At 36.8% G+C, this 61,769-nt stretch overlaps 3 protein-coding genes, 1 long non-coding RNA gene and 2 pseudogenes across 4 annotated transcripts in view; all 6 read left to right on the top strand.

Annotated features, from left to right (window-relative positions):
* Positions 1–8,984: 8,984 nt before the first annotated feature.
* On the top strand, positions 8,985–10,827 carry LOC137719838 (mogroside IE synthase-like; annotated as a pseudogene).
* A 7,526-nt stretch (positions 10,828–18,353) lies between these two features.
* On the top strand, positions 18,354–21,254 carry LOC137721514 (pentatricopeptide repeat-containing protein At2g22070-like; annotated as a pseudogene).
* A 10-nt stretch (positions 21,255–21,264) lies between these two features.
* Positions 21,265–22,474, top strand: LOC137721516 (uncharacterized). The gene is made up of 3 exons (XR_011066651.1): positions 21,265–21,609; positions 21,694–21,839; positions 22,006–22,474. It is a non-coding gene; the product is annotated as an uncharacterized lncRNA (long non-coding RNA).
* A 7,882-nt stretch (positions 22,475–30,356) lies between these two features.
* Positions 30,357–36,253, top strand: LOC137720325 (kinesin-like protein KIN-8B). The gene is made up of 14 exons (XM_068459378.1): positions 30,357–30,697; positions 30,797–30,868; positions 30,958–31,074; positions 31,229–31,317; positions 31,637–31,781; positions 31,878–31,973; positions 32,195–32,286; positions 32,820–33,068; positions 33,156–33,306; positions 33,728–33,790; positions 33,873–34,109; positions 34,467–34,571; positions 34,668–34,781; positions 35,122–36,253. The coding sequence occupies exons 1-14, from the start codon at positions 30,650–30,652 to the stop codon at positions 35,680–35,682; spliced, it is 2,139 nt and encodes a 712-aa protein (XP_068315479.1). The 5' UTR covers positions 30,357–30,649; the 3' UTR covers positions 35,683–36,253.
* Positions 36,254–39,325: 3,072 nt separating this feature from the next.
* LOC137720381 (COMPASS-like H3K4 histone methylase component WDR5A) lies at positions 39,326–41,693 on the top strand. The gene is made up of 2 exons (XM_068459447.1): positions 39,326–40,127; positions 41,059–41,693. The coding sequence occupies exons 1-2, from the start codon at positions 39,459–39,461 to the stop codon at positions 41,347–41,349; spliced, it is 960 nt and encodes a 319-aa protein (XP_068315548.1). The 5' UTR covers positions 39,326–39,458; the 3' UTR covers positions 41,350–41,693.
* Positions 41,694–60,352: 18,659 nt separating this feature from the next.
* The window catches only part of LOC137721555 (transcription factor bHLH18-like), a 2,138-nt gene continuing 721 nt past the window's right edge, over positions 60,353–61,769 (top strand). Inside the window, exons 1-3 of the mRNA XM_068460652.1 lie at positions 60,353–60,388; positions 60,536–61,144; positions 61,375–61,752. Of these exons, the coding sequence (XP_068316753.1) occupies positions 60,353–60,388; positions 60,536–61,144; positions 61,375–61,752 (1,023 nt within the window). The remainder of the gene's footprint in view (positions 60,389–60,535; positions 61,145–61,374; positions 61,753–61,769) is intronic.

Genomic DNA, 61,769 nt, shown 5'->3' with positions numbered 1-61,769 from the left:
CTACCATCATTGGCCCGCTTCACGCGAACCCCAGGCAAAATTGCGTGCTTAAGCATCTCAAGGAAGTATTTGAACTGCTCATCGGAACCTACCTTGACGTAAGCAACCCTGAAGTAACCTAGCTTACTCGCAGATCCCCCTGGTGATACAACAGCAGAATAAATTCATCGTTCTTGTGGCTCATGGAAGCCATGTTCGAAAAATATCCTACAACGGTACAAGGAAAAATTATTAAAAGACTGCTCGAAGAAGAAACAAAAAAAATATAAGACCAACACCGCATGAGCCCAGCATTGCCTTTTCTCTCCCTCATTCTCACATGGCCCAAATGGCCCGCAGGTCCACTCACAGAAGAAGGCCCGCGTCTCTTTCCCGCACTTTTTCTTCTCCAGCGCATAGGCTTGAGCCCAGCACCATAACCTGGAAGGCCCAGCCCGTATGGAGCACAATTCTTTGCACAGGCAAGCAAAGAAGATTGCTAAAGAAGGGGGAACAAATATCCTCTAGCTTTCTCTCTTTCTTGTGAGGTTTTAGTTGCACTCCAAATTTGTTTAACCCCTTGCTTGACATAGACTTAAATAGGTTTTCATGGCAATTACATCCTTTTTCCCTAGAAGAATTTAAATTCCAAATTAAAGAGGGAATCTACATCAAATTAAGACATAAACTCCATTGCAGCTTTGGATTCCTACACCTCCTGCCCTTTCATGCGAACAACCCATCAAGTATGGGGACATTTGTGGAGCAAAAAATAATCCAAAAAATCATGAAGTTGACAGGTGGATTATTCCCCAAGAAAGATAAAGACTGCCCCTATTAAATGGGCAAGAAGTAGTCTCATTCACCACTCACAGCTGAGGTAGAGCATGCAGAGATCGACGACTGCTCAAGACACCCATGCCCCGTAAGAAAGTCAAAGGTATTTATTATAGGATAATTCCTTATTCTTATCATAAATACATTCCTAATCAGGAGAATACCTCTTTCAAGTAAGTAATCCTAATTCCATTTATTTAGGATATTTACCAAATTACTCCAAGATATTTATTTACACAAATATCTTGGAATATTCCCATTTAAACACAAGCCTAGGGTTGGCCACTACTAAACCCTAAAGGGCAGGTCCATCTCCCCCATCTCTCTTATAAATACACTAATCTCCAAAATTCTGGAGTTTTTTGCTAAACTTCTAAACACATCCTTTCTAGAATTCTAACTTTGGCATCGAAGATTCTTCGGCCAAAGCCCCATCACTATTCATCGTGGGCACGTGAGGCTTTTGGCCTAAATCTGAGGTGTTATTATTTTGTAGGTGCAGATTCATTAATCAAAGGAAGACGGAAATTTGCATCCACATAGAGAACACTCGTGTGATGCCCATAAGAAGGAAAGCTAAGTAATTATTAGGGTCAGGAATTATAAGTAACTTGGGGCTAATTTGAATCTGGTGAGGCAAGCTAAAAATCTCCAAGAGATGAGCAGAAAACCAAAAAGATAGGGATGAAGCACCCATGTTGAAACCGAGCTTAGGTCCACCACCCCTAAAATTCGTGAATTGGGGTGAGCCACCATCATTGGAGAGATGAGGCAGGCCACCATCTTTAGAGAGATGAAGCAAAACAACCAGCAGTGAGGAAAAAACGAGAGAGGGAGAAGGGAGGGGAAAATGGGTGAGAGATGAAGAGAAAGGGAGAGGAGGAAGTAGGAAGGAAAGGGAAGGGTTACCGCCTACCCACCAAACCTAAAGTGAGTGGGCGGTGGCTGGAAGGAGATAACCTTTACTTTAATTACTCTTACAAAATTCAAAACTCTTTTTTTTTTCTTCTCATACCTATGAACCAAAGCAGCTTTGAGTTGTTGAAACCAAAGCTTTTGTTTTGGTAATTAAAGAGAAGAGCCTGGGAAAATAGAGGCTGGAGAGGGAAAACTAGAAAGAGGTGAAACTTGAAAAATAGACGGTTTGGATCGTTAAAGTTCGATGTGGTGTGAGGTCCACAACTAATCTCCATTTTTATAAAGAAAAAATGAGAAGCCCTTAAAAGGCTTCCTATACGTATATAAACACACACACACACACACACACACACTAGCATTTGCCTACACACTTTATGTGTATGAACACATTTTTTTAGAAAATGAGAAGGAGAGAAGGAGAGAGAGAGAACATGGGGAGAGTGGGAGGTTTTTGTTTTTGGTTTTTGGTTTTTTATTTTTTTTATTTTAATATTGGAGGTATTTTAACATCACCTGTAGGTGAGGCTTCAATAAAAAACAGTAAAATTTGGACATGTAAAATTACATTATTGCCTATCATATTTTTGTGTAATAGAAGACTAAGTAGTCTTTTCACCCTATTTTGGTTGACAAAGAGAGTTTCATTAATTAATAGAGATATATAGGGACGGATCCGTGGCACCACAAAACTTAAACCATTAGATGTATACATTTTTAATAGTTGAGATGCAATCTAATTAGTCCAATTAAATTATGAATTGCGAATAAAATTCTAAAAACCTAATTAAGATTTTTATATTTTCTATCCTATCTCATTAATTGTTTTTCATTAATTTCTCTTTCTCTCCCTCTTCATCGTTCATCCTAGGGTTCTTTAGATATAAGCCCTAACAAATTACATTTCATAAACAAAAACCCATATAAATTTAAATCACTAAATAAAACCCAATTTTCAAACAAACTGACATGTAAGCAAAAAAGTGACCTATTGTTACAATATATTTACAACTTATGCCACAACTCCCTAATTAAGTCAATAAAGGTTATCATAACTCACCCTAATTATGATGGGCAACAAGCTCCTATACTGTTAATATATTATACCAACAAATTTACCTATATTTTGTTGATTAAATAATAAGTATATTTATCTAAGAAATATCAATAGTATGTGACACACCCCGACCGAGATCGGAGCGTGCTGGCCGTCACTCGAAGGTGACGTAGCCATGTGCACGTGCGGAAGCTAATAGGGTAGCAAGATAAAAGTACGAATAATTTAAAACTAGCATACAAAGTACTAAAAATAAGTGCTAGCAAGTGAGATACAATTTCAGAGCAGGTCTATAGCAGCCCAAACAAAACGACAATAGTAGTACGCCCGAAGGCGGCCCTACAATGGGGAGTGTCTGTCAGAAACACCGGAAAGCCCTCAGGGGAAACCACCGCAACGGCTAAGCAACTAGAACCTGGAGGGGCGCAAAACAAAAGCTTGAGTGGGCAAAAACAAAGCTCTTTGAAAACCATTTAGCAAAATACATTCTAACCCCTCACCGTAAAACCTGTATACTTCCCAGAAAATAAACATATAAACGTATGTATAGACATGCCAAACATGCACAAGGGTATGCCAATCATGCTCAAGATATGCCATGCCGAAATCTCATAATGAATGTAAGTGCCCAGGTATAAACCATATCAACATCATGTAATCTGGCAGCCGGAGTCACCTAACGTGACCTGTACGGCTGCATATAGAGCTCCAATCTCAATCTCAATATCTGAACCTGCCCACGAGTCGGAACCACTCAAGGTGGTCTGTACGACAGGTCTGGGTGTAACATATATATACGCTCTAGTGCTACGATCACGTGAAGGCTGTGCGAATAATCGCGGGTCACCTACGAGTCGGAACCACCTAATGTGGTCTGTACGACAGGCCTATGCACCTAACTTGGATCCAAGCTGAGCGTGTGGTGCGGGAGGTGAACATCACGTGAAGGACTGTGCCCTACTCTGGGCGGGAGCACTAACACCGGGGGTGCAGGTCATGAGCTCTCTAAGTATCTCGATTCGCAACTGAATGTAAACATGTATAACACTTACCTGGCACTTACCTGTGCGTCCACAGCACCCAATATGCATATAAATGTATGCCATTACTAATGTGTGCAATGATGCATAAACGATAATAATAACATGCATGGCATAAGGCAAATAACCCTTTTTAAATCAATTTCTGGGAATATAAATGTATATAGGTATATACGGAAAACAAAAGCCCACTCACTGGTATGTAGAAGGGTCGTAGCCCCCCTGCCTCGCGTGTGCACGCTCGTCCTCGGGGTACGTGTCACCTAAATGCGAAACAACTATAAAAACGTTAACTTTAAAGCACATAACCAACTTCTCGTAACAACTTCTCATACATTGCTCAAAATGGACAAATGAATATACCAATGTGCTCTACACAACCTCAGGATCACAACCATATTTTTAAAATAATTTTTGGACCCCGCACGCGCCCCCACGCGCCAGAACAGGCACGGACCCACGCGCCCCCACGCGCGGCCACGTGCCAAGCACACTGACGGTGTCAACAGACGCCGTCAGGAATATTCCGTTAAACTGACGGAATATTCCGTTAAACTTAACCCCTGCCGTTAGGAATATTCCGTTAAACTTAACGGAATATTCCCCTTTCTTCTCCGGCCAGTCCCCGACGCCGGCGCCGTCGCCGTCGCCGGAAAACCTGCAACTCGTGTTTTCTCACTCGTTTTTCAACCATTTTTCACGTTTCTTACACCAAATTAAAGCCCTAGACTAGTAGAACACAACCAAACAAGTTTTAAGGGCTAAAACTCACTAAATCATACCTGTGCAAACTTTCCAAAACCGGCCAACTTCGAACAGGACGATCCCGACGTCCAAATTTGTCCAACGAAGCACTCCGAGGCTCCTTGGGACCTCACTAAGACAACTACGACCTTAAAAATCCCAAAAACATGCTACAATAAGTTTGCATGAATAGTACCTAAATCGGGATACCTTGAATCGACGCGAAAACGATGAAGTTCTTACCTGAAAATGGTATATTCGTGCTCCCCTCGACCTCACGATCACAACTGCACCCTTGGTTTCCTCGATCTGCTACGGTATAATGGTTTGTGAGTTTGTCCGTACGTATGGTGAGAACGGGAAGGGAGAGAGAGATGAGAGACAGAGACAGAGAAAGGGTAGAGGGAGAGACAGTGGAGGTGCAGGTGTGTGTGTGGCCCAACACATGCCACAACACACAAAACAACCCAACACGTGACGAAAAAAAAAAAAACGCACTAGGGGCAAAATTGTAATTTCACACATGCGTTTCGATATTTCCGGGACGGGATGTCACAGTATGCCTAATAAGTGTATTTATATGAGAAATATCGATAATATGCCTACTAATAGAGGCTCAGAATGCATGATAAACATGTATGAAATATTATACTAATTTACCTATATTTTGTAGATTCACTAATGTAAATAATAAAATATATTTTATACGAGAAACATCAATAGTTTGCCTAATAAGTATATTTATATGAGAAATACCAATAATATGCCTACAAATAGAGGCTTGGGATGAATGACAAACATGTATGAAATATTGTACTAATTTACCTACCCAAATTAATTTACCTATATTTTGTAGATTCACTAATTTAAATGATAAATATATTTTATATGAGAAATATTAACAATATGCCACCTAATAGAGGCTCAGGATCCATGATAAACATGTATGAAATCTTATACTAATTTACCTACATAAATTAATTTACCTATATTTTCCAGATTCAAAAATTTAATAACAGGTGCATTATTTTTCAAAATGACCAAAACTATTAGTACTAAGTAGGTACACTAATCTTTTCAAAACAAAAAAAATAGGTGCATTGATGTTCGAAAAATAAAACAAAACATACTAGACACATCATTTTTTAGCCCTTTTGTTTTAAAGAAAACAAAAGCATGGTTTTTATTAAATCGCAATAGGGTACATTAATCTGAAAATTTATTGTTGAATTCAAAACGTTTTGAATTTTTATTCCTACGTCAACTAAAATTTCAAAGCCAGTACACACGTTACAAGAACATTAAAAAAGCTTTCCATATTAATTTTGATATCAACATAAACTGCTATAATGACTTAACTAAGGGTAATTTGGGGAATCCAAATAATATTAAATACGACGCACAATCTCGATTAGGTAATTTGCTTAGGTGGAGCCTAGTCATTGGGTTTTTGTTAGAAAAATATATTATTGTGGGTTTTATGTAAAAAAAAATTGAGTTTGAAGGGGTAAAGTCACATTTTCAGTTTTTTTTTTTTTTGTTTTGTTTTTAAATTTCTTCTCCACCTTGGTGATCGAATCTTTCTGCACCAGCTAAACTTTTGTTTTCTGTATACAAACTCGACTCCTTTATCCCTTGGAATGTTTTGAACACATATAGAATCGCAGTCCATATAAATGTCGCACAACTTAGCTAACTAGCAACAGATTAGTGCGTCCAGGAATCATCCATTTATTGAAGAAATAATTGAAATTGTTGCAACCTATAAGCCTCGTGCATCCCATGATATTAATTCTTTGACTGCAGAACCCTAACTCAATGTGAAATCTATAGCCATATTAACCCCTTGATATATATTAATTTTGGTAAAGTACAAAAAACTACCTCAACTATTGAGGTCACGACAGTTTTATACCTCATCTTTTAAAATTGACAATGTCATACCGCATCTTACGAATTTGTGACAATGTCATACCTCCATCAATTTTTCTGTTAGTTTTTCTGTTAAATGCTGACGTGGCTTGATTTGGGACCTATTTTCTATTAAAAATTATTAAAAACTAAAAAACAATTACTTAATATTTTTAAAATATTAAAATAATAAAAAAAAGCATAAAAAAAAGAAAAAAAGAAAGAAAAAAAACCCTCATTTCGTCCCTCCCCTCCCCCCTCCTCTCCTCTCCCCATCTCCTCTCTCCTCTCTCCTCCCTCATTCCCCCACATCCTATTCCACACCCATCCTCCAACTTCTCTGTGCACCCATCTTCTCGCTGAAGGGATTTGGGTTTTTTTTTTTTTTTTTTTTCTGGTTTGCAGGAGGGAGAAGAGTGTGGGTGTGGGTGTGGGGGGAAGACAAATTGGATTTTTTTTTTTTTTTTTTTGTTAGGATTTGCAGGTGGGGGAAGAAGATGAGGATGGGGAAAGGAGAGAGGAAGGAGGAGGGGGGAGGGGAGGGACGAAATGAGGGGTTTTTTTTTTCCTGCTTTTTATTATTATTTTAATATTTTAAAAATATTAAATAATTATTTTTTAGTTTTTAATAATTTTTTAATAGAAAGTAGGTCCTGAATCAAGCCACGTCAGCACTTAACAGAAAAACTAACAGAAAAATTGACGGAGGTATGACATTGTCACAAATTCGTAAGATGCGGTATGACATTGTCAATTTTAAAAGATGAGGTATGAAACTATCGTGACCCCAATAGTTGAGGTAGTTTTTTGTACTTTACCCTATTAATTTTTTGACTGCGTCCAGGGATCATCCATTCATTGTTTTACAAATCAAATTATTGGATTATATATGTTTTGCTATTGAAGTTGGGTTCATGCCCTTATGGTTAGTCAATGAGACATGTGATTATAAGGATAGAGAAAAAAAATTGTAAAGAAAAAAAGAAGTAGAGAAAAGAAAATATGCAGAGGAGAGATCACTACTGGAGAAGAAAGAAAGAGCGAAAAACATGCAGAGGACGGAAAGATAGGAAACAGAAGAAAGATTGGGGGAGAATAATTAATTTTTTTAAGTTAAAAAAACCTAATGCAAAAATATTTAAATAAAAGAAATTTATTAGACTAATATTACATCTCAACCATTAAATGTGTACAAATCTTGTGTCAGAAATATAGTGCTATGTATCTGCCCCCATATATATATTCCTATTGATTTTGAAAGATAAATGTTATTGACACTTTAAATTTCTCATTCTACACTCTAAACTTCTATATTTAGAAAGAAAAATATAATGGTGAGGAATGTAAAATGAGATTTTTGAAGTACCAATAAGACTTCCCTTTTGAAATGGTATTATAATGCCTAGTGGTATTCAATGGACCTTCGCCAGATTACACTCAAATGGTGGGACCATTTCAAGCATGACCAAATCATTGAGCAAATCAATACAGAATTCCCTGTGGCCAAGCCTCTCTATCAAAGGCTTGCTACTTTAGAAACCTCTACTTCTTTCATCTTAATCGATAAGAAATTCATGTCAGAACTTAAAGAAATAGCCAGATATTTAAAGCTCCAAGTATCCCAAGTGGGTGAAGATGATGAAGATGAAGAAATTTCCTCTTATGCATGATCCTCTAGTCAAAAGGTCAGTTCACCTCCCCAGAAGTTACATTGGGCAGACTACCAGATGCCCAAGGACCCTTATGACCTTAATGAAGAGTAAAAATTCAATTCATTAAAGATAAATATTGGTGACTAATGTGGTAGCCAAAATCTACTGTCTTCGGTCTTGACGAATTTGTATCCACAGCTACCTATGTTCTAGAGAAACCAGTGTAAACACACACAAAAAAGTGCATTATTTTCAGTCATACCTATTTATTTTTAGTTTGCATTACTTTTATGAAAATACACACACACACACACACACACATACGTGAAATAGTAAAACCTTTCCGTCAAGGTTTTTGTAAGTCTAATTTTAGTTCACATTTATTTACTTAGAGATAGGGAGAATATATGAAAGAGAAAGATGGGGAAAAAGAGGAGAAGGATGAAGAAGTTAGAAGTGAAAGCAAATCCACGAAACAAAAACTTGAAAAGAAAAACTACTTGAAAAAATGGTTTAAAACTTTCAATATCAATTTTTTTTCCCCTACTTTTCTCTGTCATTTCGCCGGCATTCCTCTCATACATGTCCCATTTAACTTCAACTAGAACACAAAAAACAAAAATTGAAATGGTTATTCAACGGTTTACATCATAAAATTGAAATTGTAATACTAGACATACAAACAAAACACAAAGTGATCATCACCATAATTAATACAATGCATGAGTCAATGTCAACCTTTAGGTTTCAGATAATAACCAAATACAAATTAATCTAACACAGTACTGCAACCAAACTCAAGATCTAGATCTAAACTGGCCAAAACCATCTTCCAAACAGTTCTCACTAATGGGGGAAAGACACAGAGATCACAAAGCTCACTGTTTAGTCTTCCCCTATCCTACCCAAAAAGGCACATTAATCCCATGCTCCAATTCTCCAAGTTTTTACATCACAAAGAAGCCAAAATCACACTAGTCACAACCCTTTTCGCCTACAACACAATACTGCACAAATCATCAGGATTATCTGGTAGCTACTTTGCCCTGGAGACCATTTCAGATGGTTACGACCAAGGCGACATCAAAGAGGCTGAAAGTGTAGAGGCCTACTTGGATAGATTTAAGCAAGTTGGTTCGCGAACTCTGGCCAAACTCCTTGAGAAGCTTTCAAGATTAAGCTGCCCAATTGACTGTTTTGTTTATGACGCTTTCATTCCTTGGCCTTTATATGTTGCCAAAAAGTTTGGAATAGTTGGAGCTGTTTTCTTTACTCAATCTTGTGTTGTTGACAATATTCACTACCATGCCTACAAAGGCTTGCTCAAGCTCCCTCTTACTAAATATGATCAGTCTAAGATTTTGGTTCCAGGATTGCCACCACTTGAACCTTGGGATATGTCATCCACGTTATATGATTTTGGGTCTTACCTAGCTGTCTATGACATAGTTGTGGATCAGTTCTCCAATGTTAACAAAGCTGATTTTATGAGTTGGAAGAACATGTAAGTACATTTGGAAAATGTTTTAATCATTAATTAGTTTCATTCCTTTGATAATGATATTGTTTTAGTGCCAATTAAAGCTTTGATTTAAGTTTCAAACTGATGGTATGATTTTAGTATGTAGTGTTAGAAAGTAAATATTCGATCTTTAAGCAGGGTTAGTCTAGTTGTGAGAGTGGGTAGGGTGATGGATATAAGTAGGCTAGGTTCAGAATTCGAAACTCTCCATAGTAACGGAATAAAAAAATTACATAATTCTTTTATCGTATCAGTGGATAACATTACATGACAAGTAAAACTTACATCGGTTTATTTCCTCAGTGAATAATTGATACATGGATGCATATTAGTATGCGATTCACTGGGGCATGTGGTTTATATAAGAAATCAGACAAAAAAATAATTGTGATCGTTCACTAATTTTTTGTATAATTATTTTGCTTTTTGTTAGGTGGTGGATTGGATGGCCAAGTCTTTTCCATTGATAACCATTGGACCAACCATACCATCTTACTACTTGGACAAGTGACTTGAAAACGACAGAGAATATGGTGTCAACCTCTTCAAGCCCAACAACGATGGATGCATGAAATGGCTAGAACAACAGCCAAAAGGGTCTGTCACATACGTGGCATTCAGTAGTGTAGCACAACTCGAAGCTGAGCAAATGAAGGAATTGGCTTGGGGTTTGAGGAGGAGCAAATGCAAATTCTTATGGGTGGTTAGGGAAGCAGAAGTAGCCAAGCTCCCAAAATGATTTGCAAATGAGACGTCTGAGAAAGGTTTAATGGTTACATGGTGCCCACAACTGGAGGTTTTAGCTCATGAATATGTCGGATGCTTCGTTATGCATTGTGGTTGGAACTCGATGTTGGAGGCTTTGAGTTTGGGGTTCCGATGGTGGCGCTGCCGCAATGGACTGATCAAAGCACAAATGCCAAGTACATTATGGATGTGTGGAAAGTGGGGATTAAGGTCGTGGCTGATGAGAAGGGGGTGGTGAGGCAGGAGGTGGTAGAGCGTTGTATAATTGAAATAATCGGGGGAGAAAGAGAGGAAGAAATAAAGAGGAAATCGCTCGAGTAGAAAGAATTGGCTAGAAAGGCAGTGGATGAAGTTGGAAGTTCTAGCAGAAACATTGATGAGTTTACTGAAAATGTGGTTCAACAAAAGACAATTAGGGTTTAGGTGAAATGTAACACCAAGTTTTCTAAGAAAGCTTAATTTGGTTCATGTTATGCACTTGTCGCAACTTTTTATTCATCAATTAAAGCTACATTTTATATAGGAAATTTTAACGAAAAACTTTCGGTATTGTCTTCCAAAAAAAAAAAAAAACTCCCAGTACTGTTCACTTTAACGAAAAACCACATTTTTACACTAAAAAGTCAATCCTGATACTATTCACTTTACCATTTATTTTGTCCTTATTGTTAAAACTTAAAGTTTTCAAGCCTTTTTCATTAATTTTCCTTTTTATATATCTAAGTTAGCAAGGTTAATTAAATGGGTGATGTAGCGGTGTAAAGTATTTTTTGGGGAAATTTTATTTGAACCCATATAACCTCTTTCTATACCCAACTTACTCTTTTCACCCATATTAACTTTAATTAAACTATCGATATCTCTTTAAACTCATATTTACTACCTAAATTACCCTCGCAAACCCAATTCAATTTTTAGATTTATCCGTACACTCATTTAGAAATAAAAACCCAAAATTTGCAAAGAGAAGTCCATTTCAAGTTAGTACTACGAAAAAGTGGACAAATTCTTAATCCAAACAATATAATTGTCCTTGCAATCATATTGTAAAAGAGCTTGTCGCACTACTTTAAGGGTTTTTTTTGTTTGTTTCAAATGGTCTAAATCTGAATTCTAAATGCTATTGTTTCTTTATTCTTATTTTTCTTCCCGCTTTGGTTTAAGTTGAAGTCTTCTCTCTGGTTGTGACTATCTATCAATTAAGTACAGGATTTAACTGACTATTTTTAGGGATGAATATTTATCTTTAGGACGTATTTTGTTGGATGAAATTTCCCATATTTTAGTTTGATTTACCGCATGCATGCATGGATGAAAATAAAGGTAAGAGCATATATCATATATGTTTGTGATGGTCAGTTGGATCAAAGAGATAATTATTCTCTTCAAAGCTCCACTGCCCCAAGATTTCCAAGCCCTCAGCATTTTCAACTTAAATGATTCATGGTTGTTCCGCCCGATATGTCATAGGAAATATACTAGTACAAGTCTATGAGAAGACAAAGGAACGAGCCATAGAATCCTCTTCTGCATGTCATTTGATTTGTTTGACCTTAGCACTATGGCATCTCCCATTGTTGTTGTTGTTGTTGATTTGTTTGCACTTTGGTGTTTGTTTGGGTTTATTGATAAATTTTAGTTGTATTGTTAAATTCATCTTGTACTTGATGGTAATTATGTACTAGGGTAAAAAGGACAATTAACATTTAAAGTTTAAGTTGGGTGTAAAAAGAGGTTATATGGGTTCAAATAAAATTTCCCTATTTTTTATGGTGGAAATTCAAATTTCTATCCCTAATATTTTTGAGTCAAATGGCAGATATTGTAGTTTTTTTTTTTTTTTTTTTTTTTTTTTGGTTAAGAACTGTATTCGTCTATTTTTTTACAAGAATACTATATATATATATTCTTTATACAATGATACACATACACTAAAAGATGGAGAAATAAATTATTTGCGACCTAGTCACTTCCAAGTTATAAACTATTCAAATTCTTGGAAATAAAATTAGTAATAGACACGCCAACGAAGGTTGACTCAGCTAGTAAGGTCATTACCTTGTGTGTCAGCCCACAAAGTTCGAGTTCCCCAATAATTCTCATTGGTGCACGATTTGTAAACTCCTACATAAATTTATACCGTGACCATTGGCTTAATTACATACCATGCATAAATCCTTCAGGTTCAAGATTTAGATATGTCTTGATGCTGGTAGTTGAATAATCAATGTCCCCCAAACTTGGTAATAATAAAAGGGTTAAACTCTGTTTACTACCCTGAAGTTTTGTGGTTTTCAACATTTAGTACATCAAGTTTTTTTCATCCCAGAGTCATACCTAAAGTGTAAATTTTGGGACAGTCTCATACATTTGTTGGTCAAACTATTAAGTCTCCCGTTAACTGTGATATGGCACCCATGTGGACAATGACTGGGAGCCACATGAATCGCCACGTGGGTCCACGTGGATTTTTTTTTTTAGGGGTTCAAAAAAAAAAATTTGCCACCCAAATTTTTTTTCCCACAACCATGTACCTTACATTTTTTTTCCCGCCAAAATGTTTTGAAAAAAAAATCAAATTAAATAGGAAAAAAAATCAGAACTTTCTATTCCAAATCTGCAAATTCAATTCCAAACAAACTTTGAATTCTAAATATGCAAATTCATCATTTAAACTACCAACAAAGTTGAATTGTCAACAACTTTCAATTCAGAACAAAGTTCAATACACACCCTCCAATTCACACAAAAGTATCAAAAGACCACAACTTTTACAACTTATGGGTCAAGGTGTTCATCCAAAAACACTAAAGATTTGTCCAAAAAACTATCCAAAACATTGTCCAAAACACTAATGGATCAACTTTAACAACTAATTGAACTCTGTCCAAAACACTAAAGATCTATCGAAAAGTTGTTTCCAAAAAAACTAAGGGCATATTCAACTATAACAAAATGAACCCTTAAACAACCTAAAGCATTAAAGCAGCATCATGGAACATTCCTCCTTTTCTGACCTCTTACAGTAGACTTTGAAATGGTTTGAAAGGCTTAAGTTGGCTGAGATGAAGGTTGTGGAGCTTCCTGAGTGTATGGCTGCAATGACTAAGAGGGTTGTGATGTCTTAGATGTTGAGGCCTAAGTAATGAACCCATATAGCATTAGCATTGATAGATACTACACTTCACAAATAACAAATTCACTTAAGAAATGAAAAATCAACAAAGAGTATCAAAATTATACCTCATTTTTCTTGCTTTTTCTTCCTTTTCTAACAGTTGAAGGAGGATGAGTGGTAGGGCATCTGGCCTTGTTGTGTCCCGAGGCCTTGCAAACACTGCACTTCACACTTTTTTGCCCTTTTTGCTTAACTTGAATTCATTTTCATCACCCTCCCTATGTCTCCTCTTTTTTGGTCTCCCCGACTACCTTTTAAAAGTTAGAGGAAGAATGCATTTGTTTTCAGATGGCTCCCAAAATTCATACCTTGGATGGGTTGAATCAAGTTTTCGTAAGCTTCAAAGTACTTCTCCTTCTTGTACCAAGCGGAAACAAATTCTTCAGGCTATCTCCTTGCATAATAGATGGCCGAGCAACCATGTATGCAAGGAAAGCCTGTCAAAATCCCATCTTCTGCATGAGCAAGTGCACCCATTCAAATCCACCACAAATACATTGCCTCTGCCTTCATCCACTTCAAAATTTTCTCCTCCAGACCATGTAGCTATAGTGTGTGAGCTTTTCAGTTTGTACTCCTCCAACTTCTTCTGGATTTTTGGGCAAATAACTCCTTTATCCTTCCTCATTGCATATTTTCTCAACCATATCCTCTTCATCAATAAAACTGTTATAATTTCCAGCATGGTAATAATAGGCTTGTCCCTAGACCTTAGGATAAAATAATTGAAGCTCTCACAGAGGTTGTTTAAGAGAATGTCACACTAAGTGTGTGTCTCAAAGTGACCTACTCCAATGCAAGGCTGGTCTCTTCTCCAACCATTTATAAGCTTCTTCATTCAGCCTATTCACCTCAGCCATACTCTCCCTAAAATCAGTGATGGTTGTTACCTTGGCAGCATTCCACAAAGCATCATTTAATCATTTCCCTTTAAACTCATATGCCTTGTAGTTGGTGTATAAGTGCCTAACACAAAACTGATGATTACAATTAGGCAGCACCTTCTCAAAAGCTAGTAGTAAACCCTTTTGTTTGTCAAAAAGGAAAGTCCAAGCACACTGGTTCACAATTCCCAAGTCAGCAGCTAGCAGTTCCAGAAACCAAACCCAACTGTCCTTGTTCTCGAGCGCTACTATAGCATATGCAATAACCCAAGTTTGGTTATTTGCATCCATTCCTACTGCAGACAGTAACTGGCCCTTCAATACTCCCTTCAAGTGACAACCATCCAACCCTACAAGCTGCCTACATCCATTCTTAAATCCATTTTTGCAAGCCCCCAAACAAATATAAATCCTCTGAAATATCACATAAGCATCATCATAGGGCAGTACCTTTATCTGAACTGTACTATCCGAGTTTGTCCTCTTAAGCGCATAACAGTACTCCCACAACTTTGTGTACTGATCCATGTTACTCCCCTCAAGGATTTTCAAACACTGTGTTCTCACTCTGTAAGCTGTCTTGATGTGGATCTCAACCATTCTTTCCTCTTTCACTGTCTCCATAAATGTAGTGATGGGCATGCTTGGGTTGAGTCTGAATTTGTCCACATACCTCTTCACAAGCCATGCCACTTTGCAGTTAGGATTTTCCCTTCAAACCCTCGGACATTCATGTTTCCCAACATAGGTTTTCACTTGCATTGAATCTTCATTGTACATCCTGGAAGCATACAATCTTCATGGATAGTTTTTCTCACACCATGCACTAATCTTCCATTTCTCATTCCTTTTTAGCTTAATAGAAGGTGCACCATGCTTAATGGAGTGAGACCACACTGCCTTTCTTAATTGTGCAACATCTCTGAACTTCAATCCCTTTTCAAACTTTGGATCATCTGTGTCGGCATCTTCATTACACTCAAGGTAGATGACCTTTTCATCACATTCTGAACCTGAATCGTCAACACTGTGCAGGCCATTTGAGTTTTGTCTCTCATCATCAAGGGGAACGTTTTCTACATCCCTTGCATCAATAACGTCTTTTGGATGTTGGTTCCCAACCCATTCACCCCTTTCAACATCTTCAACGACACTTTCTACAGCCGTATCATCTACTGCACGACGATCATCATCTTCAAACTGTAGTCACTGTCCACAAACTCACTATCTGTAGTGTCATCCTTTGCATTTACTGCCACAAACAATGCATATTTGTTAAAAACCTAAACTTTGCAAAAATAATTGAATATTGAAATTAAAATTACAAAAATAAATGTTTCAAAAATTTTACCTTCATTAACTTCTTCAGCTTTGTGACCTTCTTCAGTTTCATCACCTTCATCATCAGCATTGAGAGGACCATCTTCAGCCTCATCTCCACTTCCTTGTCCTCCCTCAGTTGCTTCAGCCTCATGTTCATCATCACCATTGTAGGCTATGTCATTCAAAAGACATAGCCATTTTTCTAAGTCATCCGCACCCCCTTTGGCTCTACCCTTCTTCAGTTTTGATCCACTTCCCTTTGTAATCGAAATCGCCAACCTCGATTCCTCAATATCTTTTATAATGACACCTTTTTTTAATATGGCACTCTCATCTAGATTCATCAAAAGCTTATGTTTCAAGGCAGCTTGTTTTGGACTTAGATGTTCTAGGTACATTTCTATTTCCCTAACCCCTGGAACATACGTGCACATTTCACCCACATCTTGGTCCCGTTCAATAAGCCTTAATCCCTCCCAATAAGATATCCCAGGAATCCTATAGTGATACAACATAAACCCATCATATCCTAACTCTTTAACCATTTCATCAATCTCAAAAAAAGACATGAAGTCTTTGTCTACATAATCAAACCAAGCCTCAAACCCTCCAGTTTATGTACTTTCAGACCACTTCCCACCATGGTTAATTTTAAGGCTAAATAATTCAAGCATGCCTGCAAAGTCAAGGAGAAAGGTGAAAACAACATAAAATCCTAGAGGCACATGGGGAAAAAGGTGAAAACACTAGTGGGACCATGAGGAAAAAAGGTGAAAACAAAACCATGGGGACCATGAATACAGTTCCACCTTTTTTCCTGAAACCATAGGAAAAAAAGGTGAAAACAAAACCATATGGACCACGATTGAAGACAAAACCACATGCACAACCCACTACAAAACACAATTCCATAAACCATAGGAAAAAAAAAAAAAAAAAAAAAAAAAAAAGGGATTGGAACTCACAGATCCCTAATCCCTAATCCCTAATCCCTAAAATTCAAAATTGAAAAATCGGAAAGCCTAAACCCATATTATCTACACTTCGAAAAAGGTAGGTTACTTACAATAAAGTGGTGTTTCACCCACTTCGATCCTCCTTTTTTCCCACCCCATCGCCATCGATGGCTTCACGACAATCTTTCCTAGAAACGTGTGCACAACGTACGACGGCGTGAGAGGTGAAGCGACAGGGAGGTTGAGTGATGGCCCGTGGGTAGGGTTTCAGATGAGGGTCGCGATTACTTTTCACTTTTTTAGGGGGAGATGGGGGGGGGTCGCGAATTTTGAAAATATTTTTTTTTTCACTGAAACCTTTTTCTCTTATAAAAAAAATTAAAAAAAAAAAAAAAAAAACCACGTGGCACCTTGTCATTGTCCACATGGGCGCCACGTCACAATTAACGGGAGACTTAACAGTTTGACTAACAGATATATGAGATTGTCCCAAAATTTACACTTTATGTATGACTTTAAGACGAAAAAAATTTGATGTACTAAATGTTGAAAACCACGAAACATGAGGGTAGCCCTGGCATTTTGAACCTGACCCGACCCAACCTGTTAAAACTAGTTTTTGGGTGGGTACTTAACGGGTTCGATTGTCAACGGGTCAACCCATTAGTCACCCGTTAAGTAACCGGTCATTTTGGGTCAACTCGCGAAACCCGTTAGCACTCGTTAAGAATGACTTTTATGTAATTTCATAGTTGGAATAGAAAACCTAGCTCTCTTTGTTCTCTCACGTTCGAACCCTAACTGAGTGGCTGCCGTTCACTAAGTTCTGCAACCCTCTCTCCGGTAAGTTTCGATTCCCTTTCACCTCTTCTTCCATGGCAATTACTTTTCGTTTTTGTAGATTATATTTTTCGTCTAATTTTCTCAGTTTTTGCTTGAACCTTGGTTTAAGGTGGTACTCTTCAGATGAGCTTCAAATTAATTTGTCATTTTGATTTATGTTTGATGATTTCGATTTCGATTGCGATTGTGCTTTTGTTGTGCAAATGGTGCTTTCTATGTGTGATTGTGCTTTTGTTCTCTTCCTTCGCAAGTTAGATAGAGAGAGATCTTCCCACTTCTCCATCCCATCACACACTCGATTGTGCTTTTGCTGTTAAAGATCTTCCCACAAATCTTAAGATCACAATTTGCATTGAGAAGCAGGTTACTCGGTTTCAGGTCACGGTGCAAAACATTTGCACAGTGTATGTACTTTAATCCCCGCAAATATATATATATATATATATATAATGTTTGTCATTTTGGGTAAAAGATGCGTAATTTGTATTGGAATGCAAAATGTAAAAAAAAAAAAAAAAACAAAACAAAAAAAATTGTTAACGGGTGACTTATTAGGCTTAACGAGTTGAGTTCGGGTGACCCGTTAAATTAACAGGTTGGATTTGGATGACCCGTTAAATTAACGGGTCAAGTTGAACCCGACCCAAACCTAATAAATCCGACTCGTTTTCAGGTCTACATAAGGTAATAAACAGTCTTATGCCCATAATAAAAAGTTCGAAATTGACACCACCACAAGATGTCCGTCAAATAATCCCTCAAAAAGGTGTCGCTCGATGGAAGGGCGGGAAAATGAATTGGGCGAGCGAATATGAAAAACATAAAGTAAAAAAGTGGACGACGAGAAATACATACCATCACTTTGAAAGCAGGCAAATTCGCCACTGGATTTGTACATTCATTAGTTACTGTCTAGTTCTTAGTAATTCCAATGGAGGCCTCAAATCTGGCCTCCCGTTCGGACTTCTACGCATATCAGCTGCAAGCAAGCCTCAGAAAGCGAGACTTACTTGCCGGAAAATCAATCCATGCCCAGATCATCAAATGCGGCCTTCCTCTGCAGTGTGTTTTTGATGAACAACCTCATGACCGTGTACCTCAAAACCGGCTCTGCTTCCGATGCCCACTGCGTGTTCGACGAAATGCCCCTAAGGAATACACTCTCATGGAACACTATTCTCTCCGCTTATGCGAAGCAGGGAAGGTTTGACGAGGCACTGAGCGTTTTCAACGCAATGCTGCAACGGGACTCCTTTTCCTGGACTGCAATGATCGTGGGTTACAATCAGATGGATCGTTACGGGAATGCCATTCAGATGTTTGTGCAGATGATTGCGGACGGAGTTCCGGTGACCCAGTTCACCCTTTACTAACAGTCTTTCCGCATGTGGTGCTGTTAAGGCTTTGGAGATTGGTTGGAAAGTTCATTCGTTTGTTGTTAAACTTGCGGTTGGTGGTTATGTTTCTGTTGCCAACTGTCTTTTAAACATGTATGCAAAATCTGGTGATCCCAGGACCGCGAAGATTGTTTTCGATAGGATGAGGTTGAAAAACACATCGAGCTGGAATGCTATGATTTCTTTGCATATGCAATGCGGTTGCGCTGACCTTGCTCTTGCTCAGTTTAAGCAAACGAAGGAGCGCGACATTGTTTCTTGGAATTCGTTGATTGCAGGATACAATCAGCATGGCCTTGACATGGAAGCACTGACTACCTTCTCATTTATGCTTCAGGATTCTGTTCTACAGCCCAACAAGTTCACCTTAGCAAGCATTCTGTCAGCTTGTGCTAACCTTGAGAAGTTGGAACTTGGGAAGCAAATCCATGCCCATATTGTAAGAGCTGAGCTGGGCACATATGATGTGCTGAAAATGCTTTGATCACAATGTATGCTAAATCTGGTGGGTTGGCAATTGCTCAAAAGATTTTAGAGCAATGTGTGACTTCCGATCTCAATGTTATAGCTTTTACCGCCCTATTGCATGGGTACATAAAGCTTGGGGATATAATGCCAGCCAGGCAGATATTTGACTTGTTGAGAGACTGTGACGTGGTTGCATGGACAGCAATGATTTTTGGTTATGTACAGAATGGGTTGAATAATGATGCTTTGGAGCTCTTCATGTCAATGATAAAACAAGGCCCCAAGCCGAACAGCTATACCTTAGCAGCTATGTTAAGTGTCAGTTTGAGCTTGGCTTCTTTAGACTATGGAAAACAAATTCATGCAAGTGCCGTGAGGTTGGGGGAAGTGCATTCAGTTTCTGTAAGCAATGCTCTAATTTCAATGTATTCCAAAGCTGGAAGCATCAGTGGTGCAAAGAAAGTATTCAATTTGATTTACTTGAATAGAGATACGGTTTCTTGGACTTCCACATAGCCCTGGCTCAACATGGTCACAGGGAAGATGCCATTGAACTGTTTGAGAAGATGCTGTCACATGGTATTAAGCCTGACCATATAACTTATGTCGGCATGCTCTCTGCCTGTATACATGTGGGATTGGTAGAACAGGGCAGGAGCTACTATAATTTAATGAGGAACGTCCACAAAATTGAACCCACCCATAGCCATTATGCATGCATGATTGATCTGCTTGGGCGCTCTGGATTGCTTCAAGAAGCATTCAATTTTATACAAAGTTTGCCAGTTGAACCAGATGTTATAGCTTGGGGTTCACTTTTATCTTGTTGTAAGGTTCATAAAAATGTAGATGTAGCAAAGGTTGCAGCTGAAAGATTGCTGCTTATTGATCCAGACAACAGTGGGGCCTACTCAGCCCTTGCTAATCTGTATTCAGCTTGAGGAAGATGGGAAGAAGCTGCACAAGTTAGAAGGTCAATGAAGAATAAGGGAGTGAAGAAAGAACAAGGATTTAGTTGGATTCAGATTCAAAACAAAGTTCATGTGTTTGGGGTTGATGATGGAGTTCACACGCAGAAAGAGGCAATCTACAAGATGATGGAAAAGATATGGAAAGAGATTAAAAATATGGGTTTTGTTCCCGACACTGACTCGGTATTGCATGATGTTGGTGAAGAAGTGAAGGAGAAGATAATTAAACATCACAGTGAGAAACTTGCCATTGCATTTGGGCTAATAAATACTCCAGAGAACACGACGTTGAGGATCATGAAGAACCTTAGAGTTTGTAATGATTGTCATTCTGCCATCAAATTTATTTCCAAGCTTGTGGGCAGAGAAATCATTTTGAGAGACACTACTCGTTTTCACCATTTTAAGAACGAGCAGTGTTCTTGTCGGGACTATTGGTAGACACAACAGTGAGGACTTAAAGATAGTTTGATGCTCAAGTGGACAGAAAATGATTCTAGTATTTCTCGTAGAAAGATGGTTAACTATTTGGCAAAGAGATTGGTAGCTCCATACTGCTATTAGTGCCACTTGGATTGAGTTAACCTTTGAAACACTGTTCATTCAGGTATAATCTGCTGATAAGATTCTTGAACTCTTAAACTTGGGAATAGCTGTCGGAAAACTGAAAGTACATAGGCTAATGGAACATCTTCTCGGTAAGTTGAATTCATTTGTGTGCTGCAGATGGAAAGTAGGCTGTACTTAGAAACCACAATCCTTAAGAGTTCATTTCTATAAACCTTCAATTAGAGATTCTACTATACCTTAAATACCAAAGGCCGTATAGCTTTTCTAGATTTAGGTGCATGTTCAACAGCTTCCATGAATATCTTTCCGTGGTCAGGTGTTTGGTTATACTTGCCATTGATTTGTTTTCCCATTAACCATATCACATGCAGTGCAGGAAATAAAAGTAAAAAGAAAAGAAAGGAACAAGTACCGGAATCAAGAAATGCTAATGCGAGGCAAACTTGCACTTCTGGATCTTGCTAGCAGTGAACAAGCATTGGAAACAAACAGTGGAGGCCAAAAATTAAGGGATGGAGCGAATATTAACCATGCACTTCTTGCCCTAGCAAACTGCATAAATGCACTGGGCGAACAGCAAAAGAATGGTCTTGCTTATGTTCCTCACCGTATTAGGTATGTGATTGTAATTGTTATCCTGAAGTCCTCCCTGGTGCTGTGCCTTCCTGCTACAGTACTTAAATGTGATTAGTTTTGCAGCAAATTGACATGAATACTCAAAGATGGTTTGAGTTGCAATTCTCAAACGATCATGGTTGCTATCCCCTGTGGACAGTTAGCATCATCACACTGTGAATACTTTGAAGCATGCTGATTGAGAAAAGGAAATAAAGGCGCACATCCAGGTAAGCGCCAAATATGCATCTCGACCTATTCAATTGGTTCATCTAACTGTTACTCATTCTACGATCGCCTGCTCAATTTGTTAATCTGTTATGATCTCATTTGCAGTTAGCTATTAAGAAGTTTTAAAATTGACATTGTGGTTATCTTTCCACTTATGTTGCATAGAAGCATTGTGGTTGGAACTCGGCTTGGTAAGCTTTTAGTTTGGGGGTTCCGATGGTGGCGTTGCCGCAATGGACTGATCAATGCACAAACGCCAAGTACGTTATGGATGTGGAGAAAATTGGGTTTAAGACTGGCTGATGAGAAAGGACAAGGGCTATTCACCACTTGCATTAGAGCTGCAATTTTAACATCCATTTAGCAAGGTGAATAAAACGGGTGGGTGAAGCAGCGATGTTGATTGTTTTTCATGGCCAGAGTTCGAATCCTTCTCCATATGCATGGGATGCGACATCTCTTTAGTTACCTTTCATAGGTACTAAAGATAACTTTAATGAGACCTCACTAGAGAAAATAATCCAGACTTCTTGTATTGGAAAACCCTGAACCTTAAATCCAAAATTGTTTTGATATTTGATTCTGAGTCTGGCTATAATAGAACCCAGCACTCAGTCGTACCAATTTTATTAAAATCCCGTTGCAAAACTTCTGGATAATACTTGTGTTCTCGGAAATCAGCTCATTTTCCCACTTTAAGAATGTATCATCACCGTAAAAATTTCATAATCATAACTATTTGATTTCTTAATCTTAATTTGAAGATTATTCCTATAAAAACTCAATCGAACTGGAGTTCGTATAGCAGTTCGTATAGTCATGTAAATGTATCAAATATATAGATAGTTCAACTTGAATATGTAACTTGGTACTTACACTGTTGATTTATTTGATACATTTGGATTTAAACAAACTCCAATCCAAATTATTTTTTGTAGGGATGATCTACAAATGAATTTTAAGAAATTGAATGGTTTCGATTAGGAAGTTTTTTCAATGAAAATATGTTATTTGTACATGGGGAATGAGTGCATTCCCAAAGGAAAAATGCAATTATCATTCTTAGATTTTTATATGCAAATTCTAACCGTTAAATTTTTAACTCCTCATGGAAGAAAAATTAATTTTTCTCATTAATTTTAATATTTAGTTCCTAAAGAAAGTAAAAGGCGACCTCCTACTTGTTCCTGTCTCTCTCTCACGCACTGATCCTCTCTCGGCAAGAGCCATCTCTCTCCTTTCAAAAAACCCTAGCATGTTACCTCCATAGCCGCCGGCCTTTGGCTATGGCTGGGGGCTAGTGGCAGCTTATCCCTTCTCGTCCTAGCCCTTTTTCCCTTCTTATCTCCCCTTTCTCCCCCATCCCAGCCTTTTCTCCCCTCCCCTCCCCTCCCTTCCCATCCACAACTCAGCCCTCTAACCATGAGCTTACCCCCTTTTTCTGCCTTCATGTACCTCCTCTCCCCACTCCGCATTTCTCTCCCACCATTTGTGAGCAGTTTTTCCATGGAATTCAATTTTATACCCAATGCCCTCTCAAGGTTGTTCTTTGATTTGGCTCTTGATTTCGTGGTGTGGGGTCGGATTTATGGTTGCAGGTGGGTTGGATCCACCATCGTCAACTCTTTTTCCATGCTGGTGACACTTTCTTTGACTGATTTTGTGGTTGTGCCGACTAATGCACTTATATTTGGCGGCTTTTCTTTGTTTGGGCGTCCGGTACCTGGTGGTTACGCTGCCTTATGCGACTTGATCTTGTGGTGTTTGATTTTTGGATGCCTGAATCCCACTCGACCGGTGAATATGCAGGAATGTCTACTGTGATGAGTTGACCAATGGTTCCCTTCTTGGAGTAGTGTAGTTGTGTTTCACTCACAAGTGTCGTGGTCGTGCTGTTACGATGGCTAGATTGGTGTTCGCCTTTGAGCGATGAGTTATGTAGTCTCGTTTGTCAACAATGATTTGATGTGGTCTTGCTCTAGTGCGATGATTTTAAGTGGTCTCGTTATTAATGATGACCAATGTGGCTGCCAGTTTAACTCTTGTTGTATATATCGTTTATTGTAACAGATTAATACTAGTAGCAATTGTGCGCTTGACTATTGTGCGTTTGTGCTTGTGGTAACCTTCTAAGGGCTTACCCTTATTTATCTAATTTAGCGAACTCACTCCAAATCAATTGATTGATCATTAAACCTATGTACAATACTCGTGTATTTTGTGATAATTAATAAAATATCACTCTATCTTTTTTTGTGAACCAAAAAAAAAAGCCGAAATGACACGAAAAAGAAGAATATGAATCTTCTTAATATGTACAGCTGGGCTTGTCTTGGACACATTAGGACATTATGCACACGCCCAATGAGAAACGTCTTCAACATTCTTTCGTTAGCGTGTAAAAGAATAAAAAACATCCCTTATAATAAACTCCTCAGATGATGACACTCGTCATATTTCATAGAATTAGTTAGGCTCATGATTATAGAGGACAGCTTGTTAAAGGTGATACTATTCATACATCTCTTTTTATTTTTTTCACACTCTGTTAATTTTTGTTATTTGATTATTTTAATTTATTTGATCTAACAGCCTAAAATTGAAAAAAAAAAATGTGTAGAAAATAAAGATCATTTGTGGATAGCACCACCTTTTTTTTTTCTTTTTTTCGTACATCAACATTTTACACTAAAAAAAATAAATTTTCGTTAAGCCACGTAATAAGTAGCATCACCTTTGTTAAAAGGCTCTCCTTGTGTTTTGTACGGATAACTTTTCTGTTAGTGAAATAAAAGCTTATTTTTTACCATAAAATAACAAAATAGGATGGAGACACCATACCAAATCTTTTGCACTTTTCACTTTTCACTTTTCACCGAAAGTAGGATGGAGGCACCATACCAAATGGGCAAACAATGTCCATTTAATTAATAAATTTTGGCTTCTTGGATCCCACTCAACTGACTTAAAAGTTCAATACAATGCAGAATGCACTGTCTTTGTCCAGAACGTATTAAAAGGGGAGATTACAGTAGTGGTCCCTCAGTATCAATTACTATTTCATTTTTGTCCATTTACAATCCTAGTTGTCATTATGGTCCCTATATCTTGAATCATTTCCATCGTAGTCATTTTTTCCGATCTATTCATCTTGTTATTGTTTTTTTGGGGGTGATTTTGATCCTTACATATTTGGAGTTATTTTTATTCATATGCTTCTACCGACCAGTTTTTAAAATGGCTGAAAACGTTTTAGGTAAAAAAAATTTAGATTTTAAAAGCACTCGAAGTGCATTTCAGAAGAAGCATCAATTATGTGTTTCTTTCATATAACACTTCAAGTGTTTTTTTCAAAATTAACTTGCATTTTTGTTAAGTAATGGTTCTAAAAATGGAACTTTAACGAAAAGCTCCCGGTACTGTTCACTTTAACGAAAAACCACATTTTTACACTAAAAAATCAATCATGGTACTATTCATTTTATCCTTTATTTTGTCCTTATTGTTAAAACTCAAAGTTTTCAAACCATTTTCATTAGTTTTCCTTTCTAAAAACCCTTTAAGTGATTTCAATCATTTGGTTTTTAACTCATATCTAAAAGCCTCTGAAGAAAATGACATTCTAATTCTTTTCTTTTTTTTTATAGAATCCTCTTAACAATGACTATACACCTTGCACATTTACTAAATCAGTGGCATCCATTTTTAATAGATGATAGTATATGAGTGCACTTTCTTGACCAACTGTTATAATCTATATTTGCTAACATTTGCTCTCTATGATAGCAAACTAATAATCCTTCTCATGCAACTCTAATATCACGAGGGGGTAGTATACCGGTGATCCCAAGAAATACATTCGTGAGAGTTTGAGCTCGAGTTAGAGATTTCAAATCTTTTCTCACTTTTCACCAGACCAATTCTTTAAAGTTGACATTCTGCCTTTTTAGGTTATTATAAAAAATAAAAAATATATATAATTAAAATTTAAATAATTAAACGGGGATTATCAAAATTACCATGTTGAAAGGAAAAAAAAATCTCCCTCAAGAAGCTTTCAGTAACATGAAACTTTAGAGAAAAACATTTAAAATCAAATTTGAATTTTTTTAAAGTTCCATTCGAGGCATTGATTCATTAACTTTTCCAAACACACGTGCATGCAACTCAAGCCAAGATTACCATCTCCTTCACATGGCTTTCCTTCTTTTTAGTTTGGTCCACTCCAAACAAGGCTTTAAAACCCTCCTTTCACGATCATAATAAGAAGAGAAAATTTTCTTGTGCCCCAAAACACATGTGATACATTACTTGTGATCACATATTTAGAGTAAATTTCATAAGGAGTTGTTTGATTTTTTTTTTCTTTGAGAAAAAGGAGGACAACTGGTGGCAAGTCACGGTTATCTACTCCTTTTGGCCCCGAAGATGTTATGGGGAATTCACTATGCCCGTGGCCATAATCAAGCAGACTCACCAGGTCAGAGCATTGAACTTGAGACCTCCTATAGTTTTAGTTTATTGGGGAGCCGCAGTCCGCGCCTTTCTCATTGAGCCACTTGATGTAGTTATGAGGAATTGTTTGATTGATCGGACTAAGATTGCAGTTAGGGGTGGGCACTTAGAACCGAAAACCGAAATCGAAACACAAACCAAATTGAACCGCACCAAACAGTTTGGTTTTGCAGTTTTGAAACCAAACCGTAATGTAAGGAAACGTTTTGGTTTTGGCTTTTGAAAACCGCACCAAAACCGAACCACACCACAAATACTAATAAACATTTAATTAGATGTCCATATTAGATGTCATGTTTAATTGGTTGTTTATTAGAGTTCCATGCATTTAATATCTACTCAACCACACTAGAATTAGTAGAATATCATCGTGCATCGTTTGCTGCAGGTTTGCTTACTACAAATTTGTAAGGCTTGAAAAAATTCTTGAAAATCCCGAACCAAACAAAAAAAAAATCTCGATCCCAAACCAAAATTCCCGAAATTTTCGAGATGAAATACCGAACCAATCCCAAAATTTCGGTACGAAATTCAGTATTGTCTACTCGATCTTTTGATAATCTCATACCGAACCGAAAATTTTATATATATATATATATATGTATAATTATACATTTGAATTGTTGCTAACTACTAGTAGCAATATAACTAGTGTGGTCTACATGTAGTAACCATAGCCCTTTATCGCGACATCTGCCGGTACAAACCTCCCACAAATGTGTCTAGTTTTTCAACATGAAATCAAAAAATTGTATTGTTAGTTTTCAAACATATTAGGTTTGTAACTTATTTTTTTGCTTTTGGTTTTGTTACTTATTTTATTTTGGTTGCATGTTAATTAACTTGGTATGAATGATTGCTATTTCAATTTGTATGAAATTTGGGAGTACTGAAATTTTGGTTTGGGATTGGTCTTCAAATTGCCATCCGGAAAATTTTTGGTTTGGAATTCAGGATCCCATTTTGGGTTTGGGATCCCATACTGAACCACCGGGTTTGGGATCCCATACTGAACCACCCCTACAGGTTTGTTTGCTGCATATATTGTCCTAATTTTAGAAGGAAATAGTTTATCAAAACATCCTCACATAATGTACTAACTGTTAATATGGGTTCATTAATTCATGTATTGTGTAAAAAATGAGACCGTCTTATGCGTAGATAGCTGTGTATTTTAAAATGTACATTTTTCTTAAAAACCAAACCGAACCGAAACTGTTTGAAATCGCACCAAACCAAACCAAACAATTTGGTTTTATTTCGGTTTTGGCTTCAAAACCGCATCTAACCAAACCACAAAAAAATTTAATTTCCATTTCGATTTCACTCAAAAAACGTATCAAACCATGCCATCCCTAATTGGGACTGTTTAGGCCATCTCCAACTAAAGGCTGGCCAGAGGGCTCATTTTAGCCCTTTGGCCCTCCAAGAAATTAATATTTTAATGAACAATACATGGCCATATTTGTTTCCATCTCCAACCGAGGGCCAAAGGGCCATAGGGCTCGTTTTAGCCCTGTCACAAAAAAGGGTCTCCAACCGAGGGCCAAAATGTCATAAGGCCAAACATAATTTATTATTTAAATTTAAAAACTACAACAACTTAAATTTAAAAACTACAACTTATATTTAAAAACTACAACTTATATTTAAAAACTACAATTTAAATTTAAAAATAACAAATTACATTTAAAAACTACAAATTAAATTTAAAAACAACATTAACTTAAATTTCAAAACTAGAACAACTTAAATTTAATATCCATAATCAACATCATCTTTATCATCCCCCAATTGTAGGAGTATAGTCAGAGTTAAACAACTGCCGTCGAGTCATAATTTCTTTTTTTTTTTTCTTCCTATCAAAGTAGGCCTTACTCATTGGGGTGTAATTTGAAGCGTTCATTTCCATATTCTTATCATCCATCTCTTCTTGTATTTGTTTGGCCCGTTCTTCATGCCTACGGTTCATTTCTTCCGCCTCAAGGGCAGTTTGCTCTGCCATTAATCGCAATGAGGCCACCACTTCCTGTAAAGTGGCGTAATCATCATTTGCCTTACCCTTTCCCTTCAACCTTCATGCCTTGTTTCGTCCCATAGCCCTAGGTATGGAACCTTCACCCGAAGGCGGATTTTCTACCATTGTTTGTTGAATGGTAGGAGATCCATCTTCATCCATATTTGCAGCTGAGGATGCAGTTTTGAACACCGGCGCTACTCTATGTTAAGGTGGATCTTCAAATAACACCCACCCTTTACAAATTTTCCAACAACTATGAAACTAAAAGGGTTTCGAGCTGCCCTCTATAAACAATTCCTCTACTTGGCATACCTAGAAAATAAAATTACAAAAATTAAAGGAAATTAATTTATGAAATTAAATGTAATATAATTAAATGTATTTACAAAAATTAAAGGAAAGTAATTCATGAAATTAAATGTAATATAATTAAATATTTAAAATAAATTGTGCAAGCACTTACTTCGTCATAGTAGTTAGCACCGCTTTCATGTTTACTTGTGGCTGCTAATAGTGCTCGATGCCATTTGTTCAAACTTGGGTGACGATGTTTCTTCCATCTTGAAGAACAACTCTCATGGTTTCGAACATTCAGTGGAGTGATGCCTTCGTAGAACTCTAAGTATTTTTTGGACACATGAGTCCAAACACCTTCATTTGTTTGAGAACTCCCCCTAACACTATCTTCCGACACCCATCTATAAGTCCTGCAAAGAGCTTCATCTTCTTTTCGGGTCCAAGCCTACTTTTTATTGCAGACGAGGCCATTTGAAAATTATTGAAATAATTGAAGGAAATATTTTTGAAAGAGGTAAGAAAATATGAGACTTGAAATGGTGTAGGAATGGTAAAAATTTTGTGAGGAATGGTTTAGGTATTTATAGGAATCCAAAAAAAATTGGCCCAAAAAACCAAAAAAAAAAAAAAAATTTGAATCCAACTGTAACTGGCGTCAGCTAGCCGTTGGATTAAAAAATTTGTTTAAGAATTTATGTTGGATATAACCAACAGGATTAATAACAATGTTGTCGGTTATATCTGACAACAATTCTTAAATTCCTGGCCCAGCCCAAGGCTGACTAGCTCCTTTAGGCCAGCCGGTTGGCCCTTTCAGATTCCGTGGGGCCCACGAGCCCTCTGGCCTAGCCCTCGGTTAGAGATGGTTTTCAGACTATTTTTGGTCCTCTGGACCCTTCGGTTAGAGATGGCCTTAACACCAGTCTCCCTCCTCAGGCCATCTCCAACCGAAGGGTCCAAAGGGTCAAAAATAGCCCGAAACCGTCTCTAACTGAAGGCTAGGTCAGAGGGTTCGTGGGCCCCACGGAATCTGAAAATGCCAAAAGACCAAAGGGCTAAAGGGTTGGCCCAATCCAACCAGCTCCAGGCTGGGCCAGAGGGCTGAGTATTCATGTCGGATATAACCGACAGTATTGTTAATTATTCTTGTCAATTATATCCGACAGGAATGCTAGGCCAAATTTCAAATACAACGGCTAGCTGACGTCAGTTAGCCGTTATTTTTGATTTTTTTTTTTAACAAAATTTTTAAAATTGTTTTTTTAAAATTCTATTTTTTTCCTATAACTTCCTAAGCCATTATACAACATTAAATTAAATTAAGTAATATGAAACAACATTAAACAATATGAAACAATATTAAATAATATTAAATTTAAATAATAAATTATGTTTGGCCTTATGACCTTCTGGCCCTCGGTTAGAGACGGTTTTTTGTAATAAAACTAAAACGAGCATATGATCTTTAGTTGAAGATGAAAGCAAATATAACCATGTACTGTTTATTAAAATATTAATTTCAGAAAGGATTGGCTGCCTTGGGTTTATGGCCAAGTCTCATCTCATTTACCCGCGTTAATTGCCCTGATCAGTAACCAGCTGGTCCCATTTATTACAATACGCTACATTACTAAGGTACGCGGAGAGCAATGAATCATTTCCCTTCTCATCTGACAGAGATTTTGTCATTTTCTCTCTCCTGCTGCTGAAACACGCCCTTTAGTCGTTCGTCCCACGTCTTCTTGCTCTTCGATTCGTGCTTCGATTTCCGAAGAAAATGCCGTTTCCTGAAATGTAGAGGAATTTTGAAGGAATCCGGAGCAAATGCGATTTCAAAGGCTTAATGAATTTTTTAATATTTTGAATTGTGGAAAACGAACACTCAGAAATTCAGCTGCGTTGACCTGCTCCGACTGTTAGGGTTTAGGGTTTTCGTGGTGGTGGTGGTGGCGGAAGATGAACCGATGTTGATAAAACATGCCTACCATTAGAGCTCCGGCGACGAAGAAAACTACAACACTCACGGTTAGTATTTGCTGCTGTGTAGATTTCACAGCATCACAGAAATTGCATTTGCCTTGTTTCAGCCTTCAGGTAATTGATTTCGAGCTCGCATTGCTGCAGGTTGCTGTGAAATGCAGGCCGTTTAGGCTGAGAGAGCGCGGTCGCGACATTGTTCGCGTAGTTGACAATAAGGTTTGGGCTGGCGTATACTTTGATTTGAATTTTATGTGAATTTGTGGAATCTGAATGATATTATTCGGAATTTGAAATTTTACTTGTAGGAGGTGCTTGTGTTAGATCCTGATCTGTCAAAGGACTACCTTGAACGAATACAGAACCGGACAAAGGAAAAAAAGTATTCTTTTGATCATGTGTTCGATCCGGTTTCTTCTAATTTGGTACATCGAATACCGAATCTTATGCTTTTTTATTTCTCATGATTTGTTATGGTGTATATATCTGCTTGAAACACTTGATTCGGTATAGTTTCTTATATTTTTTTGGTTGCTTGTATTTAAAGTATATGTCTTGACAACGTTTGAATATATCCAGGATGTCTACACAAAATGCATATCGTCCGTGATATCTGGGGTTGTTCACGGCCTCAATGCAACTGTGTTTGCATATGGTTCTACCGGGAGGTACTAAACCGCTATATTTTTGTTTTTTGTTTTTGTTTTTTTTTTTTTCCACCTCTCAAGGTCTCAAGGTTTTGCTTGACTTTACCAAGTGAGGCAATGTTCATTTATGCAAGTCGGTCGTTCAACCTCACTAAACCCCAGTCCTTGGAGTATGTATTTCAGTTCTGAGGTCAATGTATAGATGTGCAAATTAAAAAAACTGTATAAGTAAAGTGGTCATGCTTTATGTTCAGTGTATGATCTCACCATTCATAATTTGCATTGTCCATTACTTAATATTCTCCAGAATGTCTTGAACTTTGTCACTTTACTTTTTCAGTGGTAAAACTTATACGATGGTTGGTACACAAGATGATCCAGGACTTATGGTTCTCAGTCTGCATACAATTTTTGATCTAATAAAGAAGGACAAGAACTCTGCTGAATTTGAAGTTACTTGTTCATATCTTGAAGTCTACAATGAGGTGGGGACATGCAATTTATTAAGAAATTAAATTCATTAACAGTGCCTCTGTTCTTTTTGAAAAAATTGTTTCATATTTTATTTCCACAATATTTAGGTCATCTATGATTTGCTTGAAAAGTCATCTGGCCATTTGGAACTCAGAGAGGACCCAGAGCAAGGAGTAATTGTTGCTGGGCTGAGGTGTATCAAGGTTGACACTTGGCCATCTATTTGCATCTGGTTTGACCATCTGTGAATAATTGTCAATCTCTTTCCGTATTTTTATTTTTTCTTTTTGTTAAAAGTAATTTGTTAGTTCTTTTGAGTCTCTTTATAGCACTAATATGAAAGTGATTCTTGAATTGGACGAACCAATTATGTACTTTTGGAAGGGTTCTTACTCATCCTTTGTGACATGTCTTACTTATTCAGGTACAATCAGCAGATAAGATTCTTGAACTCTTAAACTTGGGGAATAGCCGACGGAAAACTGAAAGCACAGAGGCTAATGCAACATCTTCTCGGTAGGTTGAATTCATTTGTGTGCTGTGGACATACAATTGTTGTTGTTGTCCATTTGAGTTTTAAACTTTTAATCATGCTTAGGACAATAGGCTGTACATAGAAACCACTTCTTTTCCAATTTCATTTGCCTAAACCTTCTATTACAGATTCTACCATACCTTAGATACCAACAACTGTATAGCTTTATTAGGTTTAGGTGCCTGTTCAATAGGTTCTGTGAATTCTTCTGTTGTCAGGTGTCTTGGTTATACTTGCGTATGATTCGTTTCAAACAACAAATCACAATTCAACTATTAAAATGTACTACATCAAATAGAAAAATTCTGTGTGGAGTTTATTTTCAAAAGTTGAGAATATTTTACAATTGAATGCAGATCACAGAAGTTACAATACTAGTAACAAGCATTTAAAGTAATAGGTGCTATATTTTTTTTCATGGTTCCACCAAAATCAGCAAAACCATGCTACATTTTGAAAGTAAAGTGTAACTGTGTAACCTTAATATTCATACAAAGTTTTTCCTGTTTACCAGATCACATGCAGTGCTGGAAATAAAAGTAAAAAGGAAACAGAGAAACAAGTATCGTAATCAAGTAATGCGAGGAAAACTCGCACTTGTGGATCTTGCTGGTAGCGAACGAGCTTCGGAAACAAGCATTGGAGGCCAAAAGTTAAGGGATGGAGCAAATATTAACCGTTCACTTCTTGCTTTAGCAAACTGCATAAATGCACTTGGGAAACAGCAAAAGAAGGGTCTTGCTTATGTTCCTTACCGGAATAGGTATATGATTGTAATTTTTATCCTGAAGTCCTCCCTGCTGCTGTAGTTAGCTTCCTGCTACTGTAGTTAATGTTATTAGTTTTGCAGCAAATTGACACGAATACTCAAAGATGGTTTGAGTGGCAATTCTCAAACTATCATGGTTGCTACTGTATCCCCTTTGGACAGTCAATATCATCACACTGTGAATACCTTGAAATATGCTGATCGAGCAAAGGAGATAAAGACACACATCCAGGTGAGAGCCAAATATGCATGAAGGCATTCAATTTGGAACATCAAAACATGATTAAGTAGTAGTCCATTTCGACTTGAAGATGATTAATATTCAGTTGTCATTCTGAGATTGATTAATCTACTAATCCGTCATGATCTCAATTGTAGTACGCTATTAAGAAATTAACAATTTTAAAATTGGCATTGTGGTTTAGCTTTCCACTTATGTTGCATACTAGCATGTGGTTCTTTGTTGAGTGATTTGTCTATGCTGCATATTGCCTTTGTCAAACTACCAATTTTGTCTTTCATATGGGTTTCTTCTATGCACGAATTTGTCGGATTTGCAGAAAATTTCTTTTCTTGTACTCGTGTATCACAGGCTAGACTTGTACTTTTATATATGCACTGAAATTCTAAGAACAATCATGTTTACTTCACAGAAAAACATTGGCACTATTGATACCCATGTATCAGACTACCAACAAATGATTGACAGTCTTCAGGTAAGTGGTTGAATTGGTTTCATCTATAAGATTTTATTTACAACTTTTATTTTCTTGGAAGATAACCTATTTTGGACTGCAGATTGAGGTTTGTCAATTGAGAGAAGAACTAGCTGAAAAGGAATCACAGCTAAGTGTCAAACCTGTTGAAAAGGCTGCAGACGATGAACTTTTGTGGTTGAATATTTTGAGCCATGAAACCAGTGAAAATGTTCAGGAAAGGATAAACTTACAGAAGGCATCATTTGAGCTTGAGGAAACCAACCTTCGTAACCGGATTGAACTCCAACATCTTGATGATGCTATAGCAAAACAACAGGTTAGAAGGTCCCGCATACAATGCAGCTTTATTGAAAAGAGTTTGTATTCTGCACATTGTCTTGTAGCATCCACAATTCATCTCAATTAAATTAGTTCAGATTTTTTGCTCCGAATAAAAGCCATGACATTCCCCAGAAACGACTTTGTTATGGACTATAATTTCTTTTTGTTCCCACTTTTCTTGTTTTGTAAAGACGTTTTGTAGCTTCAACCAGATCTGGAGATGAAATAATGTTAACTTTTGTGCATTTATTTACTTTATTGGGGAACTGAATATGATATGATTATTGAAAATTTGAGATAATTTTTTTCTGATAATATAAACTAATTCCTGAGTACCTTTACTGTGTTACAGGCTATTGGAAACGATGGTGAAATTTTAGAGGCCATGAGAACGAGGCGACAAGTTATTCTGGATAACATCCGGGACAATGATGAAGCTGGTGTTAATTACCATATGGTAATATCTCAGCTGTAATCAAACTCACAAAAATAAAAATACAACTTTTATCAGCTTTTGATTTTATTGCCAAGTTGCCAACTCTGCTTTTTGTAGGAAATCGAAGCAAATGAGAAGCATCGATGCAATCTTCAAAATATGATTGAGGAGGCCATTAGTAACAATGGAAATAAAACGTACTTGCGTATTCTTAGTCAATACAGGCTCTTGGTGAGTTGATTAAACCCAGACTGAATATACATATGCTGGACAAAATAAATTAGGAAATGACTGTTTTGAGTTGAATATGCATTTATTTGAAACTCTTTACCAAAAAAAAACTTGAGCAAGATCATTGGCGTATATTTTATGTTCTCTCAAGAAAAATGCTTATCTAATGCCAATGACAGAAGTTTTCATAAGATGTTCTTAGAGTTGCATTAGTATACTGCTAACTGCTGAGTTGCATCAGTATTACCGTATTTAATATATTCTACAGCTCAATTTCTTATTTTTGCATATTTGTGGTAAACTTTCCGTTAGCGTAACAGTTTTACTTTGATTAATATAGGGAATGGCAAATACTGAGCTTCAGTTTGAAATGGCAATGAGGGATCAAGTGATTAACAACCAACGGGAAGCACTGCGAAACATGTGGGACTTGCTTATGGGGTTAGGACTTGATGAGAGACAGATCATGGACCTTGCATCTAAGAAGGGAATAACAATAGAAGAAGACTTTACAACGACACCCCATCTGGGGCTTTCTGCTAGGGAGCAATCACCAGATTTGGATTCCGGAAAATATGCTTCTTTAGGTCCTTGTCGTGGCATGGGGCATATGTATTGTAGATCATCTTCCACCTTTCAGCACTCTCAAGAGTTAGGTCCAAGGTCATTGCCCCGGGGGCATTTGGATTTGACTCGGTCTTTTTGCAGAGAGGAACACCACAGTTCGTATTACTTACTGTCACATGATCAGTCTCCTTCAGCCTGTATGAGTATGAGGACAAGTAGTGAGCACTGGGTTGGTGGAAGGTCAAGTCCGTGGTTTGGAACTATCGATAAACATCCTCAAGATTTGCGAAAATCATATCCAGTAACAGAGAACTCAAGCTTCAGCAGATGGTAAAATCTGTATACCAGTGTCTTCTTTCAGTGTTGATTTTACCAAGCAGAACAAGATATTTGCAATGATTGTAGTGGTGGAGTGCTAGTTTTGAGGCTACATCTGTACAGGGGTCCTCCTGATATAACGAGTAGCAGCCAAGTAGATTTATATGTAGGCCACAGTCGTACAATTCAAGGTACGCGTATAATCCATTCAACTGCTCAGATTTATCCCACGTTCTGTACAGGGCCAATTTCTTTTGGTTCCAGATAAACCTGATGCACAGGCCTCCCTTCTAATCTTCGGTAGTGTTGTTGTAATTACTTTTTACCCCTTCTCTAACCTTATCGTTCTTTGTTCGCTATCTTGTTCCCCGCATGTAAGCGTGTTGTAGTGTTAGGGTCTTTGTGAGGTTAACTTGGCAGGTAGTTTTACTGACTGTATGCAAAGAGGGGGGTTTTTGGATAGGAGGAAGAAGATAAATGAAAGGGGTTGGTTAAAAGAGGTATGTCTAGTCTTCTGAAACTCCTCCGTCTCGCGGAATATAGTGCTAGTGCTAGTGCTGTGTACATATGTTATCAAACTTATTACAGCTTTCCTGTGTGTTAATTGCTTCATTTCTTTGAAGTTGTAAGTACTTGTCTCTGTCGCTTCTAGCACCAACCTACAACGTAGAGAACTAAAAGAACAAAGCAATAAATTTTTAAACAAAAGCAAGGCAAAAAACGAGTTTATAACTCAAATTTCAATATGATAATTCAAATAACTTCTACACATGCTCTTTTGTTATTCGTTGTAGAAAATTTTGAGCTTATAGTAATGATACAAAATTAACAATATAACAATCAAACTTTAACGGCACAACAAATCAAATTGATGATGTCGCGATCGTATAATTGATAACATACGAAAAACATGATCATTATTAACAATTTTTTCCAATATAAATTGTGTAAAAGTATTTACATATCTTCACTTTTACCAGTAGAACTATTTAATTTCTTATTCTTATAATGAGTTGTTCATTTATTTTATTCATTTAGATAACCAATCGATTTTCGATTCGAGCAACTTGTTTTAATAGTGCTAATCTTCAAATACAACTGAAAAAATTAAACGGTTTGAAGATGAAACCACACATATACACTGTAAAAATATAATTTAAAAAAAAAAAAATATATATATATATATATATATATATATATATATATATGGAAGAGAGAAGTTCGAGAGAAATGTGAAAAACAGAGAGAAGGAACATGAAATAGGTTTAAACTTTTATTCTTTAAAATTTAAAACTTAGAGAAATACTATGATGACATGTGAGTGAGGAAAGAAGAAAAACCAACAAAATTTGTCTTTTGCGAAATTACATTACAACTCATCATTTTATTTTGTAATAGAAGATCAAATTGTTTTTTCAACCCTCTTTGTTTGTCAAGAGAGTTTTGTTAATAGATAGTTTAGAAATTGGGAGTTTTAACAAAACACTTCCGGTACTGTTCACTTTTAACGAAAAAACACATTTATACCTTTCCCTGGTACTATTCACTATACCTTTAAAAAGGGATTTTCATTAAAAGGGAAGTTTTTTGGACTTTTCGTTAGTTTTCCTTTAGAAAGGATTTAGGGTTCCCTTTCGCCTTGTAACATCTTTAAAAGAAGGCATTTTAGCCCAAATAGTCTATGAGATTTGCATAACACATCACTTTGGTCTCTGAGATTGAAAATCAATAGAAATAGTCCCTAAGATTATCCACCATCCATTATTTTGGTCATTCGGTTAAAAACTCCATTAAGTGTCCCGGAGCTCTTGGCCGAAAGTTTGGGCAATTTTCAAAGCTTTGTAAATCAATCGTTTTTTAACCAAATTCGACCCATAATATATCAAAATGAAGATAGGAAAGTATAGAATAAGATTATACCATTTAGAAGTCCAATGGTTGCCGGAGATGGCCGGAAAATAGTCTAAAAGGTGACTGTTCCGCTGGAAAACTGGAAAACTCGCCGGAAACTGGGTAAACTTTAAACGTTCATAACTTCTTTAGTACTCAACGAAATCAAGTGATTCAAAAATGAAAATCATACTTCTTGACGAGACGAAGAGAATGGTACCTTTCTCAATGGCTAACTCGCCTTACTTTGGCCGGAAAACGGCTCAAAAGTGGCTAACTTGACGACCAAGACAGCCACTTTCGAGCCGTTTTCCGGCCAAACCATGGCGAGTTAGCATTTGAAAAGATACCATTCGCTTCGTCTCGTCGAGAAGTATGATTTTTGTTTTTGAATCACTCGATTTTGTTGAGTATTGAAGAAGTTATGAACGTTTAAAGTTTACCCAGTTTCCGGCGAGTTTTCCAGTTTTCTCGCGGACCAGTGACCTTTCAGGATATTTTCCGGCTATCTCCAGCAACCATTGGGCTTCCAAATGGGCATAATCTTGTTCTACACTTTCCTATCTTCATTTGGATATATTATGGGTCAAATTTGGTTAAGAAACAATTGAGTTACGAAGCTTTGAAAATTGTCCAAACTTCCGATCAAGAGCTTTGGGATACTTAATGGAGTTTTTAACGGAATGATCAAAATAATGGATGGTAGATAATCTCAGAGACCATTTCTATTGATTTTCAATTTCAGGGACCAAAATGATGTGTTATGCAAATCTCATGGACCATTTTGGATAAAAACCCTTAAAAGAAATGTCAAATTTTAAACATCAAAATGATATTTGATGGCTTATGTGGTAATTTGACATTTTGTACAATTTTTTTATTTATTTATTTTTTCTTAAAAAGGGGACGATTGGTGTCAAGCCACGATTATCCACCTCTTCAAGGCCTAAAGAAGCTATGGAAAATTTCACCATGACCTGCCCACAATCAAGTAGACTTACTAGTTCGGAGCATCGAATCCAGAACCTCTAGATATATTAAATACTAAGATAATGCTATAGAGACTAAAATCATAAATAAATACTTAAAGTACTACTAACAATTACTCTTGGAAATCGGATCCCCTCCAGATTCATATGCTGAGTAGGCGATCCAGACAGTTGAAATTTGATCCAACGACTACAATTATTATAACTTTTAGAGGGTCCCTTGTTTGTAGCGTTGGATCAAATTTCAATCGCTCGGATCGCTTGCTCAGCAGGCTCAGTTTTATTGGATCATAAAGGGATCCGGTTCCTTACTCTTGGATTTGTTATTCACTATAGGAAAAGGACCTGTAACCCACTCTGACAGATTTGATGACTTGGAGCAGATTCCAAAATGTAAAAGTATTTAAAAAGCTAAACTTCCAAGAGAGGTTGTCTCGTAGAAACGGAAAACTTCCGAGAGGGGTTGATCAAAAGGACAAAACACAATAAATTAAAGAGAATAAAAACGCGCAGCACGCCAGCAGACTTGTTTAGGTGCGATCAAAAGTTGAATTCACAACATTTATTATATATTGCATCACATTTATTAAAAAATCATTAAATAAATTAACAGCTGCTGTTAAATTTAACAGCAAAAGCTTTGTCTTTAATCGACTCAGCGGTGTTGGCACCACATAAAAATTGAAGGCTAAATTTTAGAAAGTTTTTATTTTTATTTTTTGTTGTTATATGTCTCTGCAACAGTTTTTACGGGTTTATTTGGAGATGCTCTTATCCGTCCGGACTCATTTTCCAATGATCCAAACGGGCACTTGAGCTGTTCTCACTCGCAGTCACAGTCCCTCCGAAAATCCTAAAACCCCGGAAATCCAAACCCCCCAAAATCAGCAACCTAAACCAAATCAAATCGCCAATGTCGAAGGAACCATCCAAGACCTTCAAACCCTACACCCTCTGCGAAACCCTAACGGGCCACAAGAGCGCCATCTCCGGCGTCAAATTCTCCTCCGACGGCCGCCTCCTCGGTTCCGCTTCCGCCGACAAGACCATCCGCACCTACTCCCTTTCCTTGCCCGATGACTCCTCCACTCCCACCATCTCCGCCGCCCAGACCTTCGAAGGCCACTCCCAGGGCGTCTCCGATCTCGCCTTCTCCGCCGACTCTCGCTTCATGGTCTCCGCCTCCGACGACAAGACCCTCCGCCTCTGGGACGTCGCCACCGGCCAAACCATCAAGACCCTCCATGGCCACACCAACTACGTCTTCTGCGCCAACTTCAACCCTCAGTCCAATATGATCGTCTCCGGTTCCTTCGACGAAACGGTGCGTATTTGGGATGTCAAGACCGGGACATGCTTGAAGGTTTTGCCGGCTCACTCCGACCCTGTCACCGCCGTTGATTTCAATCGGGATGGCTCGGTTATCGTTTCGAGCAGCTACGATGGGTTGTGCAGGACCTGGGATGCCTCCACTGGCCACTGCACCAAGACATTGATTGATGATGAGAATCCTCCGGTTTCGTTTGTTAAGTTTGCGCCTAATGGAAAGTTCATTCTTGTTGGCACTTTGGATGACACTCTGGTAAAATCCCAATCCCCATATCTTCTTGTTTTTCGTAATTTATGATTATCATGTTTCATGTGAATTGCTTTGTATGCTCATTGAGAGCTTCAAAATTCATGGTGGTGGAGGCTAAGTACTGATTAGAACTCTGTTAATTGGGTAGTGGAAAGTAGACGTTAGGAGGGGACTCATGACAAAATATGAATTCCGTTGTTCTTACTCAAGTTTCCAACCTTTTCGTATGATGTTATTTATTTATAGGCGAAATGCCTGATAATTGGTTCTGAAACAGCTGAACTAGTTCTTTCGGCCAGGTTTATCTGTTGATGCCACATTCGACACATTGCTTTCAGCATCCGACAGATTGGACTTTACTGCTTTTTGCGTGCTTTTTTGAACAATGCAGCTTGAACTTGATTGTAGTTTCAATAAATTTTCCTTGGAAAACTGATTTAGGGTGGGTATTTCCTGTGGTAAATTGGTAATGCTCCCTTTTTTTTTTTTGACATGCTTCACCACATTTCTAATACTTTTTGGTTTTCTGTCCATTTCCTTTTGCAATTTTTGGTGTGTTCCCTGTGCATGATTTGAACACAAACAAGTGGGTTTATCCTTTGGTTATGATTTTATATGCATGAAAGTACAATAGGGAGAGCAATTGACTATGTTAAAACAATTTGATAAACTGGAGCGGTTATTATTACATGCACATTCACTAACCTTTTTACTTTTTAGAGAGGGAGCGAGGAATGGGGAGGCAAATATTCCCGTCTCATGTCATCTCTTTCTTCTCTACCCTTCCGGGCCTTCCCTCTCTCCCATATCTTCATTTTCTTTTATGAAACAAAAAAAATAAAGAAGAAGAACATGAGCAACTGAGCACTAAATTCATTTTCTGGAAGTAATTATTGCATACAGCTGATCTGGAATTTCTATCTTGCGTCTGCAGAGGCTCTGGAACTTTTCAACTGGGAAATGTCTAAAGACTTACACCGGTCACAAAAGCTCGAGATTCTGCATTTCTTCCGCATTTTCTGTGACAAATGGGATATACATTGTAAGTGGTTCTGAAGATAATTGTTTGTACTTGTGGGAGTTGCAAAGCAGGAAGGTAGTTCAGAAATTGGAAGGTCACACTGACACTGTTATATCAGTATCATGTCACCCAACTAAGAACATAATTGCTTCTGGTGCACTTGGGAATGACAAGACGGTGAAGATCTGGACTCAGGAGAACTGATTCATTTCTGTTGTTGTAAATGATTGCATCTGTGGCACAGAGATTTTGACTTGAGGAGGGAGACTGATTTGTTGTATTACGAAGTTTGTCCGATTCCCCATGTTGCTCGACTCTTACATTCTTAGCCTTTTTTAGTAGTTATCTCATTGTATTTTAGAACTTTGCTTCTAGGTATCAGTTTAAGGTCAATTCTCTTAATTATAATTTAGGCATGTCTTGTAGTTGGTTGTTGTCTGGAGGACAAAAAGGTTTGTAACTGAAAACGACTCTCCTTAAATGCAGTCAGTGATGTTTAAAATTGTTCATGTATGGTTTTTAGGGCTGGGAGAAATTGTGAAGCAGAGTATATACTCTTAAGTCATTGTGGTAAACAGAGATCAAAGTTTGGTCCAGACTCCTTTTGTGAGATGTCCAGGGTGTGCAGAATCTGGAAACTGTTGACGGAAGAGTGGTCTGCTTGGTACATGTTGGTTTCTCAATGCAGGTTTGTGAGCTTTTCTCCGAACTCTGAAAATGTCTCCGTCATCTTTAATGGTCTGATTTATATGTTCTTTAGTGTTGCATGTTAACGCATGTTGCATATTGTACAGTAGTTTTCGGTTAATATATGTCCGTTTGAATGCTATGTGGTGAACAGCATTGAATTGATTGATTGATTAGCTTGATGCAAGTCCTGAATGTCTTGAGCAGCATCAACATGGTTCCTTCCGATTTGTTGATCTTCATTTATGTCATGATAATGGTGGAAGATTGAACACATTGTCGCCGACAGGGTTTCTGCTATAGTACTGCATTGTCTCCATAATCATGCAGGGTCCAAAGACCTGGGGATAATATAGTAATGTCATTTTAAAATGCGATCCTTTCTGTTGATCTTCTAACTCATGGGACACCGGCCATTTCTTTGTTTTTCGATCAATACGGCATTTTTGTGGCCAACACACTTTCTCTTGTGTTTTTGGTGACTTTTCTTTCTTAACGGAGCTCTGTACCAGAAGGCAAAAAGGAAGAGTGCGGAATGAAGTAAGCATATTGTTCAGCGGGTTTAAGTAAGCATATTGTTCAGCTACTTGTTCCAAAGGCATAAATAGATGAAAATATGTGAATTTATGAAACGATCCTCCGAACATGCCTACGCATCTTCAGTATATGGGTGATACGCACAAGCGGATCCATAGAAGGACAAGGTGTTCCCAACGATCCTCTGGAGGCCGGAAAACACCTATGGAGTTTCTTTAGTTTCGACAGAGAGTCCGACCTAGGTCTAGGGTTATATACGGGTTCCGTCCAACACTTTGTTTATTTTGTTAGACGATATATAGTTAGTTTAATCAAAATTCTGGTGCATGATGCATCCATGGACGAGACATGAGGTTACAGAAGCCTTCCCGCAAGGAAGAAGGCCATGGTGAAACTTTTTTTTTCGTGGTTCTTACCTCTTTGTTTCTTACTTCATCTTACTAATATTAAATGGAATGGACCGTTTCACATAACATGATCCTCACCGAATATGGGTTACCATTCCAAATGGACTTAAAAGTGATAAAGCCCAAGAAGTTGACCTTTTATTTAGATAAGCTAATAGAGAGAATTTCTTATAAGTATTGTAAGAAAAACCAGTTTTATTTTCTTTCTCCATAAAGTATAGTAAAGCTTTATGACCTGGCTAAAAAAGACATTTAGGGAGACTTTGTAATAGGTAATGTTGTTTTTACCATGATTTATAAATAAAGAGTGTTATTTTTTAATTTCTGTTCTTTTTGTTCAATTTTTTTTTTTAACTTTTTACATTAGGACTCCTGATGTCAGAATTATGAATCAGCTAATGGATACACACATGCAATTGGGAAGGATACGTTCATGGAATTCATGGCACACTGACACTGAGCTTTTGCACATGCATTTGGGAGATTAATGAATTATGACATACTATGTATTTGATTTGTTGTTCATGCTTATTTTTATATATCGATTCTTCTGTCATTTGATTTTTATACATTGATTCTTATGTCATTTGATTTTATTGATTGATGATACACTTAACTTAATGGATCAGTATGCTTACTGCCATGAAATTGTGCACAAAGATTCTTAAATTATGCCATAAATTTCGCTCCATTGTGCTTTTATTTTTGGATTCAATAGAAAAAAGGGAAATTTGAAACATGTGACTGAATAAGAGCTAGTTGGCACTAGTACTACGTTTTAATCATTTTTTTTTATTTTTTTATTTTTTATTTTTTATACTTATAAGTAAGAAATTTTAGCTCAAAACCACAGTACTGTCAGATAAAAAAATATTAAGAGTTGGTTTGTAACTCTACAACAATATTGTTTTGAGGAGCTTTTAGTGTAAGGGCTAAGTAACTAAAGAGTGGCTTATTGTTGTTCAATATATATTTTCTCAGTTATAGTCATAGTCATATAGCTCAATTTCATATAGGAAAGTGAATTCTGTGCATTTTTAAAATCTTGTATTGTATAAATCACAGTAGAATTAAGTTAGAAATAAAGAGAGTATTCGAGAAGTAGAAAAACGAGTGTGCATAAATTGCTTCACACTACAAATATATGTATTAGGTTTGTGATAATGCGAGACATTTACTTGTTATACCAACTGAGAGTTGTATACATATCAAACTGTAATACGTCTTAGAAAGAATAACTACTCATCTAAAAAAACTCATTTATAGAGGAAAAGAATGACTACAATTTTAAACGAGTACAAATGACTACTTATTCACAGTGAAGAATGAATGTTATTTACATGGGAAACTAGATTTTTGGTTTATAAATGTGAACCCTTTCGCATTAATTAGCAGTTTCGAATCCTAAAAGCTAGCATTATATTTCCTAATTTCAAATACATGATTTCAACGGATAATTTGTTACAGCAACGGCTCCATTATTTTCAACGGATAGATTTTTTTTTTTTTCTTTTTTTCTTCACATATAAATTAAGCATAACGCTAGGGATACTAAATTTGTAAACAAGACTTTGTAAACTAAATGACATGGAAATTGATGATTGAATTATTACTTAACCATTGATAGACGTGCTTATTTTTATTGGTGACACATCATTTAGTTTGCAAATTTTATCTACAAATTTAGTCTCCCTAGCATTACCCTTAATATCAATATGACATATTTTTTCTTCAAAAACATGTATCATTCACAAACTTCTCAATTTTTGTTTCATTTGCCAAATTTGTTATTTGTAGTTTTTTTTTTTTTTTTTGTCTATTTCATCCACCAATGGCAGACAAATCACAAAAAGGCACAAATTACTCAATTGAGGAAGATGTGCTCTAAGTCGAGCATTGATTGTGATTAGTGAAGATCCAATTGTTGGGAAAAATCAAGCTGGGACAACAATATTTACTTTGTGTCATTGTTTAAGAGAAAAATGTTGTACTTTGTGTTTAATTTTTTTAGGTTGAAAAGTTTATAAAAAAAAAAGTGATGAAATTTAACTTTGTTAGTTTAGACATAAGCCAAAAACATAAATAAACCAATGGATGAGATTGAGATGAGAGAATCTAATCCAATGGTGCATAAGTGATGCAATCTAGCTTTGTTAGAATTTGATTTTTTTTTTTTTTTACGTTGAAAAGCTCGTAATTTTTTTTTTAAGATAGCACGTCCAAAATCAATTTAAGAAAAGTTAAAACAAAAATAAATTTAACGCGTAATCAAATTACTACATAAAGAAATATATAGCCCTAGAGTCCAAAAGATATATAGACCTTCATTGAAAAAGATTCTTTTTTAGAATCCTAAAGATTTATCGAAACTTTAAAATGAGTTTTTATTTATTTATTTATTTTTTTTAGTACATTGATATTTTTACAGGAAATGAGAGTTTGACTAAGCTACACAATAGGCAGCCTAATTTGGTATTAAATTCGCCATTCACGAGATTCGAACTTAAGACCTCTCACTTCTAAGCGAAGAGGAATACCACCAAACCGTAGTACTGAATGAAAACTTTAAAATGAGTTATATCTACCACTTTTTTAGCATCATATTTAACCTCTCATTGGGATGCTCTAAGAATCAAAGGGCCACAGTAACCTTAACATATAAGGCACATCCCTATTCGTGCAGTATGCATGTAGGGTTAGGTCAATTGGAGGTACCCCATGTAACCCAGCAACACAGCAAAGTTGCCACCAAAGGATGAGGGTGGTGGTGGGCTCTGAGACACCTAATAAAACACCCAACAGGATTCTCTTCGGATCCTTTTGGTGAGAATCCTGAGAATTCATAAATCGTGTCGATTCATCGTACATTGTGCGATCAGTTTTTGTCAAAGTATTGTTTATATTTTTTTTAAAATAAAAATATTTAAAATAATTTATGACAGCATGATATATGATGAATGAACACGATTTATGAATCTCTAAAATTCACATAAACAAGATCTGGCGAGAATCCGGACTTATAAAACGCGTTGGCCACCTGAAATGTAATGACAATGGTCATGCACCCAGATAACGACAAATCCGTACTTGCTTCGATCTCCTGCATTTGTTTATTGGATTTGCCAGGTTGCCCTGGCATTTCTTCAACGTCGACGTGGAACCCTGAAAAAATAATCAGGATCTTTTTTCGGATCATTTTTGTGAGGATTTTTTCAAGATCATTTTAATGGGGATTTTGGAAATCTTTAAATCGTATTAGTTTATCGTATATCGTATGGTCAGAAATTATTTTAAATACTTTTATTTAAAATTAAATATGAATAGTACATGACGAAAACTAACCGCACGATTTACAATAAACGGACACGATTCGAGAATTCTTAGAATCCTACAAAGATAATCCGAAGAAAATCCTCATACAAAATGAGGAAAATAAATGGACAAATGGCATGTAGCCTTGTAGGCAGCTTAATCCTCCCATTCGTGGGAATTAGAGCTATTAATAATTTTGTAATTTTCATTAAACAAAAAGATACGGATCTCAACCATTCAATTTTATCGGTATTATTTAGATGGATCGTGTTTCAAATTTTCAGGACCGACTCAACTTATTATGCATCGGCTGATTTAAGAAAAATGTTCATGTTTCCTGCACGTGTTGGAATTGAGCTATATATATATATATATATATATATATATATATATATATATATATATATATATATATAATCTGCATCGTATTCATCAACTGCGCTGTCAACGTTCGTTTTTCTTACTGGTCTGCTGGAGTTTTTAGGATTCTTAGGCTAATGGCTACTAGTTTTACAGGAGGATCTATAGGGATATGACTATAAACCTTTGGTTGTCGTTACTCTGTGTTTGTTTGACCGTCAAGATGTTAGAGATATGTAGGATTCTTAGCAAATTAAAAATAAGTCCAAAGATCACGTACAGCTCATTTGATAATTACTGCATTTGCTTATGCGTGAGTGATGAGTCTGATTGGACTTCTCCCTAGTTCTCCGATGAATGCGTTCAGAGATAATATGATTTGCAAGTGATTTGTAAATAAATTGGTTAAAAAAAAATCATCTTTGTATTTGAGGTTTTGTAGTGTTTGAATCTCTTTATTTGTAATTTAAATAAATTAAATCCATCTAATTTGATATGTAAAATCTTTAAGGCCGCATTCTTAAATATATTATGAATAAACGAGATTAAACTTATACTAAATTAGTTTGAAAAAGAGTTTCCCAATGCATTTGTCGTATAAGAAAGAACAGGTGTCTTACAAATAAAATTTCACCGTACACAGAGACACCAACACTTACACAGAAATATAGGAAGCCTAATGCTAAAGAGATTAAATTTTTAGACTAAATTTTAAAAACTAAAAGACATGAAAGTTGATGATTGGTTTATTACGTAAGCGTTGATTAACGTGCTCAATCATATTAGTGACACATTATTTAATTAATTTGTAAATTTAATCTTCCTAGCATTACCCAGTCTTTAAAGGAAGAGATCCCTATTTTTCAATAAAGGGAATTAGTTGTTAGACTCATTTCATATTGAACTTTAACAATCTGAATCGTCTATTTTTCAAATTGCACCTCATAGACTACCCTTGCAAAATATTAGTCAAATGAGAAATATTTGAGACATTAATTGAGTTCAAAGAAATTGATAAATACTTTGTTTTCTAAGAAACATTGAAATTTCATCTTGATAATTAAATAGGCTAATGATTTTCGATTGAATTGTATTTTTATAAGAATGATATATGAATCGAGATTTACAAAATAAACGGTTCGGATCATTAAAGTTCGATGCAGAGTGAGTTCCACAACTAATCTCCATTATTTAAAAAAAAATGAAAATCATTTTCTTTAAAGGGTCTGATATAAAATATATGACATATATATACTACCAATATAATAAGATGCATTAATTTAGGATTTTTCCAGTGTACTGGACTTGTATGATACCTTCATGACAATTTATGTATGTTTGAGTGGGGAAAGCAAGTGTGACTGCGTGAGTTAAAAAAAACAAAAACTTGGTATAAATAAGAATCGATTAGCTTATCATCCGCTTGGCGGCAGGTGTAAACACTATTATTATTCTTGCCGGTCAAAAGGGCAGAAAGCAGTGTCTAATTTTGACCATTTCATTAATTAGCTAATCAAGTAACATGTGAATAAATGAGATAATTTGAAGCTTGCAGGGCTCTGCCAAGTGATTACTTTATTCCAACTAAGACAAAGATAAACCGACCACAGGTAATATCATTATAGCACATGCTTAAGGGCCCAAAGCAAGCTGTTAAACCACAGAAATAAAAAAGATAGCTGTAAACCAAAGACTGTAAGCATGCATCTTAAATTGATGCATGTAAGCATGAATGTTAGTAATTAATCATTTTTCTTCTAATTAAAGCCAAAATTGATTGCTATATAACTCATAATTCTCAAAATTCTAACATAAGGTATTTTACTTACAAATGAAAAAAATACTACTATATCGTAGTACTAAGTAGCTATCACTTGAGTTACAAGCCAAAGACATTAGGCTCGACAACTATGAATTTAAGACTTAGGGTTAAAGTAATTAATAAACAAATTAAATAAATTTCTCAATTTGCATCAGTAAGGAGACTATTCCGCTCATAAGTTTGTCGCCCTAGCCTAGCAGATGACTGATGGACTTCTCCTTCATAAATAGTCAAGTTGTTTAAGGAAGCTGGTAATAAAGACCTCTCTACAAGCTTTTTAGTTTTCTAAAATCTTTCAATGATTTAGGCAACAAAAGTTCTTTGTAGACACCACTCCGACGTTAGTCAACTTTCGGTGTTATCTTTTTTTTGTAGGTTTTATGGTCAATCCCATTGGACAAAAATTTACATCCATATGGGGAGTAGATGTTGCCTGATTAAAACCAGACGACAGAAACATTAAACAAAAGGGTATTGTACAAGCGCGTCAAAAATAACCTGCTACAATACACTGAGCAACCGAAATGAATTAGTACCAAATATCAACGCCATACTATCAACATTATATTGACATATTGGTATCAAATGCCATGCCACATTAATAAAATCTACCAAGTATCTTTGACATATCAACGACATCCAATGAATATGGACCTTTCCTCCAACGTGATTGACACTTTGATGCAGGGAGGAACATGGTGAGAAATAAAAATAAAATAAAATAAAATAAAATGAATAGATAGGATAGATAGATAGATAGGTAGGATCTATTATCTTAAAGTGTAAGGAGAGACTTGAAAACCCTAAAAACTTCGTTTCTAGCACTACCTTGAAAAGTACAGAACAAAGAAACATACTGTTAAACAAGAGCAAGGCAAGAAACGAGTTTATAACTCAAATTTCAATATAATAATTCAAACAACTTCTATCATCTTTTTGCTTTACAAATAAAGGTATTCATAAGCTTACAACTTAAAGTGAGAAATATGAAAAGACAAATGAAATAATAGCTTACTAGAAAATATTCCAAAAACTGAAAAGACTTAAGTAATCTGATACTACAAGTAATCAGATCAGCTAACACCACCAATGTATTAAAACACCTTCTTTATTCCAGCAAATAAATTCATCTTTTGGTAATTAATTTTATGGCTCCATGCTATGAAGCTTTTTATTTCATGTCATCACATCAGACTTACAACCCTTTTATTATCCTATTCTCTCTGTCTCTCTCCCCATCCATTCAACCCAGTGCTTTAAAGAAGTCCAAGACAAAAGAGGTATGATGACGACGACGAACAAGGCATACATGGTGGCGTTGGTGGCAAAACTCAGACGGAGCTTGATTGGGTTCAAGTTTAACACGTATTTGGTTTGAGTGTTGCTTTCAGTCTCAGTGCCATGAAATGGCTCGAGAGAAAAAGAAAACAAGCGTTCCATTGTTGGAGGCAGCCAACAAACAGTAATGTGTGTAGAGTTGTGTTGTGTTGTGTTGTGTTTTTGCTTAGATCTGACTTCTTAACTAAAAGATTATGCACCGAATGTAACACTGATTTAGTTAAGTTCATTTTTATGTGTTGAGCGAACGAGGACTTGAAATCGAAGTGCCTACCTAAGTTATAACTGAAAAAGAAAGTAGAAATGGAAATAAAAGTAGGAAACCTTCATGACTTGAAAAGTAATATTTGGGCTAATGAGCCAATCCACATAACTTGAAAAGTAATAAACTTTAAAATGTAAAGAAAGCAGTAAACTCTAGCAAGATTACTACCATGTAGGGCTAGATAATATTAGAGGAGTTCAACGAGGTCATTGGTGTGGATTGGACTGAGTAAAAAACATTGCTCCGAAGAGGTGATCATGGTGGTTGGAATTGCCTATCAACCAAATCATAATATCGGGTGGAATAGCTATTAAGGTTTAAGATCTTATCCATCGTAAGCACGTTTGCTTCGAAGGAAGGGTTTGGATTGCAGTTGAAGAGCTAAGGGGTTTTGCTGAAGAGTAATTTGCTTGTGCTGAAGAGCAATTTGGTTGAATGAATAATCACTTGAGCTTTGTATAATCATGGAGATTGAATTTAACAAAAGCCCTGAGCTTGAAGGCATCTCATCCTATTTATAGGTTGATGGGGGAATAGTAACCTCGATCATATTGCTAAGCTGAAGTAGGGATATCATTCGTTTTACGCTGACAGGAACTGCAATTCCTAGTTAGTGACCTTTTATTGATCCTTGTGGCGCTTCACACGATTGTTGTGGTGACCTTAGTATGTCTAGTGACGCATCCCTCATCATTTAAGGAGGTAAGGGGATCCCGGGTATGGTCTTCCATGTAGTGTACGTGCTTCGGGAGGGTCGAGTCCTAGCCCTAAAACAATTGCAGAATAACAAGAGGTAATTGTTTGAGACGTAGGATAATATCCTAAGTTGGGTTATGAATTTGGTGGACAATTGTTGCACAACTTTGCGTACTAAAAATAGTTTGGCTTCATAAAGATTATTTTTTATTATGGCCCAAACATGTGGAGGAGAACATCTACCTAAGGGTGGGTACGGGCTGGGCCGGGTCCAAATTTGAAGGGACTGGACTGGACCCGTTTTAAAAGGCAATGGGACGGGTAATTGAATTTTTGAGTTTGGAACCAGACCTAACTTGGTCTGTTTAAAACGAGCTGGTTCGGACTGGGTCCAGGGGTCCACAGATGGGAACGACGTCGTTCAAGTCGAGGACGTTTTTTCCAAGATCGATATCCATTTGTCGTAGTGCTCAGAAACCACCGTTGATTCCTCTATTGAGTCGGGTCCGCACATTCCTCTTCAAGTTGGGTCCACGGGTCAAAACCACAAATTTCTCTTCAAGTTGAGTCCTTAGGTCTAAAAACCCACCTTCAACACTGTCTTCTCCGAGACCGTCGCCGGAAAACACGTCCCTCGTGCCATCTTCGTCAATTTGAAGCCCACCGCCATTGACAAGCTTGCTATCGTCATTTTGCCATCATCGTCCATCTTCGATCTTCGATCTCTACTATCCCTTAAGTCCCTCGGAGCATCTCCTATCTGGAGCCTCATGTCATTGTCGATGCCATCTTCGACGACCAGAGTCTGGAGACAGAGACATCGAGTTGGGATTGGGAGAGATGAGCGAGAGAGATGGGGACAAATGATGAGCTTGACTGCACCGCTACGTGCTGCGAGTTTGAGATTGAGACTCAAAAAGAGAGATAATGTTGTCATAGGGTTGAGAAATGCGACTCAACGGTGTTGATTTAAGTGATATTAAATCATAGGTAGAAACAGTCGGGGTCGGGGGCCTGTTTCCTCAAAATTTTGGGTCCACCTTGCCCCATTTTCTATTTAGAATTTTTGAACCAGCCCTGAACCGCTTAGACCCGCCTTGACTGTGGGTCCATGGCCCGTTTGCCCAACCCTACATCTACGCAGGTAGCATATATAATGTTAAAAACTGAAAAATTTATCCAAATAGAAATATTTTTCAAGCATTACTTCCTTTTGTAGACTTATCGCTTAAACTGAAGGGAAAATTAGAATGCCCTACATCTCTTCTATACTTGTTAGATTAAACATTCATCCCTTTTAAAGATTTGATTAAGGTGCTTTGATCAATTGTCACCTCTATAATTTTATCACCTCTATAATTTTCTATTTATTTAATTTCCATGTCATTCATTTAAATGCATTTATATAGAGGCATAAGGTAGCTTAGCAACTAATTGCCTCTGATATAGGAATTTAATTTCGAATCCCCTTCTACTCATTAAATGATATTTTTTTAATAAAATAAAATAAAAAATTAATTAACTAATTCCTCATTTCGTTATTATCAGTATTTAAAAAAAAAAAATTTCTCTTTCTATTAAAAATGTCTCAATAAAAAGTCTTCAATGCATTTTTTTTTCATGTATATATATAAAAAATATACTTAAAACTTATGGTACATTTGAGGACAAAAGTATCAACTTTTGATACGTTTAGATTTCAAATGTACCGTGAAACCAAATGTACCAAAAATTCGATGTACCATAAAACCAAATGTACCTATTGTTATGTAACCCTTTTGGTATGTTTAGATTTCAAATGTACAGAAAAACCAAATGTACCAAAATTTTAAATGTACGATAAAGCCAAATGTGCCCATTGTCAAGTAACCCCTTTGGTATGTTTAGATTCCAAATGTACCAAAAGACCAAATGAACAAAAAATCCGAAATGTACCACAAAACCAAATGTCTCTGTCAGATAGCCCTTTTTGGTACACTTACATTCCAAATGTACAAAGAAATACAAAAAATCAAAAAACTAAATGTGTCCATATTATAGGTAACTAGACGTAGCTATATAATCAAACAAATTTTTATTATGTGTTGGGTCTTCTAAATAATAAAATCTAACAATTTTTTTTATCAATATTCTACTATATTCACAAAAAAAGTAAAAATTATAACAAACAATAAAAACAATGCATAGAGATGGATAATAAATGCATAAACATAGGGATAATAGGAAAAGAAAAAAAAAAAAGAAAAAAAAGAAAACGAAATTTCCAGGAGAAGTCGTGAAAAACTAAAATTCTAAACAAAATTGAACTTATGTGAAAAACTGAAATTAATAACCAAAATTTTAGGAAAATGTTTGATCAAATTTTCAGAAGGAGTGTATGTTTAATCTAAAAAATTAAAAAACGAGACGCCTATATCAAAACGCCCCTAAATTGAATTCGAAAATAATGCTCATTTTTAATTGCCACGTTCGTCACTAGAAATTAACCATGTGGGCTTATGACCCCCAATGAATAAACAACTTGGAACTTTTAATTGCTTAACTATGAGTGCCAGCTCATTGTTTTTAAAAGGTCAAGAAAGGTTTTGAGGTTACTTTGTAGTACGATTTAGTGATGTTTATCTTTAATTACAAGTGTTAAGTTTTAAGTTTAACTCTTTTAGATAACAAATTTAATAACAATGTATTATGACTTTATGACTAGTCCATTGTAGGATTTAGCATAAATTCTTTTTCAGTTGATGTAAATATTGTTTGGAAATTATATTTTCATTTCACAAATGAATAAGATTACAATATGAGTATATATACAAGTTGTGAGCCAAACAAATCACAACACTTTCTAACTAAGAGAAAACTAACTATAACAAACTAACAGTTTTCCTTAGCCTCTAAGTATTATCCCTTGAAGATGAAATTACAATATTATCCTTAATATCCCCCCTCAAACGAAACTTGAGAGCTCGAAGTGGAAGTTTGGCACGGAGGAACAAAATTCTGGGCTTGGACAGAGACTTAGTACAGATATCAGCCACTTGGTCCTGTGAGCATATGAAATGAAGAGAGACTTGCTGTGCCAGGACCTGTTCGCGGATGTAGTGATAATATATCTCTACGTGTTTGGTCCGAGCATGAAAAACAAGATTCTTAGCAAGGGACAGAGCAGAGACATTGTCACACCAGAGTTGAGGAGAGCAAGGTAAACCATACCTAATATCAGTAAGCAGTTTACAAATCCAAGTGATTTCAGAAGCAGTGTTAGCAAGGGATCGATACTCAGCCTCGGTGGATGAACGAGCAACAGTGAGTTGCTTTTTAGCACTCCAACTGATAAGAGAGTGTCCCAGATAGATGCAATAACCTCCAGTAGAACGCCTGTCTAACGAACAACCTGCCCAGTCAGCATCGGAGAAGGCCTTGAGAGAGGGAGGTGATGAGGATTTAGTAAACCAAAGACCAAGATCAATAGTGCCCTTAAGATACCGAAGGATGCGCTTGACAGCTTGAAAGTGAGACACTCGTGGAGTATGCATGAACTGACAGACAAGATTGACAGCAAAACTGAGATCGGGCCTTGTCCAGGTTAAGTATTGGAGAGCACCTACCAATGATCGATACTCGGTAACATTCTCAAGAGGAGGAGAGTCATGATCAAGTTTGGAGGTGCTAAGGGGTGTACCACAGGGCTTGGCACCAACCATGTTTGCTTTAGTAAGCAAATCGAGAATGTATTTGGTTTGAGATAAGAAAAGACCAGTAGAAGAACGCTTGACCTCAATGCCAAGAAAATAGTGTAAAGCTCCAAGATCCTTGATGGGAAACATAACACTGAGTTTGTGAATCACAGCCTGACAAGCAACAGAGGAAGGACCAGTAACCAAAATATTGTCCACATAAACTAGGATGAATATTAAGGAAGGATCCGTTTTGACAAAGAGAGAGTGGTCACTCTGAGAACCAACAAAGCCAAGCGAATGAAGAGCAACATGCAGTTTATCATACCAGGCTCGAGGAGCCTGTTTCAAACCATATAAGGATTTATGGAGCTGGCATACATGATTCGGTTTAGTGAGATCCTGAAATCCAGGAGCTTGCTGCTTAAAGACTGATTCAGAGAGAGTACCATGCAAGAAAGCGTTGCTGACATTAAGTTGATTCAAGAACCAGTCAAATTGAGCAGCTAAAGTGAGGAGAATACGAATTGTCACAGGTTTAGCCACAGGGCTAAAAGTCTCAGTGTAGTCAAGACCTTCTTGTTGATGAAAGCCCTTGGCAACTAGCCGGGCCTTATAACGATCAATAGATCCATCAGGCTTCCGTTTAATCCGAAAAACCCATTTACAACCAACAATGTTTTGAGATGGATGGGAAGGAACCAGAGACCAGGTTCGAGTGTGTAATAGAGCAGTAAATTCCTCATGCATTGCATTGCGCCAATGTTGATGTTTGGATGCTTGGAGATAAGTGGTGGGAAGATAATCTGGTAACAACTGAGAGGGAAGTGGATATTTAGTGGCAGTGAGGGCTCGAGGCCTATATATACCAGACTTTGAGCTGGTTTGCATAGGATGAGTGTTCAACAGTGGTGAAGAAGAGGCAGGGGGTGGGGAATCTGGGAAAGAAGCAAGATGAAGAGTAGGTTGATTTGATAGGACAGGTTGAGAGGAAGGTGCAGGTTGAGATGAAATAGGAGGAATTGAGGTAAAAGTGAGAGAAGATGGTATAGAAGGGGTTGAGATGGTAGATGGAGGGTGGGAAGAGAGAGGAGTAGGAGGGAGAGTATGGAATGGAAAATTAATCTCATCAAATAACACATGCCGAAAGATGTAAAGTCTCCCTGTGACAGGATCAAGGCATTTGTAACCTTTATGGTTAAGACTGTACCCCAGAAAAACACAATGCTTGCTCTTAGCATCCAGCTTGGAAGAAATATAAGGCTTTAACCATGGGAAGCATAAGCAGCCAAAGACTCTCAGTGTACTGTAACTAGGGGCCTTCTAGAAAAGAGACTCCCAAGGGGAAGGTTGAGATAGAGTAGGCAAGCTATTTATGAGATAAATTGCAGTGGCAAACGCTTCAACCCAATATAGATGAGGAACTTTAGAGGCTGCCAAGAGAGTCCTTGCAGTTTCCACAAGATGGCGATGCTTACGTTCTGCACATCCGTTTTGTTCAGGAGTGTGAGGACAGGACAACTGACGTTGAATACCATGCTGAGCTAGGAAATTGGAAAATGTATTGCTCATGAATTCACCACCAGAATCAGATCGCAAGGCAATAATTTTAGTGCACATAACATTCTCAACCAAAGACTGATATTGCATAAAACAAAAGAGTACATCAGATTTGTATCGCAGAGGGTAGAACCAACAGTATCTGGTAAGGTCATCCACAAATATGACATAGTACCTGAAACCTTCCTTAGAAGTAATAGGAGAGGGTCCCCAAACATCTGTATGAATTAGTTCTAATGGTTTCTTTGTAGTACTAATGGTAGATACAAATGGCAACCGAGAACTTTTGCCTAATACACAAGATGAGCAAAGAGAAGTACTCTTATTCTGTAGCATAGAGATACTAGAAGTATAAGCTAGCTTATTAAGAACGGCGACAGAAGGATGACCCAACCGTGCAGTGAGAGCTAGATGCTTGTCAGTATTACGAGAATGTTGAGGAAATTGGTAGAAACCATGCTGAACAGGACCTCTAAAACGCATCCTCCCCGAAGAAAGATCCTTCACAACGAAGTGAGAAGGATAAAGATGCATGGAGACTTGATTATCAATTAAAAATCGATTTGCAGATAGAAGATTGTGTTTCAGAGCAGGCATATATAACACAGATTTGAGTGCAAAATTACTAGGTGAAGCAGTAAGAAGAGAAGAACCAAAATGAGTGATAGGCAAACCTTTGCCATCACCAATATACACTTGTTCAGGGCCTGTGTAAGCTTCAGGATTCTGGAGTGTGGCATAATTGTTGGTCATGTGAGAGGTGGCACCGGAGTCGACAATCCACGGAGGAAAAGGATTGGAAGTACTAGTAGCCAAAGCTGATTGAGAGGACTTGGTATTATAGTGAGGATCCATGCGATGAGGACAGGCGCAAGCTTCATGATCAGATTGACGACAAATTTGACAAGAGAGTTTCCGGTTGGATGAAAAACTAGGGCGAGCACCACGATTGAACCGCTGATTATTGCCTCGATTAAATTGGGGAAACCTCTGAGGATTAGATTGCCTGAAATTACCTCGATTATAATGATTGCTCCGATTAGAATTGCGATCCAGTCCACGACTTGGATTGTTGAAAGATGAAGAAAACTGAGCAACATGACCTTGAGAGATAGAGTTGACATGCAAAGGTAGAAGACCAGTGGAGGTGTTGTAAGCCTGAAAGGAAGGCACAGGTGTACTTTGCTTGCGATTGGTCAATTGAATCTCTTTGCTGAGAAGCAAACCATGTAACTCATCAATAGTTGTAGAGCCGAGACGAAATTGAATAGCATCCACAAAGGAATCAAACTCAGGAGGTAAGCCATGAAGAATCACAGAAATTAATTCAGAATCTTCAACTGGAGCACCAGCACTGGCAAGAACATCTGCGATTTCCTCAGTGCGTTGAAGATATTGTGTAGCAGTGATATCGCCTTAAGTAAGACTCCGAAGGCGAGATCGGAGTTCATGAATGTGAGAATGGGAAGCAGCGGCAAGACGTGACTCCAATTTGGCCCAGAGTTCACGAGCCGAGGAAACTCCAACAGTATAGGGGATTAGGGATTCAGAAAGAGTAGAGTTGATCCAGATGAAGATGTTTTGATCATTTTCATACCAGGCAACATACGTCGGATTGAGAGTGCGAGCGCCTGAGGAATCAATGAGAAATTGAGGCGGCGCCACCATAGAGCCATCAATCAGCCCGGTGAGATTGTAACGACAAAAAATTGGAGCAAAGAGAGCACTCCAGGTTAGGTAATTGGTAGTGGTGAGCTTAATCGGAACCATAGATCCAATGTTCTGGACCGTAATCGAAGAATTAGGGTTTGAAGAAACAATTGGGGGAAAAGATTGAGATTCTGAAGCCGAGGAGGAATCGGACGCCATGATTAGAGATACAGAAATCAGAGGGAAAGACGAGCAAGAGCGAAGGATCGCAAGATCAAAGACGAGCAAGAACAAGATCGAAGAAAATAGATCGATAGGAAGCGGGAAAATGCAAAGAAAAGCAGAGAAGCGGGAAGATTTGGGATCGAAAGGTCGTGAGACTTAGGCGGGTGATACCATGTTTGGAAATTATATTTTCATTTCACAAATGAATAAGATTACAATATGAGTATATATACAAGTTGTGAGCCAAACAAATCACAACACTTTCTAACTAAGAGAAAACTAACTATAACAAACTAACAGTTTTCCTTAGCCTCTAAGTATTATCCCTTGAAGATGAATTTACAATATTATCCTTAATAAATATACTCTTCCAAATTTTGATAGAAAAATTTAAAATGATTTTAGTGCATGATGGAGAAACACCCTTCTTTATGATCACTCTTGCTCGATCGGTAGTCAGACTCGTGTATATCAATTGCTCTATTGCTCGCACTTTCCAATATCTGGAGGTTATCTTTTAGCCAAAATTTTCTTGTTTTTTATTGTTTGTTTTTGTTTTCCAGTTTTAAGACCACTCTGCATGTCCACGTCGTTGCACTATGATTTAATCAGAGTTTCCATAACGTGTTGAACTTTTATAATTGTTCTGGTCGGTGAGTAAATTCGTATGCCAAATCACTTTTCTTACTTCTCTCTTTGGGTTACAAGTTGTACAATGGCCTAAACGAAACAAACAAACAGCAACCCAACAACCCGTCCCCTGGTGAAAACCCTGACCAATAAAAAACAGATTTGGTGAATGCAAACAAATAATACTCTATGTTTATGATTACTAGAACTGGCTATATTATAAATTATTCTATAAAAATCATATATATGCAAAAATTCAATGAAAACTAAGATAGTTTAGTTATCAAACTGTATAAAAACATATAAATAGAAATGGTAAAAACATTATAACTCGTCTATTTATTGTTGGAGAACAATTTAGAAACAATAAAATAACAGATGTACAAAACTAAAATACTTATACTTTATTATTCACAAATACTTGCAATACAGAATGCAATAACACAATAATTACAAAAATTAATATGATACTAACTTGAATGAATTGAAGGTAGAGGCTAGCGCAAACGCTATGTCCTTCGAACAGTATTTTCGTCCCACTCGTGTGCTTGAGGTTCTACAACGTTTGCTCGACCAGGATACAACTACCTAATTCTACAACCCGCACTGGATTATAGAACTCTAGCGAATTGCTTTGTGTGTTTACTCTCTGGAAAGTTTGTACGGAAGATAAGGAGGAAGAAGAAAAGATAGATTGTTGGAAATGAGGACTCCAGTTATATAGGCTCTTTCATACCTCTTCAAACACCTTTTGGATGTATCTGAAGCTATACAGCTCTTTTCAAAAAGATACAACTCTTTCCAAAGAGTTGTGTCTATTAATCAAAACGTTTTTAATTAATTTAATTAAAAACTTAATTCGAAATTAAAACTAATTGATGAGATTAATTTTAAGAGTTGTGTCTATTAATCAAAACGTTTTTAATTAATTTAATTAAAAACTTAATTCGAAATTAAAACTAATTGATCAGATTAATTAATATTAATATTATAGTATAATCATTAAGCCTAATCCACACAATCATAAGGCCCAAGCCTTCAATCCATTTCCAAATGGTCCAAGTTCTAATTACTAAGAAAAAGGAATAAGCCTATATAAAGGCTAGTGAAAAAATACTGTTGACCAATGTGGAACAAGAGGGTCTCAAACTCCAATATTTATTTGCAACAATTGATTGATTATACGACTTTAATTTATTTATTTTTTTGAAGTGATGATCTTTATAGAGTGATTTATAATAAAAAAAAGTTCTTACTATCAACATGAAATTTTGTAATGTATACGAAAATTTTTAAATAAGAGTTACTCATCCTTAAGCAGCCGAACATTGTTCAAAATAAATGAAGCAATTCTCCAATGAAAAATTGATAAAAGCACAAAAGATATCAGATCACTGTTTAGGTACCTAGTTGGCAGGGTATTTACAAAATTAAAATAATGAATAAATCTAATATTTTGGCACATAGTTGGCATCATCAGACTTGAGAAAGACAATAATAGTGTTTTGTTTTATAATTTCTGTAGATGCGGTATCTCTTATTACCGGTCAAGTTGAAGCTGCCAATTTATTTATTTATATGCACAATGATTTAACCATACGTCAACGACTATGTAGTATGAAAGAAGGTAGCCAGCCTTTTTTCTCACATTTTATTAGTAGTAATAATAATACTAAGTACCATTATAATGATATATAATAATATAAATAAATGACTAAGACGATAACTACAAAATTTTCACACGAGGGTATAGGAGGAGGACAACTAGTATAAAAGTGCAGTAGCAATATCACTTTCTACAACTCAAGAAAAAGGAGAAGGGTAAGCTTCCATATTTCTCTCCCTGTGAAATTAATCAATAGGGTTTCTTTAATTAAGTTCCATTCCTCAAGTTTCATGGTTAACATTCGGCTGCAACTTCTTGTTTCATGTTTTTTAACATAAATTGTAAACTGATGATACCTGACGGTGATTCTCTTGCTCTCCGGGATCTTCTTGTCACTAGATTTGATTAAACAGGGGGAAGTAGCTGAGCTGCATTAATATGGACGTATCATCAGCCAAATGGTTTTCTGAATTGGTAATTTTCTGACTTATAAGTTCTGAGAATACATATGGTGTAATAACAAAATACAGTTTAATTATTAGCAATCAAATATTGTAGCTTTTGTTATCTGCGAAGTATTTATATAAATTTATTGTAATATGTTTTTGTTCCAATTTGCAGGGAATGGACTACAGTTTCATTCCTCAATGCCACTTGAACAGTCTAGATGAAGGGTTTAATGCACATGATATTGGCACTGCCCTTGGGGAGAATTTCAAACAATCTTTCTCTTCTGAGAGCTATTCCTCTTACTCAAATTTGACAACCAAAAACGCCACAACCACGACGACCATTGCATCAAGTGGTGGTTCATCCATTAATGAGACTTCTCATGGCACCAGCTTTGAGAGGCCAGCCAAACTGCTCAAGACTAGCAGCTGGAACTCTAGCATCACAGAAAATGTTTCACCAAAGCCTTGCTCTTCCTCCTCCCAGATTCTTTCTTTTGAGAACTTGAACTCGCCACTGCCTTCCAAGCCTCAAAATTTTTGTAATAAATTTAAGCCTGCGTTGAAGCCAAAGGATGAGGCACCTTCCCAAATTAATTTGCAGTTTTCACATGCTCAAGACGATGAAGCAAAAGGCCGTAGCCAGGGCACTAAGAGGCCTTGCCCAACAAGTAGAACACCTTCACATGCTCAAGACCACATAATGGCTGAAAGAAAGCGGAGAGAAAAGCTCAGCCAGCGGTTCATAGCTCTTTCTGCGATCGTTCCTGGCCTAAAGAAGGTACCGTATTTTTCTTGACAAAGATGATCAAAACCCCAATTCTTATACAAATTAGTACATGGTTTATTTAACACTTTGACGACAAAGCATATATATATATATATATATGTCTGGTAAACATTAGCCATTAGCCCATTATCTTATAATGTCAACGAATCATAGAATGGACTCTAAGTATATAAATTAGGTATGTTTATTAACACTGTAATATTTCAATTTCTTGGCTATAGATGGACAAAGCTTCTGTTCTTGGAGATGCTATAAAGCATGTGAAGGAGCTTCAAGAAAGGGTGAAAGTGCTTGAGGAACGATCAAAGAAAAGAACTGTGGAATCCGTGGTATTTGTGAAAAAGTCTCAACTCTCCGCTGATGATGACACCTCTTCATGTGATGAAAACTTTGATGGTTGCGGCCCCGACGAAGCTGCACTCCCAGAAATTGAAGCAAGAGTTTCAGAAAAGGATGTATTGATTCGAATCCACTGCGAGAAACAAAAAGGAGTTGTGGTGAAAATACTAAGCGAAATTGAAAAGCTTCAATTATCTGTGGTTAATAGCAGCGTCTTGCCATTTGGGGCCTCCACACTAGACATAACCATTATGTCTCAGGTATAACTTGTCGGTTA

This window comes from Pyrus communis, chromosome 16 (genome assembly GCF_963583255.1).
Source record: "Pyrus communis chromosome 16, drPyrComm1.1, whole genome shotgun sequence".
Classification (NCBI taxonomy): domain Eukaryota; kingdom Viridiplantae; phylum Streptophyta; class Magnoliopsida; order Rosales; family Rosaceae; genus Pyrus; species Pyrus communis.
The sequence above is the reverse complement of the archived record's forward strand: the minus strand, read 5'-3'. Positions and strand labels throughout refer to the sequence as shown.

What these genes read in the sequence shown, in the direction of transcription:
- LOC137720325 (XM_068459378.1), top strand. Translation starts at nt 30,650, where the DNA reads ATGCCTACCATTAGAGCTCCGGCGACGAAGAAAACTACAACACTCACG. An exon ending in ATCCGGTTTCTTCTAATTTG is followed by an intron (nt 31,075 to 31,228) that starts GTACATCGAATA and finishes GAATATATCCAG; the next exon opens with GATGTCTACACAAAATGCAT. An exon ending in CTGGGCTGAGGTGTATCAAG is followed by an intron (nt 31,974 to 32,194) that starts GTTGACACTTGG and finishes TTACTTATTCAG; the next exon opens with GTACAATCAGCAGATAAGAT.
- LOC137720381 (XM_068459447.1), top strand. Translation starts at nt 39,459, where the DNA reads ATGTCGAAGGAACCATCCAAGACCTTCAAACCCTACACCCTCTGCGAA. An exon ending in GCACTTTGGATGACACTCTG is followed by an intron (nt 40,128 to 41,058) that starts GTAAAATCCCAA and finishes TTGCGTCTGCAG; the next exon opens with AGGCTCTGGAACTTTTCAAC.